This window comes from Diadema antillarum, unplaced genomic scaffold (assembly GCF_040938485.1).
Source record: "Diadema antillarum isolate AM-2024a unplaced genomic scaffold, OU_Dant_1.0 seq00001100_RagTag, whole genome shotgun sequence".
Classification (NCBI taxonomy): domain Eukaryota; kingdom Metazoa; phylum Echinodermata; class Echinoidea; order Diadematoida; family Diadematidae; genus Diadema; species Diadema antillarum.
In genome coordinates, this window is record NW_027271917.1 from 1 (window position 1) to 53,213 (window position 53,213).

General features: G+C 38.8%; 1 protein-coding gene across 1 annotated transcript; it reads left to right on the forward strand.

Moving 5' to 3' along the window:
- Positions 1-4,265: 4,265 nt before the first annotated feature.
- Positions 4,266-38,987, forward strand: LOC139743656 (short transient receptor potential channel 4-associated protein-like; the record flags this gene model as incomplete). The annotated part of the gene is made up of 19 exons (XM_071654120.1): positions 4,266-4,589; positions 6,677-6,841; positions 14,647-14,763; positions 17,481-17,787; positions 19,371-19,441; positions 20,853-21,009; positions 21,873-22,046; positions 22,521-22,583; positions 23,622-23,878; positions 26,757-26,941; positions 27,340-27,441; positions 28,896-28,979; positions 29,669-29,759; positions 30,555-30,695; positions 32,441-32,552; positions 33,495-33,604; positions 35,051-35,190; positions 36,440-36,506; positions 37,340-38,987. Coding segments are annotated over 19 exons (2,826 nt in total), but the record flags the coding sequence as incomplete, so codon positions are not given.
- Between the last annotated feature and the right edge of the window lie 14,226 nt (positions 38,988-53,213).

Sequence of the window (53,213 nt, forward strand, 5' to 3'; positions counted from 1 at the left end):
TATTTGAACACGACTAATTCCATCGATTGTTACGTCTGGTAAGCTTCCCGGTACGAATAATGTCTCTTTGAAAACGATTAAAGTGCCTAACCAATTGAGAAAAAAGAAAGGTCATTTGTACCAACGTGCCCATGAGCTAATTACGAACTGGCTTATTAGTTTAGGGGATGCTCTAAAGTGCAGATTTTGGACATCCTTTCCCCGCTTGGTCACTTCGACGCCACCTCGCTGGTCATACCTCCCCCAGTCATGAACATAAACCCACACCCTTGACTATCAGTGGCGGATCCAGGGGGAGGGCGCACCGGGCGTCCCCCCCCCCCCTTTAATTTCCAAAGCGAAAAAAAAAAAAATAATATAGCTTCAAACGGCAGTTTTTGGACAGTAAAATGTCAAAATTTTCAAGCTCGCTCGCTCCTCTCGCTCGTATTTAGTCGTAATGCCATTCTCCTGAAGTTGCTGCCAGTGACGGCAGTTGCGCCTGGTGCCCCCCCCCCCCCCTTAATTTCCAAAGCGAAAAAATATAGCTACAAACGGCAGTTTGGAGACTGTAAAATGTCAAAATTTTCAAGCTCGCTCGCTCCGTTTGCTCGCATTTAATCTTTATGCCATTCTTCTGATGTTGCTGCCAGTAGTTGCCTGCAGTTGCGCCCGGTGCCCCCCCCCCCTTTACTTCCAAAGCGAAAAAATATGGCTAAGAACGGCAGTTTTTGGACTGTAAAATGTAAAGTAGCTCGCTCTCTTCGCTCGCTCGCATTTAATCGTTATGCAATTCACCTGATGTTGCTGAAAGTAATTGCCAGCAGTTCCGCCCGGTGCCCCTCCCCCCTTAATTTCCAAAGCGAAAAGATATGGATAAGAACGGCAGTTTTTAGACTGTAAAATGTAAAATTTTCAAGCTCGCTCCTTCCGCTCGCTCGAATGTAATCATTATGCTCTCCTGATATTGCTGCCAATATTTGCCAGCAGTTGCGCCCGATGCGCCCCCTTAAATTCGATAAAGCGAAGAAATATAGCTACAAACGGCAGTTTGTTTGTTTTTTACTGTAAAATGTCCAAATTTTTAAGCTCCCTCGCTCGCTCGCTCGCATTTAATTGTACGCAATTCTCCTGATGTTGCTGCCAGTAATTGCCGGCAGTTGCACCCGATGCGCCCCCCCCCCCCCCTCCTTTATTTCCAAAGCGAAAAAATATGGCTCCAAATGGCAGTTTTTGGACTGTAAAATGTCAAAATTTTCAAGCTCGCTCTCTTCGCTCGCTCGCATTTATAAGTTGTTATGCCATTCACCTGATGTTGCTGCCAGTAATTGCCAGCAGTTGCGCCCGGTGCGCCCCCCCCCCCCTTAATTTCCAAAGCAAAAAAAAAATGTGGCTCCAAATGGCAGTTTTTGGACTGTAAAATGTCAAAATTTTCAAGCTCGCTCTCTTCGCTCGCTTGCATTTTATGCCATTCACCTGATGTTGCAGCCAGTAATCGCCAGCAGTTGCGCCCGTTGCACCCCCCCTCCTTTATTTCCAAAGCGAAAAAATATGGCTCCAAATGGCTTTTTTTTTTTTTACTGTAAAATGTCAAAATTTCCAATCTCGCTCTCTTTGCTCACTCGCATTTAATCATTATGCCATTCACCTGATGTTGGTGCCAGTAATTGCCAGCAGTTGCGCCCTGTGCGCCCCCCCCCCCCCTAATTTACAAAGCAAAAAAATATGGCTACAAACGGCAGTTTTTGGACTGTAAAATGTCAAAATTTTCAAGCTCGCTCGCTCGCTCGCTCGCATTTAATTGTTATGCCATTCTCCCGATGTTGCTGCCAGTCGCCAGCAGTTCCGCCCGTTGCGCCCCCCACCACTCCTTTATTTCCAAAGCGAAAAAATATGGCTCCAAATGGCAGTTTTTGGACTGTAAAATGTCAAAATTTTCAAGCTCGCTCTCTTCGCTCGCTCGCATTTAATTGTTATGCCATTCTCCTGATGTTGCTGCCAGTAATTGCCAGCAGTCCGCCCGTTGCGCCCCCCACCCTCCTTTATTTCCAAAGCGAAAAAATATGGCTCCAAATGGCAGTTTTTGGACTGTAAAATGTCAAAATTTTCAAGCTCGCTCTCTTCGCTCGGTTTGCATTTTATGCCATTCACCTGATGTTGCTGCCAGTAGTTGCCAGCAGTTGCGCCCGTTGCACCCCACCCCTCCTTTATTTCCAAAGCGAAAAAATATGGCTCCAAATGGCAGTTTTTGGACTGTAAAATGTCAAATTTCCAATCTCGCTCTTTTTGCTCGCTCGCATTTAATCATTATGCCATTCACCTGATGTTGCTGCCAGTATTGCCTGCAGTTGCGCCCGGTGCGCCCCCCCCCCCCCCCCCCCACTTAATTTACAAAGCAAAAAATATGGCTACAAACGGCAGTTTTTGGACTGTAAAATGTCAAAATTTCCAATTTCGCTCGCTCCGCTCGCTCGCATGTATAGTCGTTATGCCATTCTCCTGATATCGCTGCCAGTAATTTGTCGTTTCACACCGTCATTCCATAATCCATTTATAGGGGGTACAACCCCCTCCGGCACTTCCACACCCTCCCCCCACCCTTCCTCGCTCCCTCGCATACTACCCCCCCCCCCCCCCCCAAGATGAATTCCTAGCTACGCCGGTGCCGTTTCCCCGCTTGGTTTCCCTCAAAAAACAGTAAAAGTCTAGGGATTTAGAGCTTCCTATATTCCAAATATCTGTCCAAAAAATCTCGTAAACATTTAGTGTCAAAACGCACCCCCCTTGAAAAAAAGCTGGTGACGCCCCTGTCATCATGCTGTTGGTCACAATTTACCTTTGGCATACATACACATGATCTTAATGTGGTGCTATTATATATGAGCAACATCTTTGCAGGTCTGAAAACTTGAAGAGGGGTGCTTAGGTATAGATGCGAAGTGACTTGAGGTAGTCGTATTGACTTTATGATAGTAAACAGGGTATATAAACTCAAACGAATCATTATACTGTACTGTCAGTTTCCTTATAATTATGAATGAATGCATTAATTCATAAGGTGGCAAATTTCGCGCTGTGGGGATGCACAGGCCTAAAGGCACAACTATTGGGTGGTTAATTCTTGCTATTATAACGTCCTATGAATGAGCATCATTTGTAAACTGTATTATCACACTAAATACGTTTATGTACAAAATATAGGGGCTGCAATAAAATCATCGTGCAAGTTTCCCATTGTTTTGTCTGTAATATCGGCTTATATTAGGCCCTATCTTGTTGTGAATGATAATAAACAAGTCCTCGTTCAGGAACGCAAAATAGATCAAGGATTGATGTAAGGGATTTTCCTTTTGTGGGTGTGATTTATTTCGCAATGGGAAATTCCATTTCAGGGTTGGCTATTCTTAGTGTGGTAATCTCATGTAATTTACATGTAACAATACGTGTATGATCATGATCACCTGCCACAGGTTGGTGGTAAAATACTATTCATGAAACTTTTGATGTTCTTTTTCTAGTGTGGAAAGGAATGACAAGACAAGTTGGTATAGGTATTGTGAATTGAACACTGATGATTCTTACTTCCATGACAATGAAAACGTTGAAGTGTTCCAGTATTCTCCCTAAATTGTATAAAGTTGTATTATTTACTTTGGCAACGCTGACATTAGGCATATCCCGCCGATAACAGGGGGAATCCCGCTGTCGGGAATTATACTGACTGTTGAAAAGCCGCGCAATTGTAGATCTCTGAGGGAACAAAATCTATAATAGTAATATCGAAGACTGTTAACCTCTTCTTTTGAGTTTTGGCCCATGTAATGGATACCCATTTTATAGAACATTTTGTTTTGTTGCTGATTTTGTCGCAATTATCTGCTGGAGCATGTAGGCGAGTTAAAACGACTGGAATGAGTGTTATCTTCAAGACACCCTAAAAACCAAAACTAACAACAAAAACAACACCGACATTGACGCACTGCGCAGATATGAAGACACAATTATGCACATACACAGAACGTACATGGATGCATGCATGCGCTGCATGCATGCATGCAGTGTTATAGTGTGTATCAGCTCAGTACAGTTCGCTCTGACTAGCAGGATTTGACTGGTGGTACGTGTTCCTCGTAAGACTTTTCACGCCTCCTTCTGGACAAACGTACACGATTTACACAAATGACCCATAACCTTATTTAATAAACATTGTACGGCTTTCCAGTCTCCCGAGGAATTTTGATATTTTCGGAGAAAAATGGCAGAGGACGACTGTCCACCGCTGAAAGAGCGACTTCGAGCTACACGGGGAAGGACTGCAGCAGCAGCATCTACACAACAAAACAGTGCCTCCTCTTCTGGTACGACTACGTCTACGAGTAGAAGTAACGCTGCACGAACATTGCCGGGGAATTGGCGGATCGAATTCATCGAGACGTGGAAATGCGAGTGCAACAGCTTCGAAGGCGCCTTCAGACTCGTCATCAAGCAAAGATGCGGCGTCTACGCGACCTAGGAAACGGGCGAAATTGAACATTAAGCCTTCCGAGAACATCTTTATGGGCCTGAGAAATTCACAATATGGAAAACGGCCCATCAAATCAGCGACAGAGGTAGACAACAAAACTACCGACAGCGCGCGTTTGAGATTATGCATGAATACCTCCTTACATTACAGTATTCAGTAGAACATGTGAATATTGTGATGTGTCTGATGAAATTTGAGTGAGGAATTACGCAAGTTTGTGATTGATATAGTGGTAAAATAAATTGACAGGTGTGGGATAAAGAATTCTTAGACCAAGCATGATTGATGACTGCTGTGTTTTGTGTCTGTAGACTAACGTTAGTGAGTAGTGTAACAATGCATCGATGGATGAGATGATGAAAACCCAGTCATCAAATGTATGTAGGTAGGCTTGATTAAGTCTGTCAAGGTTTCCATACCATATGTAGACTCTGCTAATACCCTCCACCAAATGTGACCTACTGCGGCTTCTCATAAATGTAATGTAGGCCCACCCAGTACCCAGGCTTGGTCAGTGACACATGACACTATCACTAGTAGTGTAATGCACTTTCGTATCGCATGTGTATGTATATGGATGGATACCTCGTGTAACCTCGGTTTCTGTAAACGTACTAAAACCTGTATTATTTCACCAAAATCACTGCATTATTTTACAAACACAAATTTGAACCAAATCGATCATTGGGAAGAATTGACATCAATGTCAACCTTCAAGAAAAGGTCAAAAAGGGACTGATTCTTTTAAATGCTGAACCCTGATGAGAGAAGATGGGGACAAGGAAGTAGATACCTAACTTCTCCACTTTGGACGACATTTCAGTTTTGTATAATATTTATTTTGATATATTAGATGGAGAATTTCTTATCAATGCACAGTAATAAAAGAATCGTATGAAAACCTACAACTTTTAAATATCCAGATGCACAATTCTGAAATTCTTCTATCAAAACTTGTGAGATTCATTCATACATTTGATATGATGTCTAAACATTTATGATGTAGGCTAAATTTCATTACAAACTTTTCTCTTCCTCTGTTCATATAACCTCTTGTCTGATGATCACAAATGAGATTTTACTTGGATTTTTAGATAATTTACTAGATACTTTTATAATTTTGATTAGATTGCAAGGCAGAATCATTGGCTTTTCTATGATTCATGTGATACCTACCATTTGTGCATATACACAGTCAATGCTTTACACATTTTATTGATACAGGGATATGATAATTTAAAACCAATAAGCATTAAATGTAGGTTCTATGTGAATCATTAAAATACACAAACAGTCAAAAGTAGAATAGACCTGTGCGATAAATCCCATGGATGCCATTACATATAATGTTATAATTTTCTCTTCACAGAAATCATTGCCATGCTGTAGATATTTCCTTCACATGTGTTGCAAATGTCCTTGCTCTGTTGGTATTCTTCCTTTGTAGATAAGTAAAATCAGCTAGGTTATGGCTAGGAGTGTGTAATGTGCTGTTTATGACCCATACAGTATGCAAATACTTGTTGGGCAAGGTGCTAGTGCTCACTGCAAAGCATGTTGGTATATCAGCAGTCCCTCAATTTGTATGGTTCACTAAATGAGTGCTAATAGATCATTGGCAAGATGTGAAAGTTCATGTGCTCATTACCACACATCTATTGCCAACACTCTCTTGGCTTGTTGCCTGAGCACTGTGTTAGGACAGGTTCTCTTGTTGGAGGTGCAATGTAGCATGCTTTAGTACAAGCTGATACCGTATATCAATGTGGAGTGTATTGTATCATTGTCAGTTGGTAGTATTTTAGGTTCATTTGAAATTCTGATTTTAATGGTAATACAGGTGAAACTACTTCATGCAGTTTTAGAGTACTGCATGACTTGAGTATCCTGACACATGCATAAATGGGGTAGGTGTATGATTATTGTGCAGACAATGTATATACTAGTACCCACTGTCAAAATGACCATTGAAATTTTTATACGAGGGGAAAAAAAAACTGACACCAGTACAATAGACAATATTATGATGACAAAGTACATGAAGGCTTTGAAATGGAATGATATGGGCGTGTCCTGAAGTAAAGAGTGTCATGGTAGTTATCTTTTATAGAAATTTGTTAGAATCATAGGCAATTGTACTTGAATGTTCGCTGTCTGCTTCTCCTATCACAGCTTCCGATGGAAGTCCTGATGAGCACAGAGAGCAGACTTGGCCTGCAGCTCCAGGCACCTTCCAACATCCCAATCATTGCGGCAGAGCTGGCTGATGCCTCCAAGCACCTACTGGTCCCCTCCCCAGAGCTGTCACACTACTACAACTGTCTCAAGTTACTCAAGGTACTGTATGCAATGTATGAGTCTGACCACCATCTTCAATCCATTCAGGATTTACCATCCTAAAATCCTGTAGACATTGTATGTTACCGGTACCAACATTGTGTCCATGGGACTCGGAGATTTAACACACAATCTACTGTACATTCAAAGACCTCTCTCCATTGTATGCAGTTATACGACTGTAAAACATATTTTGGTGGCATAAAATTTTTGCGAATTGGAGCCGATGGCCTTTTTCACGGCATGAAAAGTGCTTCTGGCATTCAATGCATAATGTGTAGAAAAGAACGTTCATGCTCATTTCAATTTCACAAATCTTGGCTCGCAAAATTTGTGAAATTAAAATGCACATGAACATTCCTTGTTTTGCAGTATAAGCTGTTCTGATGCACGTCTTGAAGGGGGGGGGGGGGGATCAAAGCAAGATTATTGAGCAGAGGGCAAAGATGAGGTATGAGTTTTCTTCATTTTGTCTCCCTCTGTACTAGTGAAATTTGTAAGATTGTAACTGAGCCCTGAGCTACATTTTGACAAACATGTCTGAAAAAAAGAACCAGCAGGAATCGAACCTGTCTACCTTCTGGGCAGCAACAATACCACGAGGCTATCCCTGGTTTGCCGGAAGTGTCATGATGAACTTGGAACAAATACCCAAGGTCCGAAATTCCGATATTGAAGAAAACTCATACATGTTGTACAATGTACATGTACCTCGGAGAGAGAGATATATAGGGTATTTAGCAGTGGTGAACACCAGGAATTTACCACCAGTTCACTTTCCCAACACTTTTTAACAGTATCCAGAGTAAGCTTTAGCCGGTACTTATGTGCATGCCAACAATATCCTTTTTGTAACAAATTGCAGCATCATTGCACAAAGTTTTAAAGCAAATCTATCGAAAACAATGAATTTTAGGATGTAGGTAGCATTTAATTTATAAAATTTACAAATTGTAAATATATTGTGCAATAGACTACATTAAATGCAGTAAGTAGGCAGTGCTATACAATTATGCTACATTTTTATATGCTGATTGAGAAAGCAAAGCTCTCAAGCAGATAACATTTGGAAGTGGAATATTTTGTACATTGTGTATAAGTGTTCTTGCAGCACCAAGCAAAATTGATCAAGTTGATGAATTTTTCAAAGCACTAAAAATAGCTTAAATTTATCAGGAACTGCACAGCTTGTACAGATTTGCTTCTTTGTTGCTTGATATGTTCCAGTGCCGTGTCATTTCATCAGCTGAGAATGATAAGGGCATTAAGTTGCCACTAAAACCATAGTGTTCAAGGCACCTTAACGCCTCTCTTATTCTCAGCCGACTAACTTTAAAGGGGGGAAATTATTACTTTGTGTGGGTGTGGGATGTGGGCTATACGTATTAACTTTTAATATTCATTAGATGTTGAGCATAAATAGTTTATTATGGAAAAAATGCATTGTCTTTTATTATCTTCAAGATATCAGTGCTTTTTATTTGAAAGATTACAATCAGATGCTATTTTTAGATTTCAATCCTTGAAGGCTGTTTAAGGTGAACGATATTAGCCAGTGTTGCTACAAGACTACCATTATATCATACCTGAAGGACCTAATGCTGGTAAAGATAGAAATTTGCTTTTGCTATTTAGTTAGTATTTCATATTTTATGTATCATTTTATTGAATATCTGTTTAATTTATACAACTTCATAGCAGTGCTATACTAAAGGGGATACTGCATATTTCATATATTAATGAGTCTAATTTTTCATTACGGGTAATTGGGACTTCCCCAACAATTTTGCAAGTGGTTAAATTTACCATCATGGAGTACAGTAATGAATGGAGAATGTGATCATCGCATTCATGTCGGGATCAGAGTCAATATTTTTGCATGTTGTTAATTTAAAAAAAGAAATAGCCCCCGACTCACGAAATTAGGGAAAATAGAAACCTTGCAAAATATATGGCATATACAGTACCTTCTTTTTTATGGAATGCAGTGGGTATGCTGAGAGGACAATTTCTTTTCATTGGTTGTGTCTGACAGCACAGGCATGATACATTGACAAAATATGGACAGATTTCGACCCTCTCTATTTTAGTGTTTTCCCAACTAAATTCTAATGTTAATTCAGTATTTGTTTTCAAAAAGTTATTGGCTGAAATTCATGAAAGTGTGTTGTCTCCAGAGTGGTAGATAAAAATGTTATGCATTGAACATGCTCAGAAGAAAGATGTAGACTTGGCAGTTATTTTGCTTTTATTTGTATTTAATATGAATTATTCTCAGCAACGCAATGAAATATGTTTTCTGAATGTCTGTTTTTTGACATGTTTTAGCATGTTTGTGCAATTTTCAGTTTCAAATGATTTGTATAAGATTTTCATCTTTATTATCATCGATATATTTTACCCCTTTTTAAAAATAAGCATGAGTACAGTTTTTGATTTGCAGAGGGTGGCAGCCCTGAAGATGACAGAGAAAATGTGTAAAGTATACAGAAGATCTGAATAAAGAAGAGAATTATGGAGTCAAAGTAACACAACCACATAACCATAAATGCAGGCATTGATCTACTTACTTTAAGAAAAATGTAAGCTCTATGTATCTTACAATTGTAAATTAGAATGTTATAAGAATCCCACTACCCTAGACTGTGGGATGGGAATGAAATCTTTTTTTTTTCTTTCTATAAAAGCAAGAACAAAAGGGTCTAGACTTTGTAATCACCTGTACACTACAGTTGGCATTCAGGCCACTTTTTTCCCTATCTATTTCAACTAATGAGTCACTGTGAAACTATTCTTGTTGTAAATATTGTTGAAGGTCTTAGGTTGTGGGAGCCATAACACCCATTGTTTGCGATGAGATGTGTAGATATTGTGTAGTAAAAGTGAAGATGGAGGTGTTCAACGCTGTATGTCAGAAAGGTTTGCAAAATTAATGACATCCTGAAATACAAGGGCTGCAGAAGGTCTTAAGTATTTTAGGCACATCATTCAAGTGACTATGGTTCAGTGTTTCCAGTAGATTATAATGATAAATGACAGTTGATCATGAAGCATTGTGTACAGAACCTCGTGAAGGGGGATAATGACGGTTACAACACGACATGGACATGAAATATTAAGGGGTAATTATGAAGAGATTTGAATACCATCAATGAGAGGTTAAAATGTATCACAAGACTGGGCCAAGAAGCTTTTGATCTTTATGATATGATTTGACTTTAAGGTAAAGCCATTTGACCAGATGATAGTCTTTTTTAAACAGGATACAAAGTACAAGGTCTTGTGAATACACCTGTATGTACATGAAATGTATTTTTGTTAATGATTTATATGTTTTTTCTTTTCAACAACCCACAGTGTACTAGTGAACATCTGTGGTATATTTATGAATATGATGCTCGTATTGTATAGAGCCTTTGTCGTTAGTGCATGAGCAAGATAATGATTTAGCATGTAAGGGGTAAGGTTGTTTATTAAATATTATTACTTGTATGAAAGTAGAGAGCATGTCAGAGATAGAGGTAAATATTTACCATTTGTGTGCATTCAAATCTTGCTCTTATGCTGGTATTGGTTCATATGCATAGTTGGCTCCTTGTCAGGGACTACTGTGAAAGTACCAGGCAGAAATTTTCGCATGAGTAATTTTTCACAATCTAAAATTATATTACATGTACATGAGAAGCAAAACTATTCACATACCTTTATTTTTGCACTAGTTTCATGAAATGCCAGATAATTTCCTCTTTTACAGTATAGATTTGTATTCATTTTATTGAGTAGGTATTTATGTATACTGGAATATGATCACACATTGGTATGTCCATGTATACAAACTTGAAAGTATGGTTCTCTTCAATATTGAACATGATTTAATACTCAGTGAGGTGGGTAGAAAGCTGCATCAATAGATAAAGACCTCCAGTTGGGATTAATTTTGGGGATTCTACATGCCCATTTTCATTTTGAAGAAGCATTTTGTTGATATCATTCGTGCATAGGGTACCTTATAAATAAAGTGTATTTCCCATGTACACTGTGAGCCTAGGCTTACTGTTCACTCAACGCCAAATTTGCAATGTATACATTTCACAAGACTGTTGTACAGTGTGTATGAGTTGTGTATAATTGGTGTAGACACATTAAAACCATAATACACTGTAAGTTCATATAATACAACTGCACATGTAACAGTAGTAGAGAATAATTTTATTATTCACAAAACACATGATTTCTGAAACACTTGTTACAGGTTGGTAATCTGTCAGTGCCTGTATTGTCAATCTTTGATTCTGTATGATATGATATTTTTAATCTTTGATACTATGCACTTTGTACCCATGACCATAATGCATACAAGTGGGTTCATGCAGTTTGGTGTACGATGCTATGAACATCACACTCTGCATTTACACATACACACAGAAATATATTGAGGCCCATCCGTGCGATTATATACTCGCATACGTTTTGAACCTATCCATAAGCAATGTTTCGATTCCCACCCAAGGTAGACACTATGATTACATATCCACTGATCCTCATGTGAGACCAAGTCAGATTCGAGTATCGAGTTAATAAGTGTTGACATGCTGCTGTACAGTGAGTGAGTCATATTAATGTGTTTAGCTGTATGTGTCATGCAATGTACTTGTGATATTGCTACAGTATCAGTGCATTCATTGTGAAGTTTCTGTTTGAAGGCTAAGTCAGTCTCTTGTACAGTATGACACTGCCGTGCAAGGTGGATTGTATACCAGTACTCTGATCAAGCTTTTTGTGAAAATTGAATGCAGTGATTAAATGTCTTCAGTGCATTTTATATTTTAGTGCAGGCTTCTTTATATTATTTGAGAACCCCCAAGGGATTTACAAATTTTCCTTTAAATTTCTATTCATATCATACATGTAGAAATAATCTTTTTGAAAAGGTAATGTTTTCTCGGTGAATAAGGGATTCGTGGAAAATTACAACTTTCATTAAATTGTTAAAGGGTGTACATTGGTAACCTACTAAGTATCTGTTTTTTGCCACCTTTAGAGTATCTTGTTATCAGTACAAGTTATTTTTCTTGTTTTCTGTGCGGGCTTGTCGACTAAAGTTAGTCCTGATCCAAGGTGATAAACACTTTGCCACAAATTTACAGTTTAAGTCTCTATAATATTCATCTTGTACTAGTATTTGTGTTGGGTGTTCAAATATACAATGTAATTGTAGTACATGTACTACAAAACGAATGTTTGCGTGCATTTTGATTTTGCAATTTTCGTGAGAGCCAAGATTCGCGAAATTAAAATGCATGCGAAAGTTCTTGTCTACACTATATACATTGAATGTTAGAGGCAACTCGCAAAAATTTTGTGCCGTGAAAATATCTTGTTTTACAATACCTTTCTAAGACTCTTCCACAAAAGGTGTCAGAGGCTTTACTTTTTAAATTTCACACAATATCCTCAAGTGGGAAAGAATGGTAATAGATTTTCATGCCTAGCTACAGTATCATTACAAATCTCCAGCAACTTACCGTATATTGTGTGAGAGCCTTTTACTTGATTATCAATTTGAAATTTGTATCGTGTGTACATACAACAGACGTCCCAACCATCCTGAATTTGGAAAGAATCTGAATTTCAACCATTCCCAGCCCTTGTTTCCATAAGAGTTTCCAATTTTTCTGGATAATTTTACTACACTCTCCTGTTAGAACTGCTCTTTCTATCCTACTTTTGAGCCAAATTATCCCTATATTTCTGTCAGAAAGGTTGGAATGTCTCATACAGTGTAGGTAATAACCTCCTCTCTCTCTCTTTTTTTTTTTTTTTTACCTTACTGGTGTATTTCCGTAGCAAGGACAGGACACTACTGTAGCACTGAGCAAACACAAAGGACATCCCTGCAAACTCATGGCAATACAAATGGCAGTGTAAAACTAACAACAACAGCACTAAAGCTGGCAAAGCCTACATGGATTCAAGGAATTTTGAATGAGGAAAACACCTTGTTGGGAGTTCCACAGGAAATGTGTAAAGAAGTGGAAATGGAAGTCTCGTAGGAATAACTGTAGAAGTGGAAACTTTCATAGTGATATATTTTTCCCTGCTCTGCCAATTTTAATAAACTTTGCTTTGATATATTGCAAGCATGGGTATTTCTGTACATATTTTGATATTTCCACTGATTACTTGCCTTTTGATTTTCATGTTAGGTCAGTACAGTGAAATTTGTAAAAGTTTCCACTCCAAGTTTCCACACCACAAACCATTTCCCATTTACATAATTTGGGAGAAGAGGACTTGCTGGTCGATGTGCTGCATGTTTTAACCCTAAAAAGGCCGGGGGGGGGGGGGGGGGGGGGGGGGGGGTTGAATCACCCCCCCCCCTTGACATTTTTCGCGACTACTCCGCCGCGCGAAATTTATTGACCGCGCCGTTTGCTGACTTTTAACTTCACGCGCATCTTTTGACACCATTTTCACGAAAATCGCGCATACCGTGACGACGCTGCATAACGTTTTATACATGCCTGTCAGGCCAAAAATGGCTCTAAAACGTGATTTTGTGTCTAAAGTCTATGCAAATGGAGTTTTCTCTTCTTACTCATAAAGATATGATTATTTTCACTTTCATAGGCTGAAACTAATTAGTTTTAGCATATTTATGCTTGTATAGGTTCTGTCATAAATTTTGTGGAAAAAAAATGAAACAAAAGGTCGCAAAAACAAAGAAATTCATAAAACAATAAAATACATAAGAAATTGATTTTGATACCAATTTTTTTTTTAAGTCCATTGTTAGGAATGCTACAAAGAATGTTTCCACCAAAAATTAGGATTCTAGGAGCTTTAATTTCTGATTTAGAGCAAAATGTATGATTTTATGCATATTATATTAGCATAATTAATTATTATGACGAAAATTTCCATTTCTTTTTATATAGTGTGATAGAATACGCCACAGGCAATGCACGTGCCAAATTTCATGGCGATTGCGCGATCGATGGCCGAGATCTCGGGGGGGGGGGGGGGGGGGGTTGAATCAACCCCTCCCCTGCCACAGAACACCCAAAAAAGCCGGGCCTGGTTAGGGTTAAGAAATCATGTCTTTTATGACTAGCAATTCAGAATTGTAGCTTGTCTAGGAAAACATCATCACCAAGATTGATAATAAGATCCAGCTCCCATTTCATAAAACTTGTTATCAGTAACAACTGCCACATTTCTATGACAAATTTGCTCTCGGCCAATCAGGTGCAAGGATTTCAGTAGCTTATAACAACTATCGTAACTTTTTATTGATAATGAGTTTTATGAAACGGGGCCCTGGTGTGAACCAGTTCAGTGTGAGTTTACACAGTAGATCATTCATCATGGCAAATAGTAGACATGAATAGTAGTGGTACTTTGTTTGAGATTGTGGTTATGTTATTTTATTCATGGACTTTAACATCAGAATCATTGTCTATTGTTGTATGACACATCAAAGGTAACAGATCTGTAGAGATATTTTGAGTGGAAGCAAAGAGATTGAAGAAGATGAATATAATATATGTGTGATGACATAAAATCATCTAAAAGAGCACCCTGTACAAATAGGCACTTCTGCTGTAATTGTGAAAGTCATAACATGTGCTCAGCTTTGTTCACAACAGATGCAGCAGAAATAAGTGACTCGAAACAGGGTTGTTACTAGCAACAAAAGAAACAACTCTCCTACCATATATCATTAGTGCAGAGGGAAGTGCTTGCTATTCTCGACATCTTTTCTCTCTCACTCTCTATTTTTTTTTCCCTTTGTTTTCTTTCAGAAAGTAACTCAGAAGCTGATGGCAGACTCGTCGATAGAGTACCCAGCAGGCAGCGGTCAGTTCAGGGAAAGCAAGACCATCAATGCAGAAATGTTCTTCCTCTTTGGTGGTGTGGAGGTATGCCTTCTGTCATTGCCATGGCAATATCTGTTTGAGTGTACACCCCCACCCCCCCTCGTGATTACTTGCACTACCCTCTCCATGTGTTTGAGGTATGAGGGTATTGCAGTTATTGTAGTTCATATGAGTATCTCGTGGTGACATGACATTTACTCTTGCGGCAGTTGCTCCGGTCTTATTTTCTCCAAGGACTTAGGGTTAGGGTTAGGGTGGTGGTAGGGTTTTAGGTTTAGGATTAGGGCTAGGATTATGTTTATGGGTAGGTTTTATGTTTGGCTTAGCATGTAGATATTTCTTCGGAGTAATTGTCGCAGGAGCAAATGTAATGGATCTGTGTCTCACAGCTTGACACTGACAGTGTTACTGTCGGTGTTACAGTGTAGTGTAACCCCAAATGGTGTCAACCCATCCAATGAGTGGTAAATTTCCTATCCAGCAGAATATTTCTTACTTCTTGCAATTAAGTTTGAAACAGTTTACCTCGGTATTCATTGGAACATGACTGTGCAAAAAGTCTTGAAAATGGAAGAATCAATTAATAAGAACATGTGATATCTCATGCCACCTTGAGCTTACCTGGTATTACCATTTTCAGGAGAGTTGCATGCTGTGGTCAGGAAAAACAAAACAGAACATTGCTGCAGTCTTGGACAAGACTGTAAGGCAGTGAGGGGTCTAGGCATTCAAATTAGATTCTGAGTGTTAGTGTGTAGTTACATATCAATATTCTTGAACAAGACTGTAAGGCAGTGAGGGGTCTAGGCATTCATATTAGATTCTGAGTGTTAGCGTGTATATCAATATTCTTGAACAAGACTGTAAGGCAGTGATGGGTGTACATGTAGGCATTCAAATTAGATTCTGAGTGTTAGTGTGTATATTCACAAGATGACAGAGGAGGGGAAAAAAGGGCCGTGGAATGTGGATTAACCAACTGCAAAAACATAAATGTCACTCAGAGTCCTTTCAGGCCTGGACCTCTAACAATGCCTTGGGCTAGGATTTTATCGTTTAGGTGTTCGGAGAATTCTGCACAGATTTTCTTGTTGTTCAATATTCTTGTGAGGAGTGAGTGAACTGGAGAAAAAAATTTCTATGTTTGTCATTGCATAAAATATTCATGTATTACATTGCATGTCTGTTCTTGCTTACTTCTAGAACTTCTTATGCAGGTACTCATTTGGAATTTCTTAAAACTATTAGACGAGATGATGCGTGGTCTTCTTTATACAAGGATTTATTTCATACTTGTAGATGGCTATGATATAATTCTCATATTTTCCATTTCTCTGTTATGCCATATTTCTGTACATTTGTGATGATGAACATAACAATCTTATTTAAGCTATGCTTACCAGCTGCGGCAAAGCAGCATTGTCCAAGTATTACCCTGTAACCATAGACCATAATGTCATGGTACATACTAAGCTTACCTATGATACCGTGGTATCTACTTGTGCAGCAAAGTCATCTGAATCTATAGCTGCATGTTGACATAGTGGATTTTATGGAGTTAAAACTGTAGTCAGCTTTAGGAGAGGGAAATTTGATTGTAGCTGCACCCGTACTTGTACTTGAGTTGTTTGATAGCATGAACGTAAATGTCCTGTTTAAACCATTTTTGTATAGTGTTCATCATGAAAAAAAAAATAGATTAAAATCTCCAATTGAAATAAGGAAAATATGGATATATAGGGAAATAGACAAAGAAAGAGGAGGAAAGATGAGATGAAATGTGGCAAAACCAAGTGAAGGACCACCCATTAAACTTTTTTTCCCCCATTCTATTTCAAATGGTATATATATTTGTATGTAAGATTTCCACTCTGAGAAGTTAGAAATTGTTGTCACTCCTATATTTCATGGAACTGTATTGGATTATGTTTCATGTGTGCAAAAACAAGGGATTAGTTTAGGGCATAGTATCAAATAAACACTTCTACTGTATATTTATTTGGCCTTAAATGATCGAAGTTATTAGATAATGATAATTGTGTAAGGGGAATATGCAGAGGCTATAAAATTGGTATACACGATGTGATGAAGATATACATAAAATCTTGCAGAAAATGAATAGTTGACTCTAGAGTATTTATGTGGATCAAAATGTAAAATCTTGTGCTACACACATGAAAACACTAAAATCTGAAATGGTTCCACACAGCAGATGTGAAGTATTTCTGCCAGACAGAATCCTTGAAATCTTGAAACCACTACAATGGTGGGTGCAGATACAACTTAAATGCCTTCTATAGATCCCTGAAAACACAAAGAATAGGCTTGTTTTCGTCATCAGAGAGAATTATTTTGCTAAATATAGCCATGCCTGCTAGATCAGTGGAGTCTTCTCTGCAGAAACCATGCTTTCTGTGAATGGAAATCCTTCTAATGTGTTTGGCATTTACTTCTTCTGTTGTCCATGACCTTCTGAGGAGTCTTGGAAGAACATGGTAGAATTGATCTCTGTTAAAAGTAATCACATCTTTTTTGGGCACCTTGCTTAAAAACGGGTGTAGCCATTACTTGATAAATGTCAGAGTGCATTTAGATGAAGTATACATGTACACATTGCAGGTTAATTGTTTAACAATGCCATTATGACCAGTTTTCACAGGTAATGCAAAATTACTATAAAAATAAGGTTGTGGGTATCTCCAATTTGAAGAGTCTGGAGCAGAATTTCGGTGGTAAAGGTAAATTTTTGTTATTCTCAGGTGACAGTAGACCTTCTGCTCCAACCGCACTTCTACAAAACCAAGGAAAAGAAACCAGAACCGAGCAAGCAGTCACAAGCTGAGGGTGTGTCTAGCTGCAAGGAAGCAACAACCTCCAGTACGAGCACGTCAACATCGAATGGTACCACCACCACTACGACCACATCAAACGGCTCGTCATCGTCCACTATCTCCACGACTTCAGTGACGACAACATCCTCCTCACAGAATCCAGGCACTTCATTTCATATACGCTTGATTCGAGAGACGTACGGGCCGCCGGGGTCTTCAAATTCAGCATCATCGCGTTCAGCAGGTGTGCAAGGTATATAAGAAAATGTCATTGATTCTGTCCAATGAAGTGTGAGATACACATATATCTGTATTCCTCAATCTATCTCAATGTCACTAACTAAATCAACTAATGATACTTAAGCACTGGAGCGAGGTGAGAATTATTTATTAGTTATTATTGTATTAATTCAAAACATTACACTGTGGTAGAGGATAGCTGGCTGCTTGTGTTCTTCATGGTTTTGGTTATGAAAAGTGATCATTCTGAACATTCATTGTTGAGAGAAAATCTTGTGAATGAGAGACTGGAGAATAGTTTTGATTTGTAATTTTAATTTTGATTTGGATGTATTCCTTTAAAATCCTATTATGGTAGATCTTGAAAACATGCTGATTTCTTGCACTGTATCTACATGTATATCCAGATTTTTCTTCTTTTGCTTTGTCATAGCGCCCCCCCCCCCCCCAAAAAAAAAAAAATGGAATATTTTCTTCATGTAGAGAGGAATGTTATTATTAGGAGTGATGATCCATTGTGACTGCATTTGGTTGCAGAGTGTGATAAATGCTATGTGATAGTTATATTGGTTCACACATCTGTAATTTCATCTGCACTCATACACTCATAGGCATTAACTGTAACTACACTGCCGCTAGCATGTAGTGAATGAGGGGCAATCAATTTTCTATTCTAAAGCTGTTGTGCATTTAAGTACACTTGCATTCATTTTTGATTTCTCATCCATTGGATTCAGACTGATATTGATGTTGGAAGTGTACCAACTTTTTCACTCTGTGCTACTGCCAAATATGCATATTCACTAACTTGTTTATTTTTCCAGAACTAAATGGACATATATTTCAGGGCTCAGAATTATACGGCCTTGCAATGTAATAATGTTCTGCCATCCTCATTTTCCTGTGATATTCAGGTTTCTCTTTGTTATCACATCACATGATATGGATTTGTGTGATCTACACAATGCACTTCTACGACAGTGCTCATGAAGCACTCAGATCATAGAGACGTGGAAATGAATTGTTAGAATCTCTCCATTGAAGATTACATTGAATGCATTAAATGCTCATCACCATGCTATATTGTAGACCTCTTCTGTAATGTATTCAAATTCTGTGCATGCATTGTTTGCACACACACACACACACACACACACACACACAAAATGAAAACCACAAAGTGTGCCGGAGGCTTCCCCTGGATGGCTGCAAATGATGAGTGCTAGATGAATTCCTGCCTAAGAAATTTAATTGAAGGGAGCCAGTGAATGAGCTAGTTTGTTAACAGGCTGTAGGGAAAGAAACGGGCATGAATTTTGATACATGACAGAAACGGTTATTGAGAAACTTTCGTGGCAAACATTAAAAACTTTTTTGGCTGACATTACACATTTGTAGCTTCCAAAAAGTGTTTGCATCGGAATTTTGAATTGATGTGTATGTGCGAGTAACATGTCTACGTATATTTTTGTTGTTGATGTTGTAGTGCTTATTGATATCATTATTTTGTGACAAGCAGTGATAGTATTAAGTCATAACCACATAATCACTTTCTTACATATCATTTTGCCTCTATAGATCCACAGAAGGTCTTACGGCATAAGATAGCATACAATGCTATGGATCTTCTTCACTACATGTGTCAGAATGTGAGTACATGATAGACATTACATATATTGTATTATACGTTATGTGCTAGGGTTATCACAATACATAATATTGTATTACACATTATGTGTTAGGGTTATCACAATACATAATATTGTATTATACATTATGTGTTAGGGTTATCTGTCCTCTGTATGGGAGCTACCATTGATTGACATGAACCCACTAGCAAACAGAAATACATGTACATGCTCTGTGTAAACTGAGAGATATAGACGATTACACTAATGCAGAAGATACAACTTGTATGCTCATTGAAGACACGCTGTTGTGTTTGATGTGCTTTATCTGTCCATGACTGCACAACATGTCTTCAATGTCACAATGAATGAGCATGCACAGAACAAAGGCCTCCTTTGTTTTTAATCTGGTCATCAGTCTTTATAGAATAGGTTAATTTTATAGTGTTAGCAGGCCCCAAATGAGCCTCGCTCAGATGCTCAGCATGTTACACTTTTTCCATTCAGAGGACAGTACTATGTGAACAGATTTCTACAGCCAGTGGGGTCTGTCCCTCACTCAGCTGAGAGACACACCACAGGCTATACAGACACTGGCATGCCGGTCTGATTGTTCAGTCAGGGCTCTTGAATTTGTGTCCTGCAGCTGTGGCCAGCTGCACTGTAGTCATTCATGAGAAGACAGCCTTCTTTCTGATTGCCGTCTTTATTAAAGTCAAACCTAGACAAAATGAAAAGTTGTATGTCTGCACTGTTAATGTTCAACTGGTGGTGTGCATGTAAGAAATGCATCTTGCTCTATTTTGTTGTTGTTGGTATTTTTTGAAAACTCAAATATTTCAATATCATTTTGTTGACTTTCATTTGCTTTATAATCATTTTCATTTCAAACAAAGCAGGCAGAGAAAAAGAATGTGTATGTTTACAAATTTCAGTCCACATCATCATTACTGATCTGACAAAAGACCACAGAGATATTTAGGCATATCATTCTTAAAATGTCAAGTAAGTTATTTAGTTTGCACTGTCAAATGTTTGGACATAACAAAATAAAAAACATATTTGTATGAAGAAGCTGGTTCAAGGACAGGTGCAGAGTGCTGTCAGTAAATCTTTAAGGTGTTATTTCGTTTGTTTTTAAGCATCAAACAGAGTAAATTATGTAATAGCCAGACAGAAGAGCTGTTGTAGGTGCTGTGCATTTTGACCTGTCTATCATAGCTACAGCAATAGGTGAGTCTGTATGTGCTTCTTTAATCTCCTGCCTCCAACGTTTGTGGCAACAGCTGTATGATCCGTAGGGATTAGTAAGCAGTAATGTTAACAGCTCACCTAGACTGCTGTATGTCTGAGAACTTTCTTGCAGTAAAGAAAAAAGTTTACGAGTGCACCGTATCATAATGAAGACTTTCTCTTGCTGTCCCTGGCTCAGATGGGCACTGACATCGCAACGCCGCTTTCCGACCACGACGATCTCATCATATACCTCTTCACCCTGCTGACAGAGAAGCAGTGCTTCTTAAAAGCTGCCACGCTAATCGAAGACATCCTTGGTGTGAGGGCACAGATGTTTAAGCTGGATGACATCCGTAAGTTGCTCTAATTGATTGTGTCCCCTTCTTTGTCCTGATGTAGCGCATACCCACCTGGTGCTAATCAAAAGTTAAAGTGACAGATGTCATCCGAGAAGCAGACCTCTTTAGTAAAAATGAAAGGACGGATTTAGATTTTGGTAAAATTGTTCGTTTTCTTTCAGGGTTTCTTTCCACATCTGTGTAATTGCTGCAGTTTACCCATCATTAGTTAGCAAGACATTTAGGTGGTATGACATTCATCTGGATGTTGTAATATGTTGAGAGTGGGTAGGCCCTTTTCAGGGCCACATACATGCCCAAGAAAGAATACATGATGCGCTGTTAAGCCTTCTACCACCCAACACCTTTTTTCATATGTGGATATTATTTGCTAGGGATCAAAAATTTCATTTGAATCAGATGGAGAAAAAATGGCAAATAGATTAGGTTGCAACTGTTTGACAGATTACCCTACATCGACGTAAATGAAGGATTAGAACCAACACTTGTTGTCGGGCGGAAGCTCAGTGGTCTAGTGGAGATGATGCCTGCCTGGTGATCAGGAGGTCATAGGTATGAATCCTGCTCGAGTATGTACGCCCATGATTTTTTATCATGGCTACTACTAAAAGACTGATCAATTCAGTGCTCATTTACGTCGATGTAAGGCAATTTGTCAATCATTTGCAATGAAAACATCTCGACGGAAGAATATCATGAATTTGCAAAATAGATGAGGTGTTTGAAAGTGTGTATGCAACAAAACAGGGAAGTTTCCGAGTTAATATTGGTCGGATGCATGGTTGTTGACAGTACTAGGGGATGAGATAGTTAAAATGACAGAAATTGGTTATTTGTGATGGTTTTTCCTCTCTTAGCTGATCTGGAGAGACTGGTGGGTAAGTTTGAGGAGGACCAGCTGGCCAACTTCTGCCGCGTCCTGTCCATCACAATATCCGACCTTGACCCCAAAGACGAGCCCTGTACGCTGGCCGCACAGGACAAGGCCTGCAGGAATCGTGATGGCACGCCGGTGTCAGAGGTCAACCAAAGTAAGTGGCCAAAGCTTGCTTCAGGTAGATATACAAAATATGTGATTTGCCATTCAAGTTAGAGCTGTTTTGAGAGCTAGCACCAGTTGGCTGGTGCTAGCTCTCCCATAAATGTTAAAGACATGGAGACTTGATTACTTTTGGGGGGGGGGGGGAATGAATAAAATTAGTGAAAACAAGTGGCATCTGTCTTTTTAGACCGGCAACGGTACTACAACAGAAAAAGAAACAAATATATTCAAGTAAATGGCATGGTGGCAATTTGAAACTATTAACCTGAGAAAATTCAGGTTACTTTTTAAGAACACTTTTTCCAGTGTCAAAGCTAGTGGCAGAATCACGCTAACCTGAGTTTTCAGTTCTTACCAGAGTTTTTCTCGGGTAAAAAGTTCTATGCAACAGGACCCAGTTGTGCTCAGCTATGACCTACTGTATCTCATTACTGTTTGTTTGTCTTTTTCTCCCCCCTTGCAGAAACTGTTGTGGAACTCCCTGGCTTTGTGGAAAAGCTTGTGAGGATTGCATGCAAATCTGTTGGTGAGTGAAGAAATATTGAAACACAATTTTGAGTTTACCTTTTTCTTTCAAGCCTGGAAGTGTGATTGTACAAGGACAGGTAGCATAAACTTGATGGGACTGGCTCTAAATCATGATTTTAGAATTAAATGTCAATGTTAAATGAACAATAATATTGGAATTGCTGCGTACATATTCTGTGTGACATTTATGTAAATCAGAAGTCTTATTCGTTTGTTGGTTGTCTTTTTCGTGAATATTTTATTATTATTATTTTTATTTCAATCAGTAGAGCACCGGGCTAGCATCCGGAGGTCTCGGGTTCGAATCCAGATGAATTCCCATTTTCTTTGCTCATTTTTCCACTAATCAATTATATTCTCTTCTGGTCAGTTTCCCTCTGTTTGCATTTGTTGCATACTCAAAAAGCTGCATCATTTTGGTGATCTCTCACATTTATCCCCAAGTTGAATTATCCTTTGGGTCTATGCCAGGTTTAAGTGTGTGCGTGTGTGTCACACACAAACACACTGCTATAGCTTCTGACCATCCGAGCATTGAGAATTTAGGATTTCTGGGACGAACACTGAACTAGGGCTTTCTATAGCTCAGTCAGTAGAGCACCGGGCTAGCATCCGGAGGTCTCGGGTTCGAATCCCGATGGAATCCCATTTTCTTTGCTCATTTTTCCACTAGTATTTTATTAAATGTACATTTACCAAATGAGGCATATCTATAACATAGTACAGATAGCCAAATGAGGCATATCTATAACATAGTACAGATAGCCAAATGAGGCATATCTTTAATATAGTACAGATAGCCAAATGTACTTTCTATCATATAACATGCTGCCACAAAAGTATTTTTTCCTCACATGGAGTATCTTTTGAAGACGCATGTTGAGCTTGAAATATCAAGAAGTATAGTGTAGGAAGAGAATTTAGTGCTCATGGTCATTATCACACCTGACATATTGGAAATCGTGGTATAATTATATTCCCCATCTCTGACCCTATCTCCATATTGATCTTGCTCTTTCTGTCCATCTCTCTACAGCCGAGCCTGATGGAGTGACCGACGTGGACGCCCTCTTCTCCCAAATTGACAGCTGGGTGACGTGGCTGGACAGCTCGCTGGCCTTTGATGCCCTGGCTGAGGTGGCCAACGAGGATGAAGGAGTCTATCTCAACCTGCCCCTCCACGACCTCTCCCTACCCCTACCAGATTCCCTGAAGACCATGCATGAGGTGGTCTACAAGGTGGAGGTCCTCCATGTTCTTTGTCTGCTCCTTGGAGGCAAACAGAGGCACAAGGTAAGAGCATGCTGTACTGTCTGACCTTACCCCAGGATAAATGAGAGGTCTGCTCTGATTACTGTATACGTCGAATATTTAGCGAGGTTTTTATTTTCATGAATTTTGCAAGTCAGGTGCTATTCATGAATTTAAAGACACACAAAAATATTGACTCTGATCCCTACATGAATGTGACGTGCATGCATACACACACTTCCCCATTCAGAAGTGTGCTCCACGATCACAAATTTTAACCACTAGCGAAATCGTCCAGAAGTCCCAATTCACGAAAAATTAGTCTTGCTAAATATAAGGTGTAGACAGTAATTACAGCTGTTAGCCGCATTTACACCTACTAACATCGCGATTTTTAAAATCGCAATATTTTGGTTCCACCGTTTACACTTGCGCAAAAGCATGCGAAGTTTGAGCTTCACGAAACATCACAATTTTTTTTAGTGTCTCTCTTTTCAACATGGTAGCTGAGTGGAAGCACGCGCTATTCTGTTCGTTTTCACTGCAGTGCAGTATATTTTGATCACAGCTAGCTGGTTGGAACGTTGAGCCAGGGCTTTTTATCAGTTCAATGCACACATAAATTTGTGTTTCTCGAGACTGTTTACTTACGGTAAAACTATATAGCTTACTATATTAGATCACAATGCAATATACGTAGTAGGTGTGTAAAACTTCATCTAAGTATGGAAAAGTTGATGACAGCAGCATTCAGGAGGAATGACGGAATTGAGAAGTACAACTTGGAAGTTAGGACTGGTATTTTATCAGGCGACAGCAAGAACTCACACTTGTTACGTACTCCTGTATTCCACAAACAACGTATATCGAGAGCAGTATGGGCACTCCCACAATCAACGCATTTCTGGGAGAACATTATTTTGTTAGTCTTCACGGGGTGATGATACCTGGTTGGAGAACTTCAGGTTTGCTACTAGTAGTAGTTTTCACGTACTAGTTTCATCAGGGAGAGGGAGGTGAGAGACCACGAGCTGATAGAGGATCGGCCGTTTAGACCTGTACACTGTACCGTGTACTAGTACTCTGGCCAGTGACCGACGTACTCTCTACACGTACACATTCCAAAGAGGGATCGGGAGCGCGCGTAAACTCCCGGTGCAATCCGATACCGAAAGTCACGTGATGAAAAATCGCGATATTTCTCCAGCTTGGGTTTACACTCGCTAACTTCGCCTCAAACTTCACGATGTTTAAAAAAATCGCACTCCGGCTGGCGATTTTTCTGGCAATGTTTCGAGGGAGTTTGGGTGTAGTTGCCTAGCAACTTGCACCCAAATGTCGCGATTTTTCCAAGCAAGTGTAAATGGACCTAATGATGGCAGATTGTCACAAGATATTCCTCCTTGGATGGGAGTTTGCATCTATGTAGCCTGGAAGATGAACATGATTTATTAAATGGGTTCAAGATTATAGCCAATCAGAAGCATCAAAATGAGTCACGTGTGCATCGTTATTTTCTTACTAGTATGTCCAAGCATGCAAAATGTTTTGCAGCAAAAAGCATATCTGCACATTCACTAATGTCACAATGTATATAATACTTCAGTGTTTTGAAGATTTCTTCAGACTTCTTGGCTTTTGAGTAAGTTCTACATGTAGCTGACTGGTATTCACTCAATAACATAAATGAAAAATAGTTCATAGACCAATTTTATAAAACAAATAATGCATAGGTTTAATTTTGTGACTTAAGTGGAGATGCAGCTCACTCTCGGGTGTTCACAATGTTGCACTATTGTAAATACCCTCCAGGGTGCTGCATCTCCAATAACGCACTCTCACCTATGCATTATTAACCCGTTGAGGACGGGCTGATTTTGCTACAACATGCATTTCCCATAGACATATGCCCGAGTATACTCGGGACTTGTCCTCAACGGTTTAACAGCATGAATGATATGTAATTGTATGTCCAGAGGCAAGGCACACGGTGTTGTCATAGTAGATCAGGCCCTGGGCACAGTAGCAGGTGATTCTTGGTTCAAAGCCTGTCCAGGGCATACACCTTTGGACGATGATAATACTCTAGAGCCAGGTGTAATAGTGGATGTCCAGCGTAGCTGGACATTTGACTGGCAAAATTGGACAACTCAAATTTATTTTTTTTAACAGTGATTTATGAGCAAACGCACTGTATGGTTTTGTCCTTGTAGCTTACATTTCTGGTTATATGTAGAAGCAAAAACATGAGCACACAATTTACTACACTACCTGATCGCATGATCAAGCGATGATGAAAGGCGACACCCCCTGCATGTTATTTTGATCTCAGTAATGGTATGCTGCCCTCTGTGGACAATGACAGTACAGTTTTCAATGTAGAGCATACAAAACCAGCAGCCAGAGCAGGAGCCTTAGCCTTTGTTGTTGAGTGATTTTGCTTTTTTGCTCAGGCATTAACTATGTGTCTAAGTCCAACATGACAGCCATGGTGACATGATGGAGATTAAGGGGATTAGGTAATCTCTATTCATTCCTAGATAGCACTCCACAGGATGTGCTATAAGGCGAACAGAGCACAGTGTGGGTGAAAGAGCGACTTCCTCAGTTGAAGGTTTTTGTACTGCAATAATGTTCTATTTGTTGATATCCATAAATTATGTTCATTCGCTCGTATTTATTTTGCTTCTCAAATCAAATCAAATCATAATGAATGACATGGGTGTGACAGTTTTAAACAAAACAACCAAATGACAAAGGAGCTATACAAAAGTGCAGTTTATACTACATGCATAACGAAAATCTTTGTGAAACATTTACAGTTGCATATAATATATATAATATGCTGATTTAAAGAGGTTGCTGTTGTGCTGATGTACCCTGATTCAAAGCCTTAACCCTCTGCCAACCTTTCCCCAAGGTACATGAGGTTTTAGCACAGTGCAAGCTGATGCCGGGACTCAATGCCCTCTTCGACAAGGTCATATGGCGATGCATCCTCCGGGCCCCCATCCATGGTGCTAATGAGAACTGTGACTGCAGCCCTGAAGTAGCACTCAAGGTTCAGTTCTTGAGACTCCTACACACGTACTGTGACCACCATGAGTAAGTTATTAATTTACTCCTTCTTTTTGTTGCTATTCTTATGATGATAAAATGGTGGTGGTGGTGGTGGTAGTGGTGGTGGTGATGATGATGATGATGAATAATATCATTATCGTTAATTATCATTATTATTATTATTATTTGGCATTATGACTAGAAAAATAAAGAGATCCATTGCTTGATGGTGTTTCTTGTAGTCTTGCTATTCCCATACTAATGAGGAAATTCTAATATAAAAAATCCCCACTTAGTGACTTGATCAGCATATCGGGTCACAATTCTTCAACATCAAAGTTTGTTCAGATCTTCAGATGTACGGGTTTTATGATGAAAACTGACTGACAACAGATGATATCATGTTTTGAGTTGAACATACTCTTTGCTCCACCCCACTGCAGCAACAAGTACCTGATCATGACGAGGCATGAGGTCAACGACCTGAACCGAATATCTTCCAGTGCTAGCATCCCTCAGCTGGAGGCTGTCAAGAAGGTTGACAGGTGGGCGTCATCTGGCTCAGATCCTGGTCAAGTTTTACCATTGTCAGGGGTGGATCCAGGAATTCTGTAAAGAGGGGGCGCCTTTACAAAATAAGAGGGGGGGGCGCATGCACCCCCCAATTTTATCGTTTTATTTGTTTTGTTTTAGCAAAGAATGAAGGGGGGGGGGGGGGGGCGCGCACCCGGTGCGCTCCCCCCTGGATCCGCCACTGATTGTGAAAGTGGAAATACATTGCACAATGAAAATATTGCACTTTTTCACAATTTTGCAGTTGTTCATACATATAGATACTGTTATTTTGGTATACAGATATTTTTGCGAGATGTTGTTTCTGCGAATTGACACAGAGGCCTTCATAAGCGCACTACTACCTGAGCGTATGGTGACGTTTTTGCGTGCTGTTAAATTCGTGGTCCAACTGTGATTTGTGAAATTTACGAAAATTAAACCCTCGCAAAAATAACAGCTTATACAGTGGATGATCAAGGGCACTAATTAAACAATTTAAGAAGTTTACCGCTGCCATGGCGGTTCAGGGTTTTGGCCAATGCCATGCAACAAGACTACCAAAGATGTACAGAACTGTATGTAAACTCAAATACATGTTCTGCAAATATCCCTGCATGTATTCATATCCCAACATGAAATGAAAACAAAATATGTGCTGAGTGTCACTTTGTGTTCGTTTTCTTTTACAGGAAATATGTGAAAAATGATGACACAACTTGATATCCTGTATTTACAGCATATTGATATATGCTCCCATGTATTTCTGTGTCTATGGCTCATTGTTATATCAGCAACAATATTTTTCTTTTTGAGGTGAATCATGTCTCAGATACACTCTTTCTTACAGCAATAACATTAATTTGAATGACTGAGTACACAGAAATTACTTATCTGTTGGTATGTTGTTCAGGGAAAATTGTACAATTGTAATCCTATGAAAAGGTAGCTATCAACCATTTGTCAGAACTGCAAGTAGGTGCCTTATTTTAGTGGGATATATCTGGCATACACAGATCCATTGCTTATTGCTTTACAAATCCACCAAAATGTTTTGCAAAGTGTCCACATTAGTCAGTATTCCCAGTACTGTAAAAGTGGAAATTTTCACGGTGTTGAAATTTTCGCGTATTTCGCGCAACCAGAAACTAGCGCGAAAATAAAAGCACGTGAATATTTTTGCTTGCCGTATGTTCCAGTAGTTGATGTCTTGAGTTCACGGAATTAAAAACTACATGCGAAAGTCTTCTTGCCAGGCCATGCGCAAAAAATTAATTGCCCGAAAATATCCACTTTTACAGTATTAGTCAATCACGATGACCCATTGATTTCTATAAGAGAGTCATTCAAATACGTAGACTGCCAAGGATTCAAATGACATTATAGCCACCTGTGTGTAGAGATGGATGTGGTCTAATGACCTTGGCATTATGTGCACCATCTTCAGGTCATTGCTGTGCCAGGGCCAGAAGGGGATCCTCACCAAGCTAGTTGACGTCATGAAGACTGAGCCTCGGGACTCACCATTCAGGTATGGACGCTTGACCAGTCATCTGTACATGATGACGTCCAGTTCAGTCAAATAACATTTGCACCTCCAGTATTAATGGTGGAACTACATCATGTATATACTGTGCAATAACCATCTGCACAAGCATGGCAGATAGGACACGTTATAAAGATGGACCTTTCACTCTCTGCAATTTGAAAATTTTGATAGCATTAAAGCAACCAAGAATCTCATTTGAGAGATCAAATTTGTACCAGTTGTAATTTCTAAATTCTACCTTCTCTCAAGTGTACACCCATCTGAAAAAACAGTCTAAGGTAGAAAATGAGATTATGATTGAGTTCAAATGTATATGAGGGTAAAAGGACTTATCATCACTGGGGCAACAAGACCTCGTATCTACAAAATGTAAATTGTTCAGGAGAGCAAAAAAAAAAACAAAACAAAAACATGGTAGCCAAAGCACTTTATCAAATGGGATAGCCTTCACTTTGACATGCCATGGTGGCTTCATTTTTACATAAGTCAGCTAGGATTTGAACAGGACATTTAACTGATTATCTGACCATTAATCCAAAAAAGTCATTTTCACCAAAATTTGAAGATACAAGGTCTTGTCACACCAGCGATGTTATGTTCTGCTTTAATCTGGTTTCAAAATTTTCATGATTGATATGTGACCCTTTCTTGGTGTTGTGATGTTTTTGCAGGTTTTGGATGGCACGAGCCATTGAGAGCTTCTTGAGGGGAAAGACGTCGTATGCAGACCAGACCTTCCTACTGAGGAAAGGCCTCCTGGAGGTAGGATATAAGCAGAAGCTGCACTAATATGAGATATGGACCAGCCCTGAGAGGCTGTATTGTGGTATATTGCCCGAGTGTAGAACATGTCGCATTTGATGTGTGTAGCTCTGTCTAGAGTATTATTCTTCCATGCACAATAAAGACAAGACATCTTCATAACTACGTCCTCACATTTGATGTCAAATGAGAACATAAGAGTTTGAGCAGTATAAAGATATATTGCCTGTTTCTCAACATTGTGATTGGATTGTGATTTCTAGTATTTGGATTCACACATCTACATTTGCCGTATGTGGTAACACTCTTCTCTTTTAAGTTCTCAGTTTGTGGAAAGCAGGTAATGAATTGGGATCGTGGTCTCTGTTCTGTACATATAACATATTACTCTGACATGGACTTTTAGTTGTCTAGTGGTAATCGGCAGACAATGGAAAGAGTGGTGTACACAGTATGGCAAGACACGGTCACACGAAAGTGATTTAACCAATCACTGTAAACCTCGATGTGAAGGGATACTAGCTATCACACTTGCCATTGAAACTCTGCTGTATTAACATTTGACTAATATGATTTTGCTGAAGATAAAGATAACAACATGCAAACAATGTTCTGTGCTTTACTGTTTTAGCTGTCTGAAGAGTGAATGTTAATTTGAAACAAAAGAACAACCATCAAACAAATGTAGAGAAATGGATAGTGTGTGCAACATAACAATTATGAGCACCTCTTTGCAACTTGAAGTGAAGACCTGAGTGGTGTAACTCCTTTCTCTGCTCTCTATCCCTTGTTCAGCATGTTGTCCAGTTCATTGTGAGTAGTGATCACCACTCTAAGGAGGTTCTTCAGAGCTACTTTGACCTCATGGCTGAGCTGATGAAGTTCAACATCCTGGCCTTCAAGAGATTCAACAAGGCTATCAGCTCAGAGGAACAGGTAGGTCCCTCACCCCTAGGCCCAGGATACCTCAGCAGACCTCCCAGCCATTCTGAACATGGAGGAAGGAATCTGAATTTTGACTATTTTCAGCTGTTATTTCAATAGGAATTTCCTATTTTTCTTGATTTTACCACACACTTCCATGGGAACTGCTCTTTCTTTTCTACCTTTGAGCCAAATTATCCTCTTTTTTTTTTTTTCATTCTTAAAAGGGTGGGAGGTCTGCCTCAGACTCAAGTTGGACCTTTTAAAGACAGACTAGTAGTTGAAAGCAAAGTCCTTAACAGTTTGTGTTGGGGACCTGTCGTGACTTAAATGCCACAAGACATCCACTCTGCACCTTACCAGTGCCTGTAATTCTACCTTTAAACATATATATAAATGGATAAATATATGAGAGAGAAAAGAACAGATTCAGTGTCTTGATACATTTGGGCAGATGCTTTACCAAATGAATTAAGCTTATGAGTTTGAAAGATTAGATTTCCCGGTTCTCATGAAGAAAATTAGGGATATGAAGTGAAGTAGTGAGTACAGTCATTTTGTTGTAAAATCAGTTGACTAGATTGTGCAGGTTTCACAATGGTCCACTTCCAAAGTATGAGATGCAAGCAAACTTTGGATTAGCCTAGATTGAGAGTGATACATAAGCCTTAAAAACAATTAAGGCTTAGGGATTATAGCAAATCCCTACAAGTTACCGTCTGTCAATGTGATTAGACATGACATGCTTTCAAGCACATGGGACTCCCTGGTGTGTCATGTATATTAGCCATCAAGTTTCTACATTATGTTTTTATTGAATTCTATAATACTAGGTGTGTGTGTGTGTGTGTGTGTATCTTTGGATTATTTTTTATGGTCACTAAGAATGCAGAACGCGGGAACCATTGGCTTTAAGTGCCGTCTGAGGGCCAGGTTATGAGGACAAAGTGTTTGCAAAGGGTAGAACCCTGGCTGTGGATTTGAACCAGGAACCTCATAATTAAAGTCCACTGTCTTATCCACAGAGCCACAAAGGTTCCTCATTCAAATGATGGCCAACTGAGTGTCCAGATAGAAATGTTAGCATATCAGCAAAGCTTGCAAGATATTTAAGTGATTTTGCCACATATATAACCAGAATATTTGTGTGCTTAAAACTTTGGCTAAATTTGAGAGGAGCCAGATTCGTGGCAGTTTTTTTTTTTTTTTTTTGACTACACAATGCACTGAATGCCAGTGGCAATTTCGCGAAAGTTTCATGCTGTGAAAAAGACTGTCAGCTCCAATTTCCAAAATTTCCATGCTGAGAATGTTTCTAGTTTTACAGTAAATTTGGGGCAAGAATGGGAGGGTAACTAATGGCAAGAATATTACATGGCAAAAACTGGAAGAATTTTCTTGAATCAAACTGGAGGATGATGGTTTGATTTGATGTCCTGTACTTCCGGTTAACTGCACAGAAGTGTGACATCTCAATTTCCATTACTGAATATTATGATTAGTGAGATTAATGTTTACTGTGAAGATGTGTCCCGCAAAGTAAAAACCAAACTCATAGTGTCCGTTTCTACAACGGGGAATTAATTACAATATTTGATTCTTGTGAAACATTCAGTATGGTGTCTACAATACTTGCTCTCTTACAACTGTAATGTGTGACATGCCAACGGATGAAGTAATTGGATGTATGACGTGTCTTAGCCCAGCATCACACATTGGCAAGTAGTGCTGTGCATTTATACCTTTACCCTCCACAGTTCATGAAGTTCATGGACCTGGTACACAAGAACATTGTAGACTCCAACATGTTTGTGCGGTGCCTGGCTCTCACCATCGAGCACTTTGAGAAGGAGCAGCCAGAGAACTATGGTAAGCCAAAATAACAGTAGAAATACTGTCAAAAAAAAAAAAAATAAATAACTGTAGAAATAACACAGCTGCCAATTCTCCCTGACTGCTCATTAGGCTCCCTGAAAAGTTGAATATATTCCCATGTCTTGACAATGGAATGTAAAAGCCTCCCCGATTTTAGAATCATTTTCACTAGTAGAGATGCACGTGATACACAAGTATCTCCCTGCTTGCTTTGTGGAACCTGTGTGTTTCTGATGCGTAATTGTTGGCGGTCCTGGATTAAGTAGTCCAGAGTAACAAGACGACATTTAGATTTAGATGAACGGATGTAGAGCCAGTTAGCGACTTTTGTCAATTTATACATGAAACCTGAATGAACTACTCCAAAGAGTGTCCTTGGAGTCAAAAATAGCATTCTTGCTATTTCAGTGTCTGTTGAGACTAACATACTCTTTATGTTCAGCATACATGCTGTTTGTCACCTGACAGTTCTTTGAAGAAAGAAAAGAATATTTCTACCGTCTGCCGCAGTCACTTGTTAATCTCGCTTTCTTCCATTAGAAACTTCCATTTTCATGATCAGTGCATACTCGACTGAAGTAAAAAGTGCTATATTATGTTTATTGTTAGGGAAGTCTGATGTGACTAATGGAGCACCAAAAGTAGAAATTGATTTCTGGTACAAGATAAGATGTGGGATTATTACAGTTACAAATGAACACCCTACCCAAGTATGAAAAAGAAATTTTAAAAAATGAAAAAGATAAATAAAAAAAAGGGGGAGAGGGACAAAGACTGAAACAGCAAATCATTCTACTGTTTTAAACCTCACAAGTCAGCATAAAAGATACATGGCATGTTTTTGTTGATAGTGTCATACACTGTCCTCTTTAGTATCCACTGTGGTATAGAGATAACTGTGAATGTGTGTTTGTGTTTATTGTGTGATGTCCACAGAGTGGGGTATCCAGTCATGTCGCCTCCTCCAGTTTATCTCCAAGCGAGAAAATCGTCTCCACTTCCTCTATAAACTCATCAACATCATCCATGTGGAAATCCTGACACAGGTGAGTGAATGGATTGATAATGGTAAGGGTGTTGATGCTGCTGCCTTCTTTTTTTATGCCTCTGCCACAAAGTGTCGCCGGAGGCATTATTTTTCCATATTTTAGAATAGATTTGACCCATGCCATAGTAGCAGTCATGAATTAGTCCCAAAGAAGAGGAGACGAGGTATTCTAATCACTGTGAACCCTTTGCAGACTGCCTAAGGCACTTGTTTGTAAACATGCTTGGAATCTTTTCCATGTTATTTGAGCTTGTTTGATTGGTTTTGATTGATTATAACACAAGGATGAGATGGTTAAATTTTGGTAGTGGTCTGGGAATTTTTATGAATTTTTTAAGGATTTTTTTTTTCTTTTGGCAAATAGGGTCAATGAACTTGGGAGTTTAAGCCGCGCATATTTTAGGTTTGCATATGCGCATTAAAGCGCATGCACTGCTGCTCAAGGCGCCGCGCAGCAGGAAGCTGATGAGGTAAACACAAGGTTTCATTGGGATATTGGGAGATTTTCAGCATGCTTGTATGGGCGGCAGTTAGCTGCTTGACAAAGGTCTACGCTCTTCGAGTGCTTTTCTAGTTCACAATTTTATCACCGTTGATGGAATGCTGCCCCACCCACTATTGCATTTGAATGAGAAGCATCTGATAACAAAGTTGTAATGAACAGACCTATAAGGTTAGAGTCCTCGGTTACAAACACAGGACAGCAAGCTACTTCATCTGGCTACTCGTCTCCCTGAGACACTGAGAGGTCTGTCTCCAGTTTGATCCCCAGTGGAGACCTCTCTGAAGACAATGTATAGTCTTACTATGTCACTCTTCTCTCTTTATTGGCAAACCTGTGCTGTCTCTCAGATTAGCGCATTAAACGCAAGTCCCGTGTGAGGGAGTCACAACCCACGCACGTAGGAGATCCTCTTCACTGCTCTCAGGGAGCGGAATGATGACTCGGTGAAGGGGCTGCGTTCACACGCGCACTGACAAATTTGTGAATGATTCCCACCCCTTGTGGTTTGCCCCACGTAGGAGAAATATTCAGCTGGAGCAATTTCACAAACTGTTGTTACTTTGGATGATCTGTGTCATATGATCCAGACATGTTTGAATATGCATGCATATTTGAAGCAATGAGTACCAACTGCACTTATGAATGGATTTTTTTAACCTGTTCATTATTGACTTTGAATTGTAACGCTCATTTCCAGAATGTGATTGCATTTGTGTTCTTTGCTACCTTTATTTCTTTCCTGAAAGTTTACTTGCATTATCAGAACCTATACAAAAATGAAAGGGGAATCTTAATAAGTGAATTAAAACATTCAATACCTGTTGGACAACAGTAGAGGAAAATGTCCGTTTCATTGCTGGACTCTTGGCAAGAAATAGTTAGAGTGACGTATCTTTTTTTATTGTTGTGGACACTACGATCTCACTTTGGGCACTCCAGGAAAATGTTAGCTGTCTGAACACCACCATCATCTTCCTGATGTTTGCTGACCGTATTGGGGAGCTTGCCCGCTACCTTTGTGACCTGCGCACAGAAGAGCAGCGACAGTGTAGGCCTGGCTTTCTCCTGCAGAACTTTAGGTGAGAAGAGTCTTAAACTACAGGGAAGAACCAGACTATGTCTTAGTTTCTGTCATCACTTCCTTGTATGTCTGTATGCGAACATGAATGACAGGCATGCCCTTATCCTAGCCATGTGTTGATATATTGTAAATCTATAGACTGATAAATGAAGTTTAGCAGCTGCATGTTTCAATCCTGTTGTATTTACATCCTGTTTTACTTGAAGATGTTATTTTAATTTACTTTTTTTCTTTACCAGGATACCATGGGTCAGTGTTCAACTCGAACTTCACATTCGTTGAGCAGTAATAAACTTCTTGTTGTATTTGTTGAACACTGAAGATATATTCCATTTAGGTGAAGATTAAAGAGAAAAAAAATGTCAAGTTCATACTTCAAATGATACTTTGTTACCATGAACTTAACAATGCCAGTATTGATCTCCAAAGATTACCATGCTCAGTTTGTTTAAGAAAAAGTTACTCCATCTTTGTCTTGGTTGTTTCCCTGTGAGGACTGCAAGTATTGAAGGGAAAGTACTGAAAAGAAAAAAAAAATCCTTCTCATTGAGAATTCAGCACACATGAATGGAAATATATTATCCTTATGCACTCTTAATATTTTTCCTCTAATTTCTGTAATCCATGAGCTAATCCCTGATCACGGCCAAATTTCATTTTGTCGAGGCCATTAGTTCATATGTATGTAATGCAAGCAGTTTCTCACTGTGAATGAATCATTCTTTTCATTTTTTTCATTTCCAACAAAATGCAATTAGAGTATAACATTTACATAGTTATGCAAAATCAATGCAACATTGTTATAAAGGAAATACTATGGACGGAAATACATTCTAACTTTTGTAACTGTACCAAAACAAAGTGTTGGAAATGGAGGGGATTGCTGAAAAGCAGGGCTTGTAGTTTGCAGTCCCTCATTAGCAATAACTTATTACTGAAACAAGAGAACTAGGGCTGGAAAAAAATAAGACACAGAAAAAATGGGTCCTACTGGTTTGGGTGTATTTCAGATTTACTGATGATATTTGAAGGGATATTGGGTAAGTTGAAACAAAAATAAAAACAGGTAGCAAGGAGACAGAGTAGCTTTGTTTGTACTAGTCAAGAAATGGGAAGGATTCGTCTACGAGAGGAACAATCTGTTTCATCTAATTCCTCTGATAAGCATGAATAATTACCTTTATTCATTTCTTTCACTATTCCATGATGTTTTCTGTTATCATTGCTATCATTATTTTTGACCACAGAGAATTGCTGTTTTTCTGGCAAGAACACTATCTCCACAAAGACAAGGACTGCAGTGCCCTAGAAAAGGTAAAAACAAATCTTATTTTTGATGTATCTACAACTGTGATTAAAGTTTGATCAAACATCAACTTGAATAATCAGATGAATATTGTTATGGAATGTCATTACATGAACATGGAAAGTGATTTGACCAAAAGATAAGTCTTTGTAAGAGAAGGGTAACCTTGATGACACTCCTATAACATAGATGTGTGTTGTTGTTGTTTTTTCTTTCTAAGGGTTTTTCTTGTGCCACTTTTTGAAGCTGCATGTTTTTTCTGCTAGCTGGGATGATGAATTGTGATGAATGGCTGTTATCATAAAGTGCACATTTTGGGGTTCTTCTTGTAGACAGCAGTTTGACAACAAATGCAATTTTTAGAATGAGGAAATTGCATGAATATCAATGCAAACTAGGAAAGAAATGATTTGCTGGAAATGAAGTGTGAAGCCATTGTTTGGTAATATTTTCAGTTTGAAAAATCTGAACCTATCAGTCTTCCATGGTTTTTGAATATTTCTGATATTGAGCTGTAAAAAGAAAGCAAAATGTGGTTGAAAATAGTCTGTAAATGCTTTTAAAAGTGAACATCCAATGATAAGTAAATTCACCTTGATATTAATCATGGATGGTAATGTTAGGATGAAACATTTCAGAAACAGTTTGATAGTATTGTGATATTTGTTATTATCTTCATGATAACAGCATACTTTTCAAAACTATATGCTCAAATATTTTTTCATCCAGTTGATCATTACGCAGCATCCTTGTGATGTCAAGATGTCTACATTTAATTCACTGCCTTGGTCCCCTCTCTGTCTCCACATTCGTCCCTTCCCCTCACATCTCCTCCTCCCAGAGCTCCTGCATCAGTTTCTCCAAGTGGAAGGAGATGGTCAGCCTGCTGGTCTGCACCAACACCGACTCCATGCTGACCGTGGCTCACTACCTGCACATGGATGACCTCTTGCCCTACAGTGACCCCCAGCAGGTACCCGACCCACTCCGCACTAGCTGAGGACGGGGGGACAAAAGACAAAGGAAGATGACGTCCTACCACCCCGTGGTTACTATGTACCCCCTCCTCCAATCTATTCTAGTTTGTGCCTCCACCCTGAAATGTGCAGGGGGGCATTCTTGCATTGTGCAAAGTATGTTGCTTTAGGAGATTTAGCAGATTATGATTTCGTAATTTCCGTGCCCAGTCTTAAAATTTTGATATGTGTTGGTGTTACTGGTCACTGGTCATCATCCCTACAGATGAAGGAGCTCTGAGATAAATGAGAAGAAAGGCGTGTCTGTAGAACCCATTAGCTTGCTTCTGGTATGAGTTAGAAGAGCTGGTGCCCCCTTTTTGGATGGGATGTGACATTGCTTCCTGGCAAGAACCCTGTGCTCATTAGGGAATATTGCTATGTTGCCAGGCGGTTCAGATAATCATGACATGTGTTCCTCTACCCACAGCAGCCAGAGAGTAGTATCTGGTTGTCAACTGAATGTATCTGGTAGCACATGGACAAGATCTTTGATGATGATTTTTAATTAACAATGGCAAATTATGAGGAGGTAATAACAGAACCAATGGTTCCTATCGTGATAAAGAGTGAGCAACGAGGCATGTGCTTACCTCATTCTCGGATTGTTTTAAACCAGATATCTGCCGTAGGATTCAGATTTGCATGGGACCAGTGTGGTATGCATACATATATGCACTTGATGAATGTGAATAACCAAGAGCCGCTCTGAACTTTAGAGATCAAGAGCCTACAGTTTTATTACTTCTTCTTGTCGCATCAGTCAGAGGAACTGAAAATGTGAAGAGCGTCTGCTGGAAAGGAATAAGATGTTTGTGGGGCATCCAGGCCAATTTTTATTCTCCTGATGTTCCACAGTGAATGAATGCCACACTGCATGTGGCCTGCCATGCTTCTTACCTTTTTAAAACTGTGTAGATTTCTTTGTTTTGTTTTGTTTTATATTAGGAAATATGATATCAGCATGCATTAATTTCATGAGGAGGAACAATCCATGGAATTCAGTACAATCTGTATCATCCAGCTGTACAGTATTGATCATTGCTTTTTCTCTGGAGAAGGGGATCACATTCTTAAGACTGATTTTTACATATATACATATATTCAAGTACGAGGAGTGTCATTCACAAAAACCTGGATTGACCATGGATTGTTATTACTTGTGTGAAGCAGGACTTGCTGTAAATGGGTGAAAATGTGCAGAGTTCGGTACAGCTCTCAGATGACTTTGAAAAAGGAAAGATAGGCAAAGGAGGAATTTGCTGGCAGAATTTCGCTATCGCAGTGGACGCGATCCCCAGCGAGACTTGCTCTACCCTTACGATGTGCGGATAGTACCAGCCTGAGAACATTATGGTACACATTGACAGATATGTCATCACATGTGGGACTATCAGAAGACATCGCTTAGAAGAAAAGAAGGAGAAGCTAGTGCAAATATCATGCGAGTTTCATACATCAGGAGCTGCAACAGAGCGACATTGCCCTCATTTTTTAATTATGCATTTTTTTTCTCTCTTTTTTTTTGTGTCCCTTTTTTTAGAGCCAACAAGATTTTAAAATGGTATGAATGACTTAGGCATAGCTTTTGGAAATGTACAAGTCGCTTTTTTATAGTTGTGGTGGAGATTTGATTGTTACAATGTAATTATGCATTCACTTATATGACTATACATACACTGACATATATCTATCTATCTATATATATATATATTTCAGAAGAAAACCAGGAAACTTCATTGAGTCCATGCATTTCTTGTGCTGCACCACGTTGTGTTCTTTATGAATGCATATATTGATCACAAGATCCTCCTCGGTTAAAGTTTTCCCCAATGTCAAACCTAACAGATTAGCAGACATTTCTTCTGTGCTGGCTGTCTATCTTTTCTTCTTCTGACCATATGTGAATTGTATTGTGTATTCCTGTCATTTTTAAAGGGATGTATGCTGGCAGCCATCATGTGTAGTGCATTGCTCATTTGCAATGAAAAGGTGTTCTTTTATACACTCATTTGTAAGTCAAAGTATTACACAGTATTAACTTGGAAGTGTAAATTAATTATACATGTTTAGAGGTTTTTGGAAGGGTTCTGGAATATTCCCTCAGTCACAGAAGAAAATGTATTGTTATGGTCCTCTGCTTTACAGTTGCATTCATGGTAAATGTTTTTATGTGTTCTGTTTCATATTTGAGTGTAACAAACATGGCTGCAGGCCCCGACACTCTTTTGGAATCAGTGTGAAATATGTGGCTGCCGGATGAAAGATGTTTGCTTTACTGGTTTTCTTCTCGTCCTTGCACCATCTTGGGTGCTTCCCTGTGTAGCCAACCATGGCACGTGATCTAATCCATGTGATACCCTGAGATTATTCAGCAGTATGTTATACCGCCCCCATCCCCTCAAAACAGCAAGCAAACTCGTGGAAAGGTATGGGTCAGTAGAGGGAGCTCGTCCAGCGATTCGATAAATCTGCACAGGACGCCTGCTGGAGAGTCCTGCCCTTGAGGATTCCCGCTAAAACTTGATCACGTTGTGTGAGATTCTGGTCAATGGCTACCCATACCTAGCTATGGCTGGTCATCAGTTTGCTACCGATAAAGGAGTATGTCCTTCTTAGACCACATTCAAGTTCTGATTGCAGCTGATTGGAACTCAAAGAGGCAGCACACCAATGCTCACATTTTTTTACTTCTTCATATTTGTCAATCCTAATAGCTTGGGCTGTACCTTAGCTATGGATAAGGACTGGTTATGTGCACGAAAGTCATCTGTGTGAAATGCAATTTGCAAAATTTCTGTTATTTTATGATGTTATTTTATGATGTTATTTTATGATGCTGTCTGTTGTGATGCAGCAAGAAGAATACAAACAGCCCATTGTTTGTTTTTTTGGTACAGTTGTGATACATGCATTTGATGTTTGCCAGGAAAAACAATCACGAAAGTGCAGAACCATTGTTCCATTCACTACCACCGCCTCCTTACCAATTGCTCTTTGTGCATGATCTCAGTGGTAGTGAGCAAGGTGTGGCAGAATGTGCAAATTGCTGTGGATTTTGTGCTTCTTCTAACCTTGGCTTTTTCTCTTTGTGTGTATAGGTGTGTGTGTGTGTGAGTGTATGGCAGTATCGTCGGTTCATCTCTTGAAACCATACTTGTGTGAAAGAAAGCTGTGATGTCAAACAACAGACTGTCTCAGGGGCGAATCAAGGAATTCCATAAAGAGGGGGCGCCTTTTACGAAATTAAAGGGGGGTGCACGCATCCCACCCCCATTTTTTTGTCATTTCTTTTGTTTCAACAAAAACATAAAGGGGGGCGGGTGCCCGCTGCGCCCCATCCTGGATCCGCCACTGTGTCTAGTCTGTGTAGATTGTGTGGCACCAATATCCTCCTGTTATACATGTGGTTCACCTGCCGAGGAAACATCATAAAGATCAGCTCATCATGGTGCAACGTTAAACGTAGCACCTTCCTTTTGCTTCTTCTCTGATTTCAAGATTCAAACTGTGTTTGTGATCCTCAGACCAAGCCTTGTTAAACAAAGTGTTTCCTCCCCTGCCCACTGAGAACATAATCCCGAGCTATCAGTGTAAAACTTAAACTATGCTTGTCATCATACTGCTATTGCTTTCTTTGGGTTTGTTTGTTGTTTGTTTGTTTGTTTGTTTGTTTGTTTGTTTGTTTGTTTTGTTTGTTTTTTTTTTGGTGTAATCTTCAGTATGTTTGGCATCGCATGAGTAGATTTAGCATTGGCTCGTTTTGGCCCTTTTTGTGCTTTGTTTCTTTCAAGGTTTAGTGAGCAATGTGTTCTTCTTTCCTGTTTGATTGCTCTTATTACTCTACATAAGGGGCAAACTCATTTGAAAAAACAAGAAGTGGTATGAGCTTTGTTCAGCCTGGTTCTCTACATTTTTTTCACTAATAACATCACAGAATGATATTCAGCAAAAGGGATGTTTAGGGGTTTATTGAGGGGTGTTTTTTATTCACTCTGTTTGAGCCTGCTAATGGAAGAACAATTTGAAATTTATGGCCCCCTTAGGAGATGTGCATGAAACGTTCAAAATAGTCCAGCTTTGAATTGAATCTCTGCTTCAAACCTTCAGTGCACATTTGTGTGACCTTTGCATGGAAACCCCCCCCCCCAAAAAAAAAAAAAAAAAAAAAAACCACCCCAGAACAGAACAAAACAGAGAATCAAGATGATATCTTTTGTAACATTGTGGATTCTTGTGGCGTTATCATTAGTTCAAATAGATTACAATAGCCCGCTCATCACTCTGTACATGTATGCATTCCCCCAACATTCCATAGTATTCATTGCAATCACTCAGGCTTTATCCCTGCTCTGTCGGTACAAGGGGAAAGCATTGGCGAGAAAGAACCAAATATTGTGCTTTTGTGTCGGGCAGTAGAGTTTGAAAGATAATTATGCTACTGTCGACTATTCTGCCGGAACCGAAGCAATATGTAGACAAATCGTCGGGTTTGCCAGTAAAAACTGCAAATGCATGAGTGAGCGCCATCAAAAGAATATGTGGAGTCTGCATCGTCATCCTTGAGAAAAGCTTTTTGTCTCGGCAAAGTATTTATATTTGCACCACAATGTTTTGTTTTTTTGTTTTTTTCTAATGTGGCTCTGCAAAGGAATTCAAATGTTTTGTTCAGAGATTTAGCATGCCTTTTACTCTTTTTATCTCATAAACGCAAACAATATTAGCCCAAAATATGTCGCTTTGATTCATTTGGAAAAATTGAAAAAAAAAAAAGAAGACAAAAAAACAGAGAGAAAGATAAATGCTGAGTTGGAGCTATATTCTCTTTCATGCGTGCATCCCAGTGTATTATGGTTATGATATTTTTTTTTTTTTTTTTCACAGCACATGTAGAGCCAGGGGACTGGGAGCATGAGTTACGTTTTTGAAACATCTCTTATCAGTGCAACCTGGAATGCATTTTCCGGAATAACCCGTGTCTCCCAATAATTTTACGCCTACATAGCTTCTTACTATGGTTTGAACATCCCCATCAAACTTGGTTCCCCAAAGTTTAATGGCTGCCTTTTATTAACCATTTTTTTGTAACATGATTTCTTACAGAGACAGTGGGAAACATTTTATTTGGCTTTTGATTCTTTTTGTAGTCAATCACTAACAGCGCTATCCAGGCCGTGTATGATTTTAGTGATGTTTTGAGCCACACTGATGCAAGCCTAGGCTGTTAACTTTGTAGTTGGCCTACAGTTTCGTACACCTGTATGGTTGTCTGCTTTTTGTAAATGAAATGCGACAAGGGAAAAAACTGTCACACAGTATCTTTTATCTTTCATGTAGAGGCCTTTGGTGTCTACAAACATTCACACAAACTGGTATTGTTGCTATGACGAGCTTTAAATATTCACATATATTCTGTGTCCAGCTCCATTCCACCTGCTGCTAGAAACAAAAGTGTATTTAATGCTTTGATTATTCATGTACTGGGAAGTGATGATTTGCGTGCATGTTGGCTTCAATTCAATGACATGATTCTTTTGCAGGCAGATCCTTATAAACATTCTTGTGGAACCCACTGTATAACATGGAGAAACCAATTGCAGTCATTTTTTTCCCTTCTATTTGTTGATATGTCTGGTGCTGGTAAGTGCCAGTGCATAGTATGACTGGCATCTTTGGCAGAAAGCTGATTAATGCAAGAGAGCTGTACCCCCAAATTCCAGAACACAGAAGATTGAAAAAAACAAGAAACAAAAAACAAAAGAGAAGGCAAAAATCAAACCGCATTTTAGAGGGCAATACTTGTAAGCTATACTGTGATTTGTGTGTTTGGCTTTACTAAGTAAATTCACACTTGGAACTTCTGTACTTTAGACTTTGGGATTAGTCTTACATAATACAGTGTATTATAAAATGTACACTAACACAAACTTTTTTTTTTTTTTTTTAGATAGTTTTCAATGAATTCTTGTTTGCCTCATTGGCTTGTGTTCTGTTTTGGCCTTTGAATCACTGAATCAATGTAAACAAGTTATGTTCTTAGAGCGCAGTACAAAGATAATTTTTTTCCTCTCATTCTCTGTTTTTTTTTTCCTTCTTTTCTTATTAGCAGTTAGTGCTCTGCCATTTTACTCTGTATGAAACTGCACATTTTACCAAATGTAACATTTTATCAACATTCTATTAGTGGAGACTTCATGCACCAAGTGATACTCCACAATGTAATAACTGACACATTCAACTTGAAAGTCATGCGAACATCCCTCTTAGATGTTTTAGGAGTGCGATGTCTACTGGAATTTTAAAATATCTGCAAACTTTTCTCCCCACAACTTTATTCCTCTCATTGTTTCATGTTCTCCTTGTAAAAAGAAAAAAAACAAACAACAAAGCCTTGCATTGCTGCCACGTTTAAGCATATATTAAGTAGAAATCAGTGGTATAAGAACAGAAATGGATGTTGTGTACAAGCATATTACTACATGAGGGTACAAATTAGATCTTGATGCTTTGTAAGTTAGGATTTGTTTCATGAGCTGGTTGTGAAATTTACCCCATTTTGGTTGATTGTGGCTCAGACATGGACATTCTGCGCAGAATGTGATTATGGTATCAAGTTATTGCTTTGTTCCAGAGGTGTAATGTGCACACACACACACAAAGAAAGAAAAACAAATCAAAGAGAGACAAAGAATCAACCAAAGGTCTAGTCTGTAGCTGTACTTCCAAACGTGTTAAATTCTGTGAGAATGAAATGCATTTAATCTCTGACTTTGCCTTGTGGCAGGAGAGTCATATGTCTTGCACACCAATGTCTTTAGTTGGCATATTGTTGTAAATCATGCAGTTTATATTCATGTACCAATGCCCCCCCCCCCCCTCCACCTCCTATGGTATTGAGTGATGAAATTGAAAGCCATAGATTTGTCTTTTTGTGATACCATCAGCTTAACTTGTCAAAAGAAAAGGGGGGGGGGGGGTGAGAGCGGAGTATGTAAACGGCCATGAGCCCCAATGCATAAAATGGTAGGGAATTGTAAATAAATTGTGAATGCATTTCAATGTACCTATGAGAACTCTGAAATGTGAAAGTACATGCTGTCATCATTTCTTCAATGTGTTTCCCTTGTCTAATTCTCATGTGTAGAGAGAGAAAGAGAGAAAGAGATATATAGAGAGAGAAGGTGAGAGAAGAGTGCAGGTGGACAGATATATAATAGAGAGATAATCACATGCAATTGTGGTATCAATGACTTATCAAGAGTGAAACTGCATGTACCGTGCTAAGGCTATACCAAGGTTGTATCATCATAAAACATATTGTTATGCTTACCTTTTCACCTTTTGACAAAGAGTGAATGAGCTCACCATGTCTGACCAGAATAAGGGAGATAAGTGAAGAGAGATGGATGAATAGCTGGATGGATGGATGGATAGATAGTAGAAAAAGTTGTAGGTAGGTAGAGAGATAGCTTGATTGATAGGTAAAATAATAAAGAGGTTGATATAGATGGATGGATGGATGCATAGATGTATGGATAGAGCTAAAGAGAATGTAAAAAGACAAACATTGTTAGAGAATAAAGAGGGGGACAGCAACTTTGTGATTGGTGCTGCCTGGATCATTGTGACATACCAATACCAGTATGTCATATGTATATATTTATATGTATTTGCCTGTATTCCTGCAGGATATACTTACCTTTCCTTCGTCACAACTACAGCCAAGAAAGCTGGATAAGTGTTGAGTTGTATGTCAAAGTAGTGGTTCTGAGATTCCTTTAGTCCTTCGGATCCATTCAGGGGACATTGAATATCAGCAAAAAACTGCTGTGTAGCTACTGCACTATTATTGCATTAAGGCAGTGTATGAATCCCACACGCCCCCCCCCCCCCCCCCCGCCCTTCTTTTTAAGATGTTACCTCATCAGAAATATATCAGGCTTTAGTATTTTAGGATTGTGGTCCTAGTGGAGTCACAACATCAGACGACAGGGTTGGCAGTCTGTTTCCTGTCGCCTTTTGCCACTGATTGCCACAATCTGAAAAGACTATTGACCTCATCATGTGCATATCCACACATGTTGTCTGTATGCCTAATGGACTTCTTTTTCTTTTTTTAGGATTTCACATATTTTTACAAACTTGGATATTATAGTTCAAGTGATTGACAAATTGTCCTTCATCAACATAAATAAGCAATGATTATTCGGTGTTTTAGTAGTAATCATAATTAAGAAAAAAAAATATATGAGCATACCTATTTAGGTTGGACTGTAAACAGCGATATTCTGATTACTAGACAGGCATCGTATCCACTTCACTATTGAGCTTCTGTCTGACAGTCAGTGCTGGTTCTAATCCATATAGAAGCAGGATATGCATATTTATTCAAATTAATGAACAACTCAATGCACGAATACATTAATTTGAAAAGGGATTTTAATCCCAACCACACACACGAATTCTCCCTAGTGTATAGAAATCTAAACATGCAGTCGGGTCCATACGCTGGCCATAAGCTATGTGCCAAAGAATGAGGTGATCTCGCGCACCCTCGGGCAGCGCGCAGAGGTCATGCGGGGTCACACTTTTGGTTTTCACGTGTACACTTCCGGTGATGCGTAGGTACTGTACATTCATGTATGCAGTAATCACATCTAATTTTCCCCTTTTATTGTGACTAAAACATTGTCAATTCTCGATAGAAATGCATTTTCAGAGAGTTGTAGCTACAACTTGATATTTTTTTCCCCAACATGTAACAATTGCTGAGAAAATCTACAAAACTGTGGTAGTTTGCAGATAAAGATATGTGCTCCATGTTTTACATGCATGATCAGATAGAGCTCACGCTATACACCGGCACAGCGTTGTCAGCACATTCTTATGGAAATTAGATAGTGCCACCACAATTTGAGTTTTTACAGTTATGTGCGATTTGGAAAATTGTACATGTACAAATTAGGAATACAATCACATTCCATCTATCCTGTTGACCTGTAAATTAATCTTGATTGATTTTTTTTTGTTGTTGTTTGACATGAAATTATAGGAGAAAAAGTTGTTTCCTTTACATCAAACTATTGTAGTCTGTAGCAACAATGATTTTGTTAGGTGAAAGCAAATTGTGTTTGTCACATTGTCAATCAAAATGTGATTTTGATGGTACTTTTGGGTACAAACCAGTGGAAAAGCTGTGGCAGGATGGCATCATCATAGTTTGGACTGATAGTAGCGCTGTTTGGTGAAAATCTCTGAAACTTTAAAATTCCATGACTTTCTTATTTTTAGTCGGATTCTAATGAAATCTGTACCACTCTGTTTCGTCTGAGTCAACATGAAGATTGTGTAGAATGGCACTTTAAGATGTCCATTTTGGAAGAGATGCCGGCTGGCGGCATTGAATGAGTTGAAGCCATGATCAGAGTGATCTGTTGTAAAGAATTAATGCTTCAGTTATGCATTGTGAAATGAGATAATTATTGTGCTGCCAGAGGTGTGAGTTTAACGGGGTCAATGCTTCCTGTCATTAAAAGGAAAACAACAATATGCACACAACTGAAGCAAGTGTCCTTGGAAAAAAAATAGGAAAAATGAGTTTGGCTTTTTTTTTTCCTGTTGTGTGTGCATGTTTTAGATAATAGTCAGTTGGAATGTATATCCAGGCGCCTCCTCACATATCTTGCTTAATCCAAACCATGTGTAGGAGGGTTGTTCGGTGCCGTCGTTTCCAACTTTCATTGTGTTGTGTCATTTCTTCACAAACTTCATGCACGACAATTGCCCTTTTTTCATATCATTATTTCTCTCTCTGTTTTTTTTTTTTTTTTTTTTAGCTGACTTCCTGAACATCTATAATGTGTGATTTGTCTAGTTTCATCTTCCGAAGTGCAGTTGCTGGCGCCACAAAGTCTGTGCCATTGATGTTGTTGGGAATACAGGCCCTTTCTGTCTCAGTCAAAATATACTGCCATTGGGGGAAGATGATGACTTCTGTTGCCATGGCAATACCAGCATCCACTACAGTCATTAACCTTCCCAGTACCAGCAGCTTGAAATGCCGTCGACATCACGTGCGGCCAGTCCGCACTTGGTAGTGCCAGACAACAATCCAAATTCCCATCATCGTAATGATCCTGGGACCTGTTATTAACGACATTCCCAAACATAAACTTTTTAGCACCGCCTGACCTCATCTTTGTCAATATTTGCTTTTGCTGCCGTTGTCATTAATACTGATCATGCCCACTTTCATCAATGTCATCATCATCATTATCATTGTCATTAATTGTTATTGTTTTAATTCTAATCATCATCACTATCAAGTCATAGACACACGAGGCAACGAGGTCATCGTCATCCACTTTGCGTATGCAATTGTGACCAGCAAATCACCATGGTATAGGAACATGTTATGAACAGTGGTCATAATTTCCTAATTTTTCTTTGACTGGTACCAAAACTTTAACTGCTTCGTCTGTCCAGTTTAAACTCCATTTAGTGAAGTCACCTTGAACATGGAATGAAAATAGAGAGTATTTTCATCACCTGCCATATACCTTTCATTGAATGACATTTCGTTTATTTCTTCTCAAGGTGTTTGCTCAGTTGCACGGAGGGAAAACTAGATAAAAATCAACGCTGCTTTTTTAACAGTCGCTCTTGCCCTACCTCCCCCTCCTCTCAAAGTGGTAAATACTTGTGAGTAAATCAGTTTTTCGCTTCTCCTCTGTCAGCGCCCGAGTTTGCTTCGGATTTAGACATGACCAATCAATGTGGTGCAAGGGTAATATAAAGGACAGAGTTCATGATTAATTCATTGCCAGCTAACATCAGCGGATATTCTCAAAAGTGACAGTACCAGTAATTGAATCAAGAAAACTACCCCCCCCCCCTCGTTAAAAAAAAGGGGGGAAATAAGAAGACAAGAAAGATAGAGAGAGAAATTGATCAATAATACGTAACATATTCGTGAAAGTGGATACATCTCAAACCTTTTTCTACATATCTGAAAACCAAAACCTCTGCCATGTTACTTGGGAGAGTGAGGAAGTTTCTGTGGCAATTTTTTTTTTCCCCACCTCCTCTGAAACTAGTATTGCATCTCATTTCTAATATGTCTGGAGAAAAATTCAATGAAAGCAGATTGTTGTCACACAATTTAATTACTGAAACTTTATCGTGGTAGTTAGGGAAAAAAAGGCAGAGGGCCAGAGAAGCATTTTTTAAAAGCCGGCTGACGGACAGAGAGCCACAGGAGTAACTGAAAACTTCAGTTGCTTCGGGCAATGAAGAAAGTTGTCAACTAAATGGCTATCAAATGTGTTTTTCTGCAGCCATATGAATGCTCTACCTGGCACTTTATTTTATCGTTAGTCGATAGATTGAAATAGGATGAATTTTTTTGTTTGTGTGTGTGCTTGTGCCACCCCCTATCTTGTATTTACTTATTTTTGGTTTTGCTATTTATGCACCCACTGTTGTTGTTAGCATGCTTTCTGAATTGTCCATGTCTGTTTGTCAAATTTGTGATGGAAAGTGTAATTGTAGCTTCTTCTATTCTTTCTGTGTGCCTGTGTGGGTCCAGACTCGGCAGTTCAGTGGATTCAGGGTTTACGATTGAGACAAGACATAGGGAGAAATATGTGCAGGTATTGGTTAAGTTTGTAAATATGAAAAAAAGTGTAAGAAAATATTACATGACAATGATGGATATAAAATTTATAAGAATGGAGTATTCTTCCCTTTGTAATTTCTTCATGTCCTGATGAAAATATGAAGGAAAAAGTCCATAGAACAAATAACTTGATTATGGAATGGGAAAAAGTGTATTAACAGAGAATAGTGAGTGCACAGTGTACCAAGGTGGATACAAGAAATGAAAGGGCAGTGCAAATTCATTCTCAATTGCATGAGCTAGCACTTTGACATGGGCTGATATTGATGATGATAATGATAATAATGATAATAATAATAATAATGATGATGATGATGATGATAATGATACATTTGTATAGTGCATTTTCCATAAACATACATGTTCAAATGCGCTTTACCTTGGGATTATTAACATTAACGAAACGAGTGAGTTCGTGATGTTTTTTGAAGGTGATGAGAGATTGCTAGTTGCAGAAAGTTTGGGGTACTGTAAAAGTGTTTTTTTTTCGCGGTGGTTTTATTTTCGCACTTTGAGGTTGAACCGCGAATTTAACATCACACGAAAATGTTTCAAAAAGTCGTGCGAAATTAACCACGCAAGGAAATGTTTTGAACTTGCCACTTGTTACAACGCTATTGCGCACATGCACACACAAAGATTCTGCGCATTGAGTGTATTGATGGTCAACACACACAGCGATACTGCGCAATGTAGGTACAAGCATGTTATAAAGTATACTCGAGAGACAGAATTTCAGGTAAGCCTGCATTTAATTTTGATTTCTATTTAATGAATAGAAGAATAATTTGATTATAGTTTGGGTTTTCATGTGCAAAATAAAACAGTTTTTGCCGACTGAATTCACAGATTTTACCGACCGCAAATTTAAACACACGCGAAAAAGTCGGCACCGATGGAGACCGCGAAAGTATCTGTATACGAAAGAAACCACTTTTACAGTACTTGATTCCACAAGCATTACCAAGGGCATTTTGCATTCTTAATTGTTTTAATTCTAAAAGTGATAACACTGAATTCACAGTCTTATGCAATCTTATTCTCATATCATGAAATGAAAATAAAAAGATGTTACAAATCATGGACATCGATATGAAGACAAGGTTGCTCTGAATAAAGTAGTAAATGTTTTGGTCACTTGACTATGTAACACACTTTGCGGTAGTACTTCATACTTCATGTATACAACTTGACTCTTTGTTTAGCTGAGGATACATATATCTATGTTTCATTGCTTTGACTCAGAAAATTCTCTTTTTGGGGTTAACCACATTCAACTACACACTGAGAAAAAAGCAATTTTATAACCGTCTATGATACATCAATGTGATTACACACGATGTGCATCACCAACACATACAGAGTCTATTTGCAATCTGAAACCCGTAACATTCAATAGAAATGAAGAAGGCTTTAAAGAGACTGTACAGTACTAGTTGAGGTAGGGATTCATGTTTAGAACATTCTTAAGTGAGATAATGACAAACCTCTTATGAAATATGAAAGAGCATGTAATTCTAAGAATGATTCAACATTTATTTGATGAAAATTGGTTTTCAAATGGCTGAGATATCAAAACAAAAGTGCTAATAATAAAAGGCGACAGGCCACAACTGTATTAGGATCTCTTTGTTTCACCTTGTTTTTGGATATCTCAGCCATTTCAAAACCGATTTTCATCAAATAAACTTTTGATACCCCTTAGAATTGCATGCTCTTTGACATCTCATAGAGTGGTTTCTGAATATCTCACAAAACGTTAAAAGCTAAATCCTCACCTCGACCAGAACTGTACACACCCTTTAAAAAAGCAAAACAAAACAAAATAAAAAACCCAACACCGCAACAACAAAAAACACATCCGCCCATATAGAATCAACATTACAGTGCTGACAATGAATACACAGTATATGATAGATAAGCATCTATCAACATTTGATGAGGGATAATAGGTTAATTCATTCAAGGATAGTCTGTAACAAAAATCACCTGATCATACAAAAAACAAAAAGGAGAAACAATTTGACCCTACAGCTGTTTACTTCTTATTCAAGCATATCAGGAGCCCTTGCAGCACAAAAGTATATGTGTACATAGCTTGTCTGCTTTATGAATTGATATATTCTTTATGAATTGATATATTATATACCTGTTACTTAAGAATTGCATTCTGAAAGAATTGGTCTTCGGTAATGAGTTGTAAGTGTAGCACTTGAGTCCCCCAATCTAATTTTGTATTTGTTTGTTTGTTTGTTTGTTTGTTTGTTTGTTTGTTTGTTTGTTTGTTTGTTTGTTTTTTCAATATCTGTTGTCCCCCACCCCCAAGTGTATGTGATGCTGTAAAACTTGTAGTCTACTTTTTCCAGCCTCTGATGGTGACCTTACTTGGCTACCATCTGAAAATACCAACAGCATGGTCTCCAATCAGGTAGCTACCATGGTATTGATAAATTTGATTCTTCTTTATAACTAACTTGGTAAAAGTCAGCTTTTTAACCCTTCATGTGCCTTGTTCACTAATGGGCATGGAGTACTAGTACTTTCTTCACGGATTAGCACAGATGTCTGGAAGCTAATTGTCAAAGATTGGAGATTATCTAATCCCCCTAATCCCTATTATATGTTACCATGTCCTTCCCTGTTGGACTGAGGTACATTATATTGCTGTGCCTCAGTGGGTTTGCTAACTTTACAACTAGGTCAGGTTTGGAAGTATTACTGAATGCTAATGAAAAAGCTTGCCAAGTTGATTAAGCTTTTGGCCTAGACACTTTAGTATTTGAGTTTCCATGCGAGCTGCTTGCATGCCTCACTCAAAAGTCATATTGGTTTATCCAGTGACTGTGCAGAATGTATGGTGGACAGCACATTTTGTAGAGAGTAGGGACCTACTGCTGGGGAAACTCGTATCACCAAAAATTTCTTTTTCAAAATGCATCTCAGACTTAGGAAATTAGTTGCTGTATATATGGTGGATTTCTTTTTCTTTTTCTCTCTTGTAGTGGCGTTGATTGCATGCAAGGTAGAGCACAGAAGAGATATTCTAGCCCAGAGCTGTGGGCATGATTAAGGAAAGAGGAAGCGTGACTGTGAGGGGCTGAAAAGTGTATACCGTTAAGCGAAAAATGTTTGCAGCAAAAAATTTTTGTGAATTGGAGCCGATGGCCTTTTTCGTGGCATGGAATTTTTGTGAAATGCCACTGACATTCAATGCATATAGAGTAGACAGGAACTTTTGCATTTACATGTATTCAAATTTTGGGAATCTTGGCTCTTGCAAATTTCACAAAATTAAAATGCACACAAACATTTAAGTAAGTCATGGTTATACTTTGTGTACTGTATGCGCTGTTATTTTCGCGTACAGATACTTTCGCGAATGAGGAGGCCATAGATGTTTTCGCGAGATGTTGTTTTCGCGAATTGACGCCGACGCTTAACATAGACTTGCTATCACCCAAGCGCATGGAGACGTTTCATGTTGTTAAAGTCATGATCCGACTGTGATTCGTGAAATTCATGAAAATTAAACCCTCGTGAAAATAACAGCTCATACAGTACACTGTACGGTCATGGTTACACTTTGTATGAATGTAAGTGTGTATATGTGTGCATTATTTTTATGTACTAAGTAATATGCACCAAGAAGAATGTGCATGTATGTGTGTGAGTGTGTGTGCGTGTTTACTTTGTGTTTATGTGTTGCATAAAGAACAAGATTGTATACTGAATTATGAAGGATTGAAAGTATGCAATCATCTTTTGAAATTGTTTTTTCTTTATTTGTTTGCTCAATTTTGGAAGCATTGTGGCAATTGATAATTTCAACCAAAGGTAGCTGAAATCAGGTGCGACCAGCTAGCACAGAATACATAAAAAAAGAGTGCATTCTCGGGGGGGGGGGGGGGGGGGGAACGTTCTTTAAAGGTAGTATGTAATGGGCTACACACACACACACACACACACACACACACACACACACATGGATCATTGACGGCACCCATCCTCTTTTCCCCAAAGGC